This window comes from Pinus tabuliformis, chromosome 3_2 (genome assembly GCF_031772625.1).
Source record: "Pinus tabuliformis cultivar Carrire ecotype Pingquan chromosome 3_2, CPIR1, whole genome shotgun sequence".
NCBI classification, from domain to species: domain Eukaryota; kingdom Viridiplantae; phylum Streptophyta; class Pinopsida; order Pinales; family Pinaceae; genus Pinus; species Pinus tabuliformis.
In genome coordinates this window covers 249,690,837-249,762,925 of record NC_142302.1, presented here as the reverse complement: position 1 = coordinate 249,762,925, position 72,089 = coordinate 249,690,837, and positions in this window count along the sequence as shown.

The window sequence follows — 72,089 nt, the reverse complement described above, 5'->3', positions numbered from 1 at the left end:
GTTATGCTCTTAACCTGCAAAACAATACCCAAGCGAAGAAAAGATACCGAGATCACAGAATATGCGAATACAATATACCCAGAACACAGAATAGCAATGATTTTATTATTCAGAGAGAAATGTTCACATGCCTCTTCGAGGGGGCAACCTCCAATAGAGCAGAGCTCGATTACAAAACAAGACACAATGCTCCTCGCAGGGAGTCTCTATCCTTTATATATGACTCATACATGCAATACCACGGGCCAATATCGTGGGTTTTTTTAATACCATCTATCTAATACTACCGCCCATTTACCATCTATCTAATATTACCGCCCATTTGCAACTAACTGTGGTCCCGTCATTAATTGCGAGTTAACCACTTACAAATATTAATATGGGCTTTATTGACTCTTGACTATGACGTGATCCCATGACATAAATAAGGGGGTTAGGGTGGGACCCTAACACCGGGGGGCATTTCACCTGTTTCTACAGAACCTCCCCCAAGTACTGAGGTCTTTTCCTTTGATTGGAATAGACTGACAGAACCTCGTCTTCCTTCCTCCATCCCTTTCCAAATCATTGTCAAGGCTGGTGGTAGGGACATACATCGTACTCAGGTAGATGAAGGTGCTTCTGTTAGTATTTTATCCTCAACTGTTTGGAAAGCTTTGGGTTCCCCTCAGCTTGCGCATATTACGCATAATCTGAAAGCTTTTAACAGAACCATTAGTGAACCTTTAGGGATCCTTCCTAAGTTTTCTATTACCTTGGAAGGTAAAAATGTATGTATTGATCTTATGGTAGTTTGAGGTCCCTTGGATTTCAATTTACTCCTTGGGCGAGACTATGTTTATGCAATGAAAGCTGTTGTATCGACACTCTTTCGCGTGATGTCTTTCCCTCACAATGGCAGTATTGTGACTGTAGACCAGCTTTCGTTCCCTAGTCTTGTCTCAACTACCAATAATATGACACCCCTAAATGTTCCTGATTCGAAAGTGGTATCTACCCTGCCACGGGTTAATTATGTGGCAACTGGTCCCATGTCTTCAGTGTCCGATGTAAGTGAGCCTCTCACTGTTTGCTCATCTTCCTTTGATTTAGATCCGGTAATTGACATGGAAAACTCTATGGGATTACATGAACACGATGTTCTTATCCCTTTTGAGTCCCTTGACATGTGTTCCTTCCAGAGAAGTATTCTTCCTTCTGATGAAGACCTCTTGGAAGCCATGACCAAGGTGTGTCCATTGACATGTCTTTCTTCCAGTTAGAAGCCATGATCAGTGGGTACGAGGATAGTTTTTTCCTGTATCAACCTCGTTAAAAAATGAAACAGGCTAGCACGAGGATAGTTTTTTCCTGTATCAACCTCGTTAAAAAATGAAATAGGCTAGCGAGGATAGTTCTTTTCCTGTGTCAACCTCGTTAAAAAATGAAATAGGTGTTTACGAGGAAAGTTCCTTTTACTGTGTCGACCTCGTTAAAAAATGAATCAGTGAACGAGGATAGTTTTTTCCTATATCAACCTCGTTAAAAAATGAAACAGGCTAGCATGAGGATAGTTTTTTCCTGTATCAACCTCGTTAAAAAATGAAACAGGCTAGCGAGGATAGTTCTTTTCCTGTGTCAACCTCGTTAAAAAATGAAACAGGTGTTTACGAGGAAAGTTCCTTTTACTGTGTCAACCTCGTTAAAAAATGAATCAATGAGCGAGGATAGTTCCTTTTACTGTGTCGACCTCGTTAAAAAATGAATCAGTGTGTACGAGGATAGTTTTTTCCTGTACCAACCTCGTTAAAAAATGAAACAGGTTGCTATGAGGAAAGTTCCTTTTACTGTGTCGACCTCGTTAAAAAATGAATCAATGAGTACGAGGATAGTTTTTTCCTGTATCAACCTCGTTAAAAAATGAAATAGGCTAGCATGAGGATAGTTCTTTTACTGAGTCAACCTCATTAAAAAATGAATCAGGTAGATTTTAGGATATGTAGGTAAATTGTAGAAAGTAGGATTTTGCGAGGATAGTTTCTTCTAGTCTCAACCTCGTTAAAAAATGAAACTGGATGTAGTGAGGATAGTTCCTGTTACTGAGTCAACCTCGTTAAAAATGAATCAGGTATGAGGATAATTCTTTTCTTGTGTCAACCTCCTTAAAAATGAAACAACTCCCTTTTCAAGTTAAATATTGAAAGTAAACCTTCATTCCATCCATCTGGTTGAATGCAATGAAGCCTGGGGGTCATGTACCTCGCTTTGCATCATTATACTGGGGGCATGCGAACTTTTTGAGCATAGTTCCTTGTCTTGTGTCAAGCTTGTTAAAAACTAAAACAAGGGTAGGTTAAGTGGGTAGATTGTAGAGCGTAGTCATGAGCATAGTTCCTTGTCTTGTGTCAAGCTCATTAAAAAATGAATCAAGGATTTTAGAGCACAGTTCCTTGTCTTGTGTCAAGCTCGTTAAAAAATGAATCAAGGTTTTTAGAGTAGAGTTCTTTGTTAGGTAGATTGTAGAGTAGTTATGAGCATAGTTCCTTATCTTGTGTCAAGCTCGTTTAAAAAATGAAACAAGGGTTTTGAGGATAGTTCTTTTTCTGTGTCAACCTCACTAAAAAATGAAACAACTCCCACAAGTCTTTCCAAGATCTTGAAAGTAAAGCTTCATTGCATCTATCTCATTGAATGCAATGAAGCTTGGGGGGCATGTACCTCGTTTTGCGTCATTATGCTGGGGGCATGTGAACTTATAACAAGCATAGTTTTTCGTTTCAAGCTTGTGTAAACATGAAACCGGATCTGAGCATAGTTCTTTTCCTGTGTCAAGCTCGTTAAAAAATGAAACAAATCCTCCTCTAATTGAGTCGAGAGTTTGACTAGACCTCATAGATGTTAGGTTGTATGTTTAGGTTAGTTATTTCAGTTTTTGCATAATTTTCTTACAGTCTTAGGTTGAGTCTTTCAATGATCTCGTAACTCAACCTTCATTTCATCCAACTGGTTGAATGAAATGAAGCTGGGGGGCATGTGCTTTAGCAGTTACGCTTAGGGGCAGCAAGAACAGTTTTCTCTCTGTTTCAAGCTTGTGTAAAAATGAAACTACTATGAAGCATAGTTTTTCTCTGTTTCAAGCTTTTGTAAAAATGAAACCTATCTCGAGTCAATTTCAGTTATTTTCAAGACTCGTTAAACTCATGAAAATCCCGAGATTATTTTGCTATCTTTCATTCTCGTAAAACAAATGAAAATGCCGAGTTCTTTCCATCTTTTCCTGCTCGTAAATTAAATTGAAAGTTGGCCATATGAGTACATTTTTATCATTTTTTCGAGCTCATTAAAACTTACGAAAAAGTGAAAACCATGAGTACATTTTTGTCATTTTTTCGAACTCGTTAAAACTTACGAAAGAGTGAAACCTTGGAGTTCTCTTTTAAGCCCTTTTCTGACTCCTAAAACATGAAAAGATTGTTGAGCGTTTCTTTTACACTCGTTAAAACGGAATTAAAAGACGGTCCTCTTATAGCCCTTTTCTGACCGTAAAAACATGAAAAGATTGCCGGATTTTTGTCGTTTCAAATTCGATATTGGAAATAAAACGACGTGTCCTTGATCGCTTTTTACTTTTCAGGTCAAAGACACTAATCATGAAAGTACTCCTTGGTGGCAAGATCAAGCGGTTCTCTCAAGTATTATTTTATACTTTTTCGGGCTTGGGAGACACAAATTTACGAAAAAGTTCAACCTTGGAGTCTTCTTAAGTTTTTTCAGACTCTCTAAAATTGAAAAACGCCGAGTTTCTCCTTTACTGGACTCGTTAAAATTTCACAGTAAAGGACCTGTTCGATTACAAATAGGAACGGACCACTCCTTCTTAGGGTTCGAATCTAAACTAAGTTGGACTCATCCGAAGGATGAGCTTATAATCAAGCATATGTTATCCTCCTCAAGCTTGTAAAAATAAAGAGGTACTTGCCAGAAATAGTGGGGGAAAAGAGAGAAAAATAAGCCTATTTGTTATCCTTTGTCTCAGAAGAAGCCTTAACACCACTCTTGAACACGACACTTTTCATTCACCTAGGTTGGGAAATCCTTTGCCTAACAGTTGATTAAACCACATTGAAAATCTTCAACCGGTTCCGGGTATTAACTTTGGGTCAATTGTCACCAAGCCATCTGTTGTGTCGTTACGTATTCAAGAGGTTACTATAAATAAACCATTCATCTGCAAAATACCCGTCATCCATCTCGACCATCCCTGAGTCAGTCCTTACAGCTACATTTCTTCAACTTGATCTATGATTTCGTGTTGTGGGCTTGCCTGCAACGGGTCGCTTTCTATCGACATCAGCACATTATCTAGAAAGATGACCTAGAAATCGTCAGTACCTTGAAATCTGCATGCATCAATGGCAGGTTTATCGCCTTTGACGACGGTTTACATCATTGACTTTCGATCGAAGGACTCCGTGAAATGTTCGACATCAACTCATTCATTCACATCTCATGGTTTGTACTGGGTACTTTGAGAACCATTGACATCACTGGTGGTCTCTCTCACACTTGTTAACAATTTACATCATCGACTGGTAATCAAGTGGTTTCTACCATGTTTGACATCAACTCATTTATTCGCATGGATAGAATCGTACCTTTTCGGGAAGTAGAAATGAAGACCCTGGATCTAGTTTCCACCATCCAGGCTGCGAGGAGTTTTGTATTCATTGTATAGTAGACCAACTATAAACAGATGGCTGCGTCCATACTGTGTCTACACAAGTCTATGATTATGATGTACTGCGAAATCATTCCTGTATCAGAGCAGTAGTTAGTTTGTTAGTTAAAGTTTTTGATCTGAGTATGGGAATGCCTACCTTAGCGATGATATGATCTTATATATGTATTTTGTGTTGAATATTTGCAGGTTCCGACTGGGCTCTCCACAAGATAATCCTTGAAATGATAAAGTACTTCACCCTTCCTAGATGATATGAAACCCTAATCTACTACAGGCTTCGCACTTTAGGGGGCAATCTGTTACACTAAAATTTGTCACCATGACTATTTGCAGTTAGTATGGCTCCATCAACTGTCATACTATCCTCCTTGGCAAGTCTTATACCTCTGCTCTTCATGTCAAACTCCAAAAAAGAGAGAAAGTCCTTAAAAAGTCAAATAACTCTGGGTATGCAGTTTCTCTTAGCCTTACCCGCGTGTGCGCACCCCAAGTTCACAATACCTGCATACTTGTACGCTCTGTCTGTAAAGGGGTGGGTGCGTACTCCTGTAAAGGTCAAAATGCGCAAGTTTCACTTCAAAAAAGTTACTTGTGGTCATTTCTAGAGCATTCTAGAAGCTTGTTTGACGTGTATTGAGCGCCTCCAGATGGTTCATGTATCCCTATGAAAGAGGAACTTATCCCATCAAGAGGGGAACTATCCCATTCAAAGAGGGGCTTATCCCATTGATGGTGGACCTGATTAACTTCCTCTAAAGCACTATAAATACAAGCATTGGGCCAGAGGGAGGGGAGGTTGAAAGTTGAACATTCCTAAGGGTAGATGCTGCTGGAATTAGGACTCCCTTATAGAGCTTGAGAGGAGAGATTCCCATCCTTTCCTAGCCTTATTTGGAAGTGGGTGAGCTGATCAAAGTAAAGGAAAACTCTTGCTAGACCCTAGGAGGGACTTGCACAACACCAAGGCTCAGGTTGTAATGGTTTCTTTTGTTTCCACTTAATACAAATAAACTCATTTTTCTCAACAGATTGTCATTCATGATTTGTTTCATATACTCCTTGGTCTGTATGATGAATATGTGTTATTTTATAAGTTTATCAGGTGCTATGTAATCTTTTGGCTTGTTAGTGAATGCAGGTTTCGAAGAGAAGGAGGAGCTCATCCGGAACGGAGAGGCTGGACTACTACAAAGCGTTGGACTAAAGGTATGTTATAATCACCTGATTACTTGTATTCTAAATGCATATTTAGAGAAAGGTAGTGTTTACTTCTCTTGTTTGTCACTAGAAAGCCTTAGCTTCTAGGGAGGTCGGTTTTGTCCGCAAAATTGACTCTTTCCGCATGACAGTGTCCCTAACTATTAAAATAAAGGACACCTATTGAAATTCCTTTACACAACAATGGAAAATGTCATATTGGAGATTCATCATTAGCCAAGTTTAAAGTCTTAGACTTTGTTTCATCTTTGATGTCATAGGATTCCATAGATAGAGGAAAATAGATCATTGACATAAGGCTTAATGTTAATATCACCACTACAAATATCTAATCAAAAGACCCTAATGAAGGTGAGCACCTTTCCACTCACATATGTCGATGAAGGGGATGCTACCATATTTTATTGTTGAGAATAATAACTAAAATAACCTAATATCAATAGGTCATTAGGAAAATGAAGTTTCCTATGTGTGATACCCCTAATCATACACCTATTGTGGCTCCATACCACCTGTTCTCGATTACTATACTCTAAGCGAAGCTTTGATGAACACAATTACCTAAACCTTTGCAGGAGAGAAATAAACCAAAAATAAAACAACAAAAAACACATAAACATACTAATAGTACATATAAATTTTCACCGTAGAAACCCTTAACCAAGAAAACCATCCAACCTTTGAGCTTCATAAGCCTTTATATTCTTCGTCAAATATTTAACTATATTAAAATGAGCATCAACCTTGGCCTAGACCTAAGACCAATGTTCTCATTACATCACTCGATCCTAACCAATGTTTTATTTCATAATCATTTTACAACCTTAGGTAATGTTCTATCTATAGATATAATTTTATGTAAAAACCCTAATTTGTAGCACCTGAACCAATTACAGAAAGTTGAATCTTATTAGCTAAGATCATAGGAATTTTTGGATTCCTACTCATTTCTAACACAATTTTACTATAGTCGATCACCTCTCAACCATCATTCTTTGTCAACCATGTGCATCTGACTGCAATTGCTTTTGATTGTTCCATCAGCTATTAACTTATGTTAGTTGCATCATTAATCTTCAACTGCGATCCCTATCAAGAATTCACCATCCACCTTTGATTGTGATCCCTACCTAAACTTCACCATCAACAATCGACTTGACTTGACGATCTCATTGATCCTTCTCCTATTTGAACTATATAGAAAACTCAGTTACCTAATTGATCCACCTTGAACTATCCAGTTGATTGACTACACTCTAATTGATTGAGTTTTCTTTGCAACGAATATAACACCTTAATGTACTATGCTTCAATGAAATAGAGAAATAATTCCTATTACCTCTCTACAACATGAGAACTTCACAACACTCATCAAATTTGTTAAAGAGTTTGAATTTTTTCCAAAATGTTTACCTTCTCTAGTAACGCTTTCTTGTTTTCCACCACATCTTTGATGAAATGGTACTATAAATCAATGGTTTTTATCTTGGAATGGTAAGATTGGTTCTTTGTCAAGAAGGTTACACTTTGATTGTCTACTTGTTATCTGAACCCAATCTCTACAACTAGATCACTCCCTTGCTTTCATGGGTGGCTACCATGTATTCAATTTCTGTTGTTGATAGAGCCATGATCAACTGTTACTTACTCATCCAACTAATAACTCCACCAAATTGAACATGTACCCCCTGGTCAACCTTATTCTATCTATATCTTCAACCCAATTGGCATCAATAAAACCATGTACATTCTCTTTCTTGACAGTTCCAAACATCCCTTGGTAGCATATTGCATGATCAATTGTGCCATGTAGCATATTTAAGGTGTTGTCATGTATTTGATTAATACTCTACTTGCATGAGAAATTTCTAGTTGAGTGTATATCATTGCATATATTAGAATACCAACAACACTAGCATATGGAACATGTGCTACATCCTTTATTTATTCATGTCTTTGGGCACTATTCAACAATTAGTATTGCCACTATAGGAATAGATATCTTGGTTGGTTTTCACCTCTACATGTTGAAACATTTCAGAACTATTTCAATGAGCTTTATTTGAATTACCCAAAGTTTTCTAATTGCCCAATCTCTCTTTATCTTCATTCCCATAATGAAGATTACAACATCAAGATCCTTCATGTCAAATTTGGAGGATAGTTGCATCTTCACTAACCTGATTGTGTCCATGTTGTTTCCAACTAGTGACATGTCATCAACATACAACACTTGATATATGAAATGACCACATTTTGATTTCAAATATACATAGTGATCATCCTTTCTTCTCACATATTGTTACAGATCCATTTGGGCACATCACTCCCATCATCCAGATCAAATGTTTTAGGGCTCGTCAAACCCTAATTTCAGTTGCTACATGTCCTAAACAAGTCAACACTTTGAATGCCTCCTTCACTGATAGTTTCATGGCATGAAAACATCCTAAAATGGCTCCTTGAAGGACCAGGTCAGGTAGGCCCATGTAAGGGTGCTCTGCAGAGCACTTAGCCCATGCAAGGGTGCTCTGTAGAGCACTTAGGCCCACTTTGACCTGCGCTGGGTGAGATTGAGAAAAATTTGAATAGGGTTCTGGGAATATTCCTTGATTCTAGATCATTCTAGAAGGATCCCACCTCTTATCCCCTCCTATGAGTTCAAAATTGGATAGGCTAAGGATCCATTAACCTCCTATCCTCTCATCCCTTCCTCCATGGAAACTAACTCTAAGTTTGGAATGCCATTCAATACCCTCATTTATGACAAAACCTCCTCCATTTTCCTATAAATTGAGAACTCATCTAAGTGGTCAAGGGCTGGAATTTGATGATTGTAAGGAGATAATGTTAGTTTGACATTTGAGACTATTGTAAGTGTCGTTATGCTGCCAGATTGTCATGCTTATGATGTGATGTGAATGGAACCAAAGCTGGAGGAGTGACTTCGAATCAGACTTGATGGTTTTAATTCCTTCTTCTATTCAATAAAGTATTTGAACATTTTCCCCATATGTTTGTATTGTTATATGATGCTTATATGTGTGAAATGTATATGATTCCATTCACTTGTATTAATAGATCTTTTGCTTTGATCGGTTCTTTGTCTTCTGTTTGTGTTTACAAGTACTTCTCAAGCGTGTTAAGTATGGGAAGGAGCGACAGGATCGATACAAAGGAGACAAGAGGAAAGCGGAACTAAAAGTAGGTCTTCTCATCTTCTTTGTCTTATCTACTGCTTATAGGAAAAGGCTAAAGCACTTTAAACTGTTGTTCTAGATATGGCTACTTATCTAGGGAATTAGTATTTATCCGTAGATACCAAATTCTCCAGTTCAAATTGGTGACTCTGCTGGGGAACAATCATTGTTCCAAGTGGCTTATCCACATCCTAGGACACTCTAGCAGACCTTACTTCCTTTCATTGATTGTATTTTAGCCTTGTTGAAGTGTTATTTGGTCAAAAAATGAGGTTAGATGACTCTTGAGTGGCCTCTCAGGAATCAACGCAGGATTGGTCAGGGGACAGTGCTTTGCAGAGCACCCTTGAGTGAGAGACAATGCTCTGCAGTGCAGTTAGGCCCTCTTTGACTTGCACTGATCCACCTTAGGGAAAATTTTCACCTTTGGATTGGGTTTTTTCTCCAAATTTCCTTCTGTTTATGCTTGCTGAAAGATCAATGATTGTAGTATGTCTCTGAAATCAACTTGTATTTCCTCTTTCCAGCCCTACTTTGACTTGATTGATTAATGTTTCTTAAATGATTTCTTTGTCATTATCGATTCATCGTCAAAGTTAGATTATAGTCGATTAATCTTTGTTCGAAAGAAAGTGTCGTAAAAGTCTTCTTTTCCTTTGAAACTGAACTGTCGTAAAGTATTCGTTCTTATAAAAAGATTGATTGATTGTATGTGCATTAGTTTCATTTTTGTTCATCATAACATTAAGGGATTCGAAAAGAAAAACTTGCATCATTCATATTGTAGTTTGTGAATGCTTGAAAGGAATAGCTAGGGAAATTGCATTAGATGTGCTCTTTTCTCTTTGTCAAAGATCTGATTGCTCTATCCCTACTAGCTAAGGTTTTCATTGTTCAATTCAATGAAAATAATGCTTATCATATAAGTTGAATTTTAGGAATTGCAAACATACATCACGTGGTGAACCTTGAAAGGAAAATTCTAAAGAAGATCAACTTAAAATTTATCTGAATTTACCTAATGGAGCATTGTCACCTAACGAATAACATGTAGAGGTTCTAGGCTAGAGACGTGTTCCGGCGTCGTAAAACATAGCAGTTGTCGCTACATTGTTTGCAATACATCCCGGGTGTGATACCTCATTCCACGTACGTGAGTGTATCGTAGCTCATCCACATACCTTCGGGTATAAGGGCGGTGTTACAGTACGTAAAGTATTGGGAATGCTCTCACTGTGCGGTTTTGCATTAGCCAACGCTAATACGGATTGGGCCTCCACGTACTTTCGGGTATATATGGGAGGATAAAACTAGGTTGCTATCCATTCTTAGGTAAACGAGCTGGCCACCTTGTACACTATGATACACCGAACACAACATTCAGGGAGATTGCCTTCCCGTACTTCTCAGTTCGCCAGGAGGTATTCTGCAGTTCACAGTTGCTTGGTAAACCTTTTGCCTAGATTATCCCTCTTTTGTTTTGTTATGTTACTTTGATTAAAATAAAATCAATTGACCGCGGATAACATCCTCCACACTCACTCCTTAGTTGATCTTAGGTTGAAACATATGGCAACAAATCCGGAGTCCATCGATCAAAGAATTCGTTTTGATGGGAATACTAGTCCTTTTCCTCCTTTCGGAAATATTGGTGCTCCTTATATGGCTACATTATCCCTACTAGGATTTACAATTGGCTTACCAGTATGGTTGTTTTCAACCTCCTTGGCTCAAAATGTTGTGATTTTTCCGCAATCAAGTACACCTCCAACTAGACAAAATCAACCTCCAGTTGATCCTAAAGTTGACCCTTTGCCTTCTTCCTCAATTGTTTCTTCCTCGCCTTATTCCTCTTCGCCTGGTGAAAGTATTGGTACTAGTAACCATGTGGCTAAGAAGAAGAAGAAAGGGAAGACGAAGAAGAAGAAGCAAATTCAACAGAGGGGCAACCAAGCAACCATTTCTTTGAATGCAACATATGATGAGAAACCGCCCGTCAAGCCTCACAAAGTTCGATATCCATGCAAACTTTGTGCGGGAGACCATCTTCTTCAAAATTGTTCTGGTTTTCCTCAGATCTTAGAAGAATGGTCTTCTCATTCACATCATCTTGTGTCATCAACTTCTCGAGATCATGCTGGTGACACACCATCAACTAGTGGTAGTAAAGTTCATGGAAAGAAGGGTAAAGTTAAGTTTCCTTGTAGGTTATGTGAAGGGAATCATGCCATTCATCTTTGTCCCTATCTGGATGAAGCCAAAAAAGTGTTGGATAACCGTCCTGCTTCATCGCAGCAACTTCCATCTGGTTACAGGAGACTCTCCCTTAATCCTTCACTAGTTGATGAATTGACTGACTCAAATCAACTGTAGGTCAAACAAACTCTCTCTGAAGGTGAATCCTATGAGTCTATACCCGACCCAAATCAACAGGTCGAGGAAACAGTTGACTCGATTTCACCTTTAGTTAATCCTACCTTGCCCATAGAGAGTGAGTATGATACCACTCAGGTTCTTTTCATTTCTTTAGATTCCAATGAGCTTGGGGGCAATCCTCCTGTTCCATCAAGACAGGAGGAAAATCCTCCTGCTCTCGTAACTCAAGGGGTTAATTCTCCCATTTCTACGGTACCCCCTCCAAGTAATCTGGGCACTTTCTTTGATTGGAACCGACTGACAGGATTCCCTCTTCCTTCTTATGTGCCTTTCCAGATCATATTATAGGTATATAACATATTGTATCTTGCACTATTATAGATGAAGGTGCATTAGTGAGTATCCTTTCCTCTACTGCTTGGCAAGCGCTCGGTTCGCCGCCACTTGTGCCAGTTACCCAGAATTTGTTGGCCTTTAAAAAAGGAACCAGTCAACCATTAGGGATCCTCCCTTAGTTACCTATTACTTTGGGAGGAAAAATTGTTTATCTTAATGTGATGGTAGTCCTAGGCCTTTTAGATTACAATTTACTTCTTGGGCGCGAATATGTTTATGACATGGGAGCTATTGTTTCAACAATATTTCGAGTGATTTATTTCCCGCATGAAGGCAGAATTGTCACCATTGACCAGCTTTCATTTCCTGGTCCTAATATGGCTTCGAGTCAACCATCTTCCCTAAATGGTCTTTTTGTACCAATGGTATCATCCCCGCCACGGGTTAATTATGTGGTAACCCATTCCATGGCTACATCAACTGACGATCAATTGAGTGATGTTGTACATTATGTACTGGGGGCATTGGAACCAGATCTCTCTAATGGATTCCTTGCTACGGATCCCTTCGAGATCATTGTTCTCCCATCTTATGAGAATCTCTTGGAAGTCATGACATCTTATGAGTTGTGAACAAGGAATATGAGGATAATTATTTTACTATGTCAACCTCATTAAAAAATGAAACAGCTCCCATGAGGATAGTTCCTTGTCTTGTGTCAACCTCGTTAAAAAATGAAACCAAGGATATGAGGATAGTTCTTTTACTGTGTTAACCTCATTCAAAAATGAAACAACTTCCATGAGGATAGTTCTTGGTCTTGTGTCAACCTCATTAAAAAATGAAACGAAGGGTATGAGCATAGTTCCTTCTCTTGTGTCAAGCTCGTTAAAAAATGAAACAAGGAATACGAGGATAGTTCCTTGTCTTGTGTCAAGCTCGTTAAAAAATGAAACAAGGAATATGAGGATAGTTCTTGGTCTTGTGTCAACCTCATTAAAAAAATGAAACAATGGAGCAAAGTTCCAATTTGAGTCTTTGAGTAGATCTTGTAAAATCCCGGTCGAGTTTTTCACTTGATCTCGTAAGTGAAACTTCATTCCATCTACCTCATAGCCATGATTAGTCTACTTAGGTGAATGCAATGAAGCTTGGGGGGCATGCACCTAGTGGTAAAGTTAAGTTTCCCTATAAGTTATGTGAAGGGAATCACCCCATTCACCTTTGTCCTTATCTGGACGAAGCCAAAAAGGTGTTGACCGCAACGACTTCCATCTGGTTACAGGAGACTCTCCCTTTCATCGTGTTGGGGCATGTAAACCAATCTCAAGCATAGTTAATCATTTCAAGCTTGTGTAAAAATGAAATTGAATCCAAGCATAGCTTTTCGTTCCAAGCTTGTGTAAACATGAAACTGAATCCAAGCATAGTTCCCTATGGTTCAAGCTTGTCTAAAAATGAACCCATTTCCATTTTAACCCTTGTGATTGCCATTTTATCAACCTCTTCTACTAGATGACCCTTGGTTTTTCTCCTTCCATCGTCACTATCTGCTTGGCTGATCATACGCTTTCACTTGGTTGTTTTACCCTTTTTTAGGAACAATTGCAATGAGTGGTCTTATTAGCCAGCCTCTTCACATAAATCAACATGTTTTGAGAAGTTCCAACATCACTGGAGCCAATTTCTATCCCAGACATCACTCGTTCCTCAAAGCGGAGTCCTCTTTAAGCTCTTTTCAGACTCTATAAACATGAAAATATTGTCGCGCGCTTGTCTTTTTCAGCTCGTTAATGGATTGGAAATGACATCTCCCTTGTATTGTTTTACGCTTTTTCGGGCTTGAGAGATTAATTTACAAAAAATAACTTGTGGAGTTTTCTTTTTGTCCCTTTTCAAACTCTCTAAAAATGAAAAGGACCAAGTTATGTTTGTTGTTAAACTCTTTAAAACATAAAATAGCGACAAACTTGTCCATCTAGACAAGACCGAGTTTCACCTTTGCTAGATTCGTTAAAACATCAAATAGCAATGGATTCACCTGAAGGGTGGAATTATACAACAAGCATATGTTATCCTCCTCAAGCTTTATAAAAATAAAGAGGTACTGGTCAGCAATGACTGGGGAAAATGGGAAAAAGGGGTAAACCACTTTATGGTAGCAGGTCGCTCTTGAACATGACACTTTCACTTCACCTCAGTGACTATTTGCGTTGGGTTATCTGCTGGATGGTTATCATACTTATGGTCTATCACACCATCCATCACTTTTTTTTGGGTCAATGCTACCAATTCATTCCGACTATTTGGGTTGGGTTATCAACTTGATGGTTATCATACCTATGGTCTATCACACCATCCATCACTTTGGTTTTGGGTCAATGCTGCCAATTCATTCAGTGTCGCCGATATGTTCAAGAGAAGTCAATCTGTAAAATTCATCCTTTGTAATACTCATAAACCTTCATTTTCATGACGAATATTCTTAAACCTTGTGTCGTCAGTGAAATTCCGTCTCCAAAATCATTACACTTGTTTCGTGTCATTGATGTGGGATACATCAAGGCCCTCCTGCTGATCCGGACTTAAACAGGAACGCAAAAAATTACAGAGATAACCATAAACATAGATATGCAGCGGAAATAATACTTCATTTCATTAATGTAAAATACTGAAATATGCTTACAAACAGTAATGGAAATAAACCAGCTAGGGCGATGGTAGCTTATCTATGAGAAGAGATGTGGTGGCTACATGCCTCTGAACTATGTTACAATGAGGCTCGAAGGCCTATTTATTGTTGAGAAACAATGGAAAACCCTTAACATTCCAAAACCTAACCCTAGAAGATGAAACGCCAAACTGTGGGCCCCGTTTGGGTAAATTGGTACATCAACTTCCTGGGGTCGTAACTTTGGCATACGATCTCCGTTTGACGTGTACAATAGCTCGTTAGAAAGATCTATCCGAGCACTACCACTTTGGGAAGGGCAACATTCGTCCAAGGACCCATGTTGCCTCCAAATTTCCCAAAAAATGCCGTTTAGGGCCTCAAAACGGCTCCGGAAGTTTAGGACCCAAAAAATTGCTAAAAAGAGTAGGTTGTGCTACAATTAAGGAAGCTGAAAATGCTGAGAGAAACAATGGTGGGGGTCTAGGTGGACTTGGCAGGTGGCCACCAAGATCCACCTAGATTATTCCTCCCCCCTTAGGAAGCAATGGTCCCCATTGCGTTGAGTTCCTCCATGAGATGAGGAAACTTTTGCTGAACTTGGTCCTTGGTGAGCCACTTGCCTTGGTGAAGGAGTTGGCCTACTTTGACAAATCGATACAGTTGGATATTCTGTTGTTGAGTGTTCTTGATCTCTGTGTCCATGATCCGATCAGTTGTAGATTGTTCCATGCAATCTGGATTTAATTCTGTGGGTGTGAGCTGTTCTGCAATGTTGGATGTGTCTAGCAATGGTGGAAGGTATGGCCGAAGGCGGTCCACATTGAACACTGGGTGCAGGCCAAGGAATGGGGAATGTTGAACTCAAATGCATTGTCTCCCACAACCTTAGTAATGGTGTAAGGACCATATCGGAGTAGTCTCAGTTTCCGATAGGCTCCAGTAAGGCTTCCTTTTGCAAATGCAACCAGACTTTGTCGCCCACCTGAAACTTGTGTGGCACCCGATGTTGATCATGTCACTGCTTGTACTTCGCATTTGATTTCTCCAGAATGTCATGGACTTGTTGGCGAATATGTTGGATGTGCTCAATGAAGCTGGTTTCCTTATCTGTTTTGGACTGGACATGAGCCGAATCTATGTAAGTAGCTGCAAGTGGCATGGCCACGTCAATGGGGCATAGTGGCTGGAATCCCAAGCCCACCTGAAAAGGGCTGTGGCCAGTCGAGCTGTGAAGAGCTCGGTTGTAGCTGTGTTGAAAATAGGGGAGGCTCTCGTCCCATGTGCGTGGATGCTTTGAGTTGTACATGCGCAGAATGTGAACAATCATTCTTTTGACAACCTCTGTCTGGCCACCAGTTGAGGATGGAAGGCTGTGGACTTAATGATTTTGGTGTCCAGCATTGACCAGAGACTGGACAAAAATGTACTGAGGAATCGACTGTCCTGATTTGAGATGATAGATTGTGGGATCCCAAAGTGCACCCACACTCGTTCAAAAAAGAGTTTAGCAGTGGCTTCTGCTGTGATATTCTTCTTGCAGGCCGCCATAATGGCCATCTTAGAGAACCTGTCGACGACCACAAAAACACAGTCATTTCCATGCTTAGTGGAAGGAAGGCCTGACATGTAATCCATGGAGATGGATTCCCAAGGTCGATTAGGGGTAAGCAGCGGGGCATAGAGGCCTTGTTTCTTGATGGTCGGTTTGGCAATGGCACAGGTAATACATGATCTGATGTAATTCCCAACATCCTGTCGAAGATTCGGCCAATAGAGATACTTTTGCAGTATTGCCACTATTTTCTCGACCCCGAAATGCCCATAAGCCTGACTGTAGTGTGCTTCCCAAATCATCTTGGCACGCTCACTTGAAGGAACACAAAGGTGACCCAAGTGGCATAACAGGGCATCCTAGAGGTGAAAATCTGGAACATGCCAACCCTCCAAGAGTGTCTGGTATGTGTGGCCAAATTCTGGGTCGCTTTTGTAGAGAAGTGGCCAATCAGAAGTCTCGTGCCCACAAGAGTTGAGCACGGTGGTTAACGCCATGATCGGTGGCCGACTGAGGCAATCTGCAACATTATTGGTGCTACCCTTCTTATACTTGATATTCAAATGGAACTGTTGCAGGTACGTAGACCACTTCTGATGGTGATCATTCTGCAATTTCCCTTGGGTCTGTATGAACTGCTTAGGTCGGTGGTCTATGTGGATGACTGTTTCCTTCCCCAAAATGTAATGCTTCCATTGTCGGTAGGCCTGCACAATGGAGTACATCTCTTTATCATAAGTGGGATACTTCCGGACTATGTCTGAAAGTGTTTCACTGTGATATGCCACTGGCTGACCGTGTTGAGTAAGGACTGCCCCAATAGCATAGTCAGAGGCATCTGTCTCGACCTCAAATGGTTGTTGTAAATTTGGTAACGCAAGCACTGGTGCCATGCAGAGGCGATCTTTCAACTGTATGAATGAATTTTGTTGAGATTCAGACCAAAATAATTTTGCTTTTGCTCCTCCCTTGGTGACTTGACTCAAGGGCCAAGTGATATGAGAAAATCCCAACACGAACCTGCGGTAGAAGTTGGCAAGACCTAGAAAGATGCGGAGCTTTGTCAAAGTGGTTGGAGATGGCCAATCCCGAATGACTTGGATCTTGGCTGGATCCACATGCACCCCCTGTTCATCAATAATGTATCCCAGATACTGAACTTGGGTCATGCCAAAAGCGCATTTCTCCAAATTGGCACATAGCTTGTGTTGCCGTAGTGTTTGGAGAACCTGTCGGATGTGGTGGAGGTGCTCTTCCCAAATCTGGCTGAAGATCAGAATGTCATCCAAGTATACCACTACAAATGAGTTGGTGAATGGCCGCAAGATGTCGTCCATTAGCCTCATGAAGGTTACATGAGCATTCGTCAATCCGAAAGGCATAACCAACCATTCGAAAAGCCCCTCCTTGGCTTTGAAGGCAGTCTTCCACACATTAGAGGGTTCGATTGGTACCTGGTGATATCCTGACTTCAGATCGATCTTGCTGAAATATTTTGCCCCTTTTAGTTGGTCCAAGAGGTCATCAATCCGCGGGATTGGGTACCTATTACGGACAGTGATCTTGTTCAGTGCCCGATAGTCAATACAAAGTCTCCAAGTCCCATCCTTCTTCTGTACCAACACGATCGGGCTCCCACAAGGCGATGAAATCAGACGGATGTGACCTTTCTGCAACAACTCCTGAATTTACCTCTTGATTTCATCTTTGTCCAGAACGGAGTGCCGATAAATTGGTCCATTGGGTAGTGGTGCACTTGGGGTCAGATCGATGGAGTGCTTGACTTGACAGTGCAGGGGAACCCCTGCGAAGGAGGTGAAGATGTTCTCGTACTCCTCCGCGACCTTGTCCATCTGTAGTTGTCGTGCAGAGGGGCCCTGTTTGGAGGCCGTGGCCACCGTCTTCTTCTTTCCTTGAGGGCGTATCATCAGGAAAACAAATTTCCCAGTTTTGGAAATGAGCTTAATACATTATTTTGCAGTAATCAAAGAGATGGTGGTAGGCAGTGCTACCTCTGGTATCCTGTACAACTTATTTCCCAATGTAATAGTAACAGCACGGGGCCTTGATTCATACATAGCATGTCGCTTCCACAAGTATGGTTGTCCTAATAATACATCACAAACTTCAAGGGGAGCAATGTCACACAATACCTCATCCGTGAAGGGCTTGATGTTGTATGCAAGGCGACACTATTGGCTCACGCGAAGATCCCATCCTTGGTGAAGCTACCCGATGGTGTACGGTTGTGGATGTGTTGTGGTCGGTAGGCCCAACCGCTTCACGACCTCGGCCAAAATGAGGTTCTTTTGGCTTCCGCTGTCGATAATGAATTGTAGTGGGGAGCTCTTTACCCACATCTGGGAGTGGAAGAGATGCTCCTCCTCCTCTGGATCTTCGGGTTCATTTTTCCAGACCTTGGCAGTAGCAACAGTGGCATTGGGATCCACATCGATGATCTGCTTCCCTTTGTCATTCCCCTTGTCGGGTTCTGACTCAGAGTCAGAACATGCATCTGATTCTGAAGCCTTTATCTCAGCCACCAGTGACTGCTTGGCCCGACACTCACTTGTGTTGTGAGTGGAGCTCTTATGGAACTCACACCATTTTCCCGTGTCCTTTTTCGGCTTCGCGGCGCTATTCTTTGCTTGTAGCTTTGGCGGGTTGTCTTGGGCTACCCCGCCTTGGCTTTGTCCTTTGTTTTGTGGTTTAGGGGCACCTTTCCCTTGCTTCAGGTTCGCAGATCCAAAGTCTCGCTTCTTTTGTTTAAACTTCTACTCGACCTTGACGACATATCGGTACGCTGTGCCGAGCGAGGAGATGTTCAGGAATTCTATTTCTTCCTGGATGTACTTTTGCAGGCAACCGTAGTATTTGAGTATCAAATGCTGCTCCATATCCTTGATACCCAACTTTGTGCGAAGGGTATGGAAAAGATTGGTGAACTCCGGCACGTCTTGGTCCCTTCCCTGCCGCAGCGTGGTCCACTTTATGTATTCATCCTCATAGCTTTCGACAGGGTAGTATTGCTCCTTGATGGCATCCCAGAATGAATTCCAGGTGGGTGTGGCTGAAAATAGTGAGCCGGTATTTTCATCCTTCTGCTTACAGTAGGTTTCCCACCAGTCCTTGACGTGGGGGGTTGCTTTGAGAAGAGCGAAAACAATCTTTTCCCAACTCGAAAATTCATGAACAGAAAAATAACCCTCTAGTCGATTTAACCATTTATCTACGGCATCTACGTCTATCTGAACCTCGAATATGGGGATTTCAAAATTGACTTGTACCTTAAATGGCGTGGCGTTTCCAGAGTAGCTGCTGGAAGCCGATGCGTCGCTTCTGGGTAGCCGTTGAAGGATCTGGGCAAAGCTGTCCATCATCGCGTTTCGTTGTCGCTCGAGGGCTTCTTCGAGCAATATTTTGATAGGATATCCTGCCCCCTCGTCTTTCTTCTCATCTGCCATGGGAGGCCGTCGGGATTTGCGAGGCTGGTCTCGCAAAGGTTCGACCAGTTCAAGCCCTAACTCCTTATATGCCGACCTAATTGGGGACATGCAAAGAAAAATAGAGAAAAAGTAGACCGCTCTGATACCACTGATCCGGAGTTAAACAGGAACGCAACAAATTACAGAAATAGCCATAAACACAAATATGCAGCGGAAATAATACTTCATTTCATTAATGTAAAATACTGAAATATGCTTACAAACAGTAATGGAAATAAACCAGCTAGGGCGATGGTAGCTTATCTCTGAGAAAAGATGTGGTGGCTACATGCCTCTGAACTGTGTTATTATGAGGCTCGAAAGCCTATTTATTGTTGAGAAACAATGGAAAACCCTTAACATTCCAAAACCTAACCCTAGAAGATGAAACGCCAAACTGTGGGCCCCGTTTGGGTAAATTGGTACATCAACTTCCCGGGGTCGTAACTTTGGCATACGATCTCCGTTTGATGCGTACAATAGCTCATTAGAAAGATATATCCGAGCACTACCACTTTGGGAAGGGAAAAATTGGTCAATGGACCCATGTTGCCCCTAGATTTCCCAAGAAACGTCGTTTGGGGCCTCAAAATGGCTCCGGAATTTCAGGACCCAAAAACTGCTAAAAATAGTAGATTGTGCTACAATTAAAGAAGCTGAAAATGCTGAGAGAAACAATGGTGGGGGTCTAGGTGGACTTGGTAGGTGGCCACCAAGATCCACCTGGATCACCTGCGACGAGTCGCTTCTTTTCAGAATCAACACATTATCTAAGAAGTTGACTTAGAAACACCCTTCCAGTACCTTGAGGCTTGCATACATCAATGGCAGGTTTCTCGCTTCCAGGGATAGGTTGACATCAATGGCCTTCGACCGAAAGAATTTGTATGGTGTTCGACATCAAATCATCCATTCACACCATGCATAATGTATTGCAGTTCCTTGAGGATCATTATCATTATCGACGATTTCTCTCGCGTCTGTTAACGACTCACATCATTGGCTGGTAATTAGAGGATGTCTTCCCATGTTCGATTTCAGATCACATATTCACATGGTTAGACTCGTACTTGAGAGAACGATTGAACGAGATAGAAGACCCTGGATCTAGTTTCATCCATTCGGGCTGCGATTTTAGGAAATGTACCAAATCATTCGTACAATGGCTTTACATTGATGGTCATTCCGATCATGGGTCTATATTTGTAGACGAATATCTATGTACTTGTAATGAAAGTTTATATGCTGAGCATGGGTATGCCTTCCCTTAGCAATTCATGAGAAAAAATCAAAATATCATGATATTATGTATTGTAATCGATGCAGGTCACCACCCACTTCGGAACCTCCTCATCACATTGTAAAGCATATCACTCGACATTATTATTTTCGACTTCATGCTTTAGGGGGCAGCTATTACATATCCATTTGGGTACATCACTTCCATCATCCAGGTCAGTGTTTTAGGGCTAATCAAACCCTAATTTCAGTTGCTACATGTCCTAAACAAGTCAACACTTTGAATGCCTCCTTCCTGATAGTTTCATGGCTTAAAGACATCTTGAAATGACTCCTTGAAGGACTAGAGCAGGTAGGCCCATGTAAGGGTGCTTTGCAAAGCACTTAAGCCCATGAAAGGGTGCTCTATAGAGCACTTAGGCCCACTTTGACTTGCGCTGGGCAAGATTAAGTGAAATTTGCATAGGGTTCTAGGAATATTTCTTGGTTCTAGATCATTCTAGAAGGATACCACCTCTTATCCCCTCCTATGAGCTCGAAATTGGATAGGCTAAGGATCCATTAACCTCCTATCCTCTCATCCCTTCCTCCATGGAAACTAACTCTAAGTTTGGAAGGCCATTCAATACCCTCATTTATGACAAGACCTCCTCCACTTCCTATAAATTGAGCACTCATCTAAGTGATCAAGGACTGGACTTTGATGATTGTAAGGAGATAATGTCAGTTTGATATTTGAGACTATTGTAAGTGTTGTTATGCTGCCAGATTGTCATGCTTATGATGTGATGTGGATGGAACCAACGTTGAAGGAGTGACTTTGAATCAGAATTGATGGTTGTAATTCCTTCTTCTATTAAATAAAGTATTTGAATCGTTTTCCCATATGTTTGTATTGTTATATGATGCTTATATGTTTGAAATGTATCTGATTCCATTCACTTGTATTCAATATATATTTTGCGTTGATTGGTTCTTTGTCTTCTATTTGTGTTTACAGGTACTTCTTAAGTGTGTTAAGTATGGGAAGGAGCGACAGGATCGATACAAACGAGACAAGAGGAAAGTGGAACTACAAGTAGATCTTCTCATCTTCTGTCTTATCTATTGCTTATAGGAAAAGGCTAAAGTGCTTTAAACTGTTGTTCTAGATATGGCTACTTATCTAAGGAATTAGTATTTATCCATAGATACCAAATTCTCCAAAACACATATCCCAATCCTTAGATGTATGTGTCAAACTTATAGTACCGTATCCTTAGTTATTACTTCAAACCATAAAGGGGCTTATTTAGCTTGAAGACTAGCTTCTTCGTACCCTTTACTACAATCCATTCAACCCTTTTCAGGTAGATTTCTTCTTCTAGGTCCCCATATAGAAATGTTTTCTTCACATCAATTTGCTTTATCTCTAGGTCAAATGCTACAACTAGAGACATTCGTATTCTAATGGAAGTTAATTTCAAAACAAGAGAGAACATCTCACTAAATTCAATCCCTTTGACTTGGGAATAACCTTTCGGTATCATTAGATACTTGTACTTCATCATTTAACCTGTTACCTTTAACTTATTCTTAAACACCCACTTGCAACTGGCAAGTTTCCTTACATTAGGAAACTCAACTAAATCCCATGTCTCATTTGTATGCAAAGGTTCCATTTTTTCCACTATGGTATTTCCCTAAGTATACCCTCTCTAAAGTCAACTATCTTCTTGATTGACATGGAATCATAAAAAATGGTAGGTAGCAAAAAAGTAGAATGGAAATTAGGTGGAATATATATTTTAGCTTGTTTCCTTACTTGATCAGACCTCCTTAAGACCAAAGATTGTTGTTTCACCTCTTCATTTGCTTTAGTTGATTCATTTGAATCATGTTCCTCATCTTCAATTTAAACACCAACTTTTGTGGTTCCTCCTCCTTTGGACCATCTTCAATCCTAGAAGTACATCTAACTTCCCTGAAGATCACATCTATACTATAAATTATATTCCTTGTCGTGAGATCCCATATCTTATACACTTTCATTCCATCTTTGCACCCAATGAAAATACACTTGATTGCCTTATTGTCCAGTTTATACCTCTTTTTCTTGAGGAAATGGAAAAAATCCTCACAACCAAAGAGTCTAAGATCTGTGAATGATGGATTTTTACCAAACCATACTTCTTTTGGAGTCTTATTGACTGGTGCTAATGAAAGAGATCTATTTACCAGATAAACATGGAATATTCACTGCTTCCACCCATAATTATTGTGCCAAACGTGCACCACTCAGCATGTTCCTTGTCTTTTCCATCAACATCTTGGTCATCCTTTTAGTGACTCTATTCTACTAAAGGGTATATGGAGTAATCACTTGGTATAATATACCATGATAATTGGTATAATATAGTGTGCACACCAGCATCGCCCATTTTACTAACATATATAAGGTTTCTTGCCAAACCTATAATATGAAGCACACATGGTAATGTTTTACTCTTCCCATATTTAAGCATAAATCAAACCAACCCCATCCCATAATCTTGGTTGTTAGGTCATCCCCTAGGTATGCATCACCTCCTTCATATTATTCATATTCATAGAACCATTCCCTATGAGGTGTCATTTGATTGGATGCTCCTAAGTCAATTAACCATGCCTCATGATATGATTATGTACTCATTGATTCCATATGGATCTCACCTCCCTCATTCAAAGAATATTTTTCTTCATTTGAATATGTCTTGCTAGATCTGTTGATTTTCTTAGCAACCTTTGAATTATAATATATTTTGTAATTGCCTGCCTATTGATTGTGTTGGACCTGCCAACATTCAGGGGATCTCCCTGGTATGAAGTCCCAACTAGACCTCACACCGTTTGGTGTAGGAGTCCCATTCGATATAATGGCCTGGTTGCCATTATCATAAATATATGCCTTAGCTCTTGCTTGTCAGCACATGAGAGTGGTATACTTAGTCTTCAAACAACGAGGTTTGTGTGCCTGGTGAGTGCTTAACGTAACTTGTGTCTAAGTTCTTTCACTGTAGAGGGAGAGGGTGAGAGTGAGTCTCAAGTCCAAAGGGAATAGTCCCAAATCAGGTAGAGACACACAATACAACAGGATCTGTGCAGCTTCTGGTGGAGTAGTTCAAATAGATGTGGTAGTCACAAACATAAAGTGAACAAATAACACATACAACACCCAGCGGAGTAGTCCAAACGAGTGCGAAATTCGTTATAACAAGTTTATAATAATGAATCTGTCTAGTGTTTGACAGAGTATTCCACATGGGTGAGACAACAATAACAACTGATACAACACATTTCCAACAACGTATGCACTAAAAGAAACAAAATAGTTCAACTATCTTAGTACAAGTTAAAGAAACATGCATTACAAGCGTCCAAAGAATAATCTTACAAATGAATACAATACATGTGTGAAACCGTGCTGACCTATTAATAGGCTTCTGAATTAAGCGAAAGTTCCAAGGCATATCCGTACACCATACATCACTAACCCTAGTAGTGGGTCATTGGAGCCACTGCTCGCTCCTTAAAGAAAAGACTACAAACTCTCAAGGCTATGTGGGAGGAGCCAAGGTGAAAAGTCCTTTGTATGTACAAATGAGGGGTATATATAGCCAAGAGTGAACTTGACCCTTATGACCCTTTGACTTCCCTCATGACTATTTGACTTACATGACTCTTCAACTGACATGACTCTTCAACTTTGTATGTTGGTCTCTTGTACTTCCACGTTACATTACATTGATTAAAACAATATGCCCATAGTAGTGATGTAGTTGAGACGACTCATGACATGAATCGACATGACACTGCTGCTATGTTCATGCTGATGGTGGTGTCCATGTCAAGCTGTTGTGCTGCTGAGTAGTGAGTGTGCTGTTGGTGTATCATAGCTTCACCCCCGCATGAAAAGGTGTGCGGAGTCTTCGATGGTCTTGGTGTTTGCTTGATGTTGCATGCACATGTGTCCCCTTTGCTGGTACTTGACATGCTTCATGTGTTCATCCAATTGCGAACAAGTCTCCTAGCATGCACTCCTTATTCATCTCATTCATCGTCGCGCCATGTCTCATACATGTACCTATCTTTTCAATCAATCATGATGATACGAAATCAAATCCATAAATCCCCTAGTCTACCATGATGCATCATCTTTCTTTTCCGAGTGAAGGTGACTGGGAGAGAGGACAAGCCTCTGAAAATGTGCGGAGCACATTTTAGGTTAGGATGCGAGGCTTCGAGGAATTATCGGGAAAAACTGCGTAAAGATCACTGAGAGGCTAGGTTGAAAAATTCGGGACAGTAGTGACATCTGCGGGATCTGGCTCAGCTGGGAAGAAGAATTGCACAATTTTTTCTGGGAAGGCAGTGCGGGCAGTAGGAGGCACTGGCAATGAAAACTGCGCAAAATTCAAGAGGAGGTGGGGATCAGGATGCAAGAACCTACTGGTAAGAACTACGCAGATATGGGAGGCAGTCAAGCAGGACATGTCTAAGCAGTTTCCAGGCTGAGTAGGGTGTTGAGTAGTAGGTGGGCTATCAGTGAAAACTGCGTAATTTTTAGGAGAAGTGGCAAGTAAGCCGGTAGGGGGACTGCCCGACAAAATTCCACAATTTTCTAGGATAATGTAGTGACATGCAGTGGGTTCCTGTCCCTCATGTCTGCGCAATTTCTTCAAGCAGTGTAGGCAAGAAGGTGACAGCTTTTGCACAGTTTTGGGGATGAGTGCAGCCTCGGGTCACTGTTTAAGTCAAATTCTCCCATTGACTAGTGGGAGACTTGATGGATAGGATTACGGGAAATGAAAACTAAGATGGCTTCTTGGGAAACTTCTGCATTGTTCTAGGTGATAGTCAGTTAGGTTGATTCCAAGATTGCACAATGCAGACTGCTTGGAGGGTAGCCTCAAGCTCTATGCAGTTATGGGCAACAATGCTTGGTCATTGAGGGCTGAGACTGAGTAGTGCAGCTTAGTGGAGGTTTGGCTGATGGAGGGTGGTATGGTCGACAGATCTTCAACAAAATGGTTAAGTGTGTGAGTGAGTGAACTCGTGTATACATGACCTTGAGAACACACACTCAACATGACTCAACGACACGACACCTCAAACAAACAAGACAACTTATGCTCAGTGTGACTGATTAAAGGGTGAGAGTGAAAAGTGTGACACTTGAGATAGATCATTGAATGACCGTGACGACACATGTACGACATTGCATACAACTTCTTATGTGAGTGTGACTAGCGAAAAAAACTTGTACACACAAAGATATACCTTCGACATCGCCAGAACAAGGCTGAAAGCATGACATTGCAACCAACATGCTAAAAGATGATCGGTGATCGGTCAAGTAAAGAGGGCATAAAGACTTGACACAAGCTCATGGGATGAGCCCGAGTGTTTTCAATCATCAAGGAAAAACCAAGGAAGGATTCGAAATAGGATTCAAACCAAAATTTTGGAGGGTGTTGCACCCGCTACAACACTTGGAGACACACTAGTTGAATACCAGCTTCTCCGTTTTGGTTCATTGACAACACAGGGCCTTGGTCTATTAGGGAGTATTGAATCGATGTACGAGTTACTTCAGTTTCCCCACTTTCCCCATGGATAGACATGGTTTACCTTTTTCCACTCAGTCAAACACAACAATAAATTTCAGCATGATCACAGTGTTTCAAAATTGGGAAGGGTAGTTTGGATCGCGAACTTGATATTTTCAGAGTATAAGTTTCATCTCTGTTGTTGCTTCGTTGCAAGTAGACCTGGACAGTACCCTGACGGAGTCATGCAGGGAGACACACATTGATCCACTGCTAGCGAGCTTGGTCAATACCCCAATGGAGTTGCATGCTTCACCTCTCTGCGTAGGAAACCTTTCTCTTATTTCGCCTTTGTATTTTTGAAAAGAGGACTGTGCACAGACACTTGTTTATTTTTAGGGTGGATGAGGGATCTTGACTTATTGAGAATAGAAGAGGTTTTTCTTTCAGAGAAGCATGTAAGACCTCTGATTTAGGTTTGCTCATTTAGATTTTCCCCTTCTCCGTTTCTACTAGTTGGATGAGCTTGAACACACAAAGTAGAAGACTGAGTATAGGCATGGGGTTTTCCAGTGTGGACATAGGTTCATGGTTGGACCAGAGCTTCCCTTACATATGTCTCATATTTTCGATCTAGACTTCATCGGCTGAAGGTTACAATCAAGCACAGAGAAGACGGACACATGATTGGCCAAGTGTTGCAGTGTCATAAGACTCTTTGGATCTCAGCCACATATTCATTCAAAATACAGAACTCAGTAGAGGGCAACACTTATTGGAAAAACAAAAAATAACATGATATTAAGCAAACAAAACAAAGCGAAGAAAAAATAGCAAAGAAAAGTGAAAATACAAGCAGTAAAAATACTATGTACATAGCAAAGGACACAACCTTGGGTTACTGAAAATATTGTTTTAAGTCTTGGCCGTTGATAGGAAGGTTGTCAATCCTCTCGTCAAGTGATTGTAGATGATACATGTGTGGGACAAGCTTTTCCTGGATAGTGTCTGGACCAATCCACAGGGACTGGAACTTCATATGTTTTCCTTTGTCTTCATGTGGTTTGTCCCATTTCAGGACCAAGTCACCCATATTGAAGTTAGCATTCCCTGCAAACTTCTTGTCGAACCATCTCTTGATACGATTCTATTGGAGTGTGAATTTTTCTTTTGCTTTCATCCATTCTTCCTGCAGCTTGTGAAATGTATCCATCCTACACTGAACTAATAGACATGGCTTGCCTTAATATTCTTGGGACAATTAAAGAGTAGGCAAGTACTAGATGTTTGGCGAGAGGATGGCTTCTTTCGCATAAGCCAGGAATTATGGCGAAGTGTTCAAAGAGGGTTTGGGTGTTACAAAGTCAACCCATAAGGCATTCGTCAAAGCAAAGTGCTAGTTTTTCCGTTCAGAGTAAATGGTATTCTTGATAATGCAGATGAGGTTTTTATTTATGGATTCAAGGAGACCATTTCCTTGCGAGTAGTAGTTAGCTAAGTGTTTAAGCATGATACCATATTGCAATGAAAAATCATAAAGCTTTAAAGATGAAAAGTAAGTTTCATTTTAAAAAACAAGTGATACCAGAACACCAAAGAATGAGATGATGTTCTGTTGAAGGAAGTTGATAACTTCCTGGTCGTTTAGTTGCTTAAGTGGAGCTGGTTTTGTCCACTGCGTGAAGTAATTGGTAGCTATCAATATGTAGTAGTGCTGCTTCGATGAGTGTGGGAAGATTCCCCAATGATGTCTAAGCTCCATTTATTGAAATGATTCACTCACTGCAACAAGGTGCAGCGGGGTTGCTGACCTTCGTGTTTTATTGGTGCATCACTAACAAACCGAGAACTTGCGAGCATAAGCATGAGCATCCTTGAATAATGTGGGCCAGTAGAAACTGGCTTCCATGAATGTGTGCGTAGTGGTGTTTCCTGCGAAGTGGACCCTGACTGGTTCGTCATGCAGATCACGCAAGACCTTCTCTGAATCATGTGCCTCCACGCACCTAAACAAAATTCCATTGCTATGCTTTCTGTAAAGCACTTTCTGCACCAACTAATAAGGTAATTCTTTGAGGTGAAGTGCCCTCTTCTGTCACATGGGGAAGTGGGAGGGCATGGTGCCATGCTCAAGGTACTGGCACACATCTTCGTACCAAGAGTCTTCGTATGAAGTGGGTGGTGCTCGATCTACATCGTACATCTCGATTTCTTCCTCCCAACCAATGAGCTCTTCTTCTTCCTCCTGTGCATGGATTGCTTCAGCTGTGAGTCTACAGACAACATGACCCTTGATAATGTGAACAGGCTTGATGTCAAGATCATACTATTGCAAGCCTTTCATCCAGTTCGCACATCTTTCACCCAACTCTTGTTGAACAAGCAGTGATCAGACTGCTGGGTGTGGCACAAAGACTATGCAATGGTTCTTCAACAAGTAGGGTCTGAAGTGTTTCATCACCTTGTATACTACGTATGCTTGTTTATCGACAATGGGGTAGTTGAGTTCGGGTCCCTGCATGCTTTCACTCATGAAGGAGATGGGACATTCGTCATTTAGCTCATCCTTCTGAGTGAGCACTGCAACAAGTGAAGTGTCGGAGGCAAAGGTGTACAAAATGAAATCCTTGTTAAATTTTGGGATGTAAAGTGCAGGTGCATCTGCTATAGCCTTCTTGATACGGGTGAATTCATTCTTTTCCTTCTTACCCTAACTGTAGACTGCATCCTTCTTGATCATGCCTTGCATAGGTTTCACCATCTGTGCATAATATGAGATGAAATTCCGGAGGAAGTTGATCTTTCCCAAGAAGGACTACATGGGTTTCTTGTTGGTTGGGTGAGGAATCTGTTTGATTGTTTGAACTCGGTGTGGATCAACCTTGATCCCACTTTTGGCAATGATTTTCCTGAGGAGGTTCCCCTCAAACACTGCAAATACACTTTTCTTGGGATTCAAAGATATCTCGTATTTTCAGCATCGTTCGAATATCTTCTTCGAATGGCATATGTGGTCTAACCATTTTCTGGAAAATAAAATCACGTCATCAAGGTTAACCACTACGCTCTATCTGATAAGTCCACGGAAGGTGATGTCCATAGTGCATTGAAAGGTTGCGCCTATGTTCACAAGCCCAAATGGAATTATTCTGTAGGAAAAAATACCCCACTTGGTATGAAAGGTTGTTTTCTATCTATCAGGGTCCACTACTAGAACCTGGTTGTATCCTGAAAAATCCTCGAGCAAAGAAAACATTTCTACTCTAGATATTGTCTATAAAATATGTTCTATCAATGGCACGAGGTAGTTCTCTTTGTCTAAGGCGTGGTTCAGGTTTCGAAAATCAACACATAAGCAAATCTCTACGTACTTCTTATGTACAAGAACTACGTTAGAAATCCACATAGAATGACAAAATTTGTAAATGATCCGAGCATCTAACAACTTAGTCAGTTCTTTTTGTATAAGGGGTTCAAGTGACGGATGTACTTTTCTTAGCTTCTGCTGAAATGGCTTGACCCCTTCTTTGATCGGAATCACATGTTGGATTATCCACATGTCATATGTTTTTAGATCATCGTATGTCCACACGAACACATCCCGGTACTGCTTGAACAAACGGACAAAGGCTTGCCGCTCCTGCGGTGTGCAACACGTAGCGAGATTGATGAACTTTAGATCTTGTTCTGTTCCCAAGTTGATCTGTTCATGTATCATGGTGGAACTTTGGGTTTTTCTATTCCTTGGCCCTTGATAGTGATTATGCAAGTCATAGATATTTTCGAGAGATATCACACCCTTGGGGATGCGACTTCCTTTCTTGTCATCAGTTGCGGCTTGCAAAGACTGATCATGCTCATCTTCGTCAATCCTTGCATTACTGAAGAAATCAATGTTGTCCATGAAGTGCAGTATCTATTGATCATCATAAAAAACACTTAAATTAGTTATGTTATCAAGGATAGAAGGCTTATAAAAAATTTCAACAGTAAACCTATCCCTAAGCGGTGTCATCCTAACAATTGTGTTAGCTAAGGCATTGGTAGCTGCATTACACATTCTTGGCAAAAAAATGATATTGAAAGCTTGGAAGTTAGAGATCAGTCACCATACCTCTTGTTGATAAATTTTGAGATTAGGTGACAAACAGTGTATGGTGTTACATACCTGTCATACCACGATTTCTGAATCATCTACCACTTTGAGCACAACAACATTGATGTTAATGGCTTTGTGCAAGCCCAATATGAGTGCTTCATATTCAACAATGTTATTCATGCACTCAAAATCTAAAGCTTGAGATGAAGTGTTCCCTATGCTTTGGGTCTATTAAGACACACTCGGCTCCAAATCCATCCCGTGTCTTTGGTCCATCAAAATACATGGTCCACAACTTGTCCGTACATAGACTGCTTGATGCGCTAGTACTACTACTTCTACTGCTACTAGTGTTACAATGTGATGTACATGTTTCATTTCCATCAGTTGGACAAGGAAGGAGACCCAACTGTGTGTCTGGTTGGGTTGGAGATGGTTGTGTGAGATAACACCCTAGCTGTGTTTCCAGGAGTCAGTTGCCGAACATGAGTTCCACGAAAGCCAACGGTTCGTTCTCATGGGAGTGAAATTATGTTTCATGTATCTCTCAGATAAGAAGTTTCAGATCTGGTTTCTTTTTCCCTGGTATGGAAGCCATAAGTGTGACCAGTCTGTGGCAAAGTATCCATTCAACTTGTTGGACTAGTCTCTACTAAGAAGTAAGCCATATGCTTTTGGTATGTCCACAATGATAATGTTGATGCATTGGTGAACTCGATCGTCATGAGATAAATAGATGATAACATCATGTAGTTCACTAATGGCTGGCACACATGTTCGATCTAGTTGGATGATCTGCGTAGATGTCTTGCTCCATTGTGCATTGATCCTCTTGGAAATGGAGAGTGGCATGACATTAGCTGATGCGCTAGAGTCAACCAAACAATTGTGAACATTGTAGTTAAAAATTTCAAATGAGAGCAAGAATGGAGGGCAAACAAAGTTTTCTTCTTCCATCCAGAGTGTGTTGAGCACAGTTGTGAGTGAACCGAGAGATGTGCTTGCTCCCTTGCTGGTAGAGGTTGTGCTATCTATTGATGTTTGCCCATGCGTGTAATAGAATATCCCGCTAACCCTTGATCTTAGCTAACTCGAACAAAGAGATGTTTTCACAAGTTTTCTTCATATCTTCAACAATATTGTAGTCAAGAGCGGGTAAACTCAACGAGATGTCTGGGGTTAGAATTGTGTTTGTATTGTCTGACAGAGTGTTCTGAAGTTTATTGCTCATGGACATACGCTTATTTGTAGCTATTTTCACAGGCTTTCTTTGTGCTTTCTGCTTTAGGACAGTTGGTGGATCAACCTTCCTCATCATTTTTAGCTTTTCTTGCACCTCCCCAACAGTAAGGGGAGCCCCTTGACTTCTGAGATTGTATCGACCATCTTGCTTTGGAGGTTGCTTCTCGGTGTTTGTTTTCTGTGTTGCATGCGTGCATTGATACATGTTGATCACCTGCCCAACACTTGGTGCTTCATTAGATGCAACATATTCTTCATCATCTTCGTCTTCTGGATGACACTGCGGATTGTTTCCCATGTTTATCATACCATGGAACATAGAGTCGTCAAATTGGTTCCATTCTAGACAAGTCTCTTTGGGGTGATGGTCATTATGGAATGAGAAAAAATTAGGCTTCGCGTACATTTCCATCTGGAACACTGAGTTAGAGCTCCGTGTAGTTTTAGCTAGGTAGCTACTACTGCCTAATGACATGCTCCCCTTTGGTGGTCTGGGAGGCTGAATGTTGGTAGATGTCTCAACCATTCATAGCTTCATTTCAAACAATTTTTTTGTCAATGTATTGACAAGACGAGTAAGGGTTTCTATGTCACTTGATTCCTTGTATTTCCCCTTACTCGCAGCAGCCTAGGGCTTCATTCTCGCATCTTTGGAGTCCTTTTTTGGTTCATCATCCTTGATGATTCCAATCGCGTGCAAGTCCTTTTCCACAACGATTGCCCCTTCGCAGTTTTCAAGTAACGTTGGTTTCACAGCTCGCTTGATGAACTGCACAATACTGGTTGGCAGTGCAGACGTGTAGTAGTTGACAGTGACGAAGTCATGAGGTTTTTTGTTTGCTGCAAACTGTTTCAAGATGCGTAAAAGTCTCTGGTTAAAGTTTTTCACTTTCTATTTTGAATCTATCTTCGGACTGCCTAACTCTTTGAGCAACATGGCAGGGGTCTTGTCATCAACAATTTTTTCCAAAAACATTCTCTTGAACATATCCCAGTTCTCGATGGAGTTTATAGGAAGGTTGTGATACCATACCTTTGTTCGGCCATCTAAGGTACACGAAAAAAATCTACATGCCACGTCGTCGTACCATACCTCGAGTGTCTGTAGTTGTAGGTAGAAGTTGTCCAAGTGGTCTTCGACCTTCACTGTTATGTCGGGGTCAAAATTTATCAACATCCTCTCCAAACACTTTAGCATCTTGTGTAAAGCACCCGAAAGAGCTAATGGTCCCTGAGTCATCCATTCCAAGTTTTGGTCAGCCATGTCTTCTTCTTCTTCATCCTCCTCCTCTTCTTCAGAATCTGATGGTTTTGCCTCTGAGTTGGTTGGTTCATCTCCACCTCCAACTCCTCCACTACCTTCCCCTTCGTCTCCTATACCAGAGCCTGAGCCCACGATCACGAGGGTGTTTTCTTCTCCCTGTCAGAAGACTGGAGGTTCCTCTCTATTCTGAACAACTTCTGCCAGATCTTTGAGAGCGGCAAGAACAAATTCTTCCACTAACGAGACAACAAATCCTGTGGGAGTGGTCTATGGCTTCTTTGATGCATATCGAAGATCTTGTATTCGTAGGATCAGTCCGACTACTTTGGAAAACTAACGAGTGATGGGACGGACAAAGCAGAGGTGCTAATATGAAATTTCGTGTTCACGTCTGGGAGATGAGGATTGACCAACCTCAAAGTTGTGCGTAGGTGAGAGGGAGTGTGAGTTAGTACCTTTACCAAATGATTGATGAGTGGCGGTGAGAGGACATTCAACCATAAACAACTAGCAACCCTCCTTCTAGTGTCATAAATGTTGCTGGTGCTAGATTTGCCAACATTCAGAGGATCTCCCTGGTATGAAGTCCCAACTAGACCTAACACCGTTTGTTGTAGGAGTCCCATCCGGTATGATGGCCCTATTGCCGTTATCTTAAATATATGCCTTAGCTCTTGCTTGTCAGCAAATGAGAGTGGTATACTTAGTCTTCAAGCAATGAGGTTTGTGTGCCTGGTGAGTGCTTAGTGTAACTTATGTCTAAGTTCTTTCACTGAAGAGGGAGAGGGTGAGAGTGAGTCTCAACTTGACTTGAGTATTCCACACGGATGTGATAGTCACAAACACAAAGTGAACATATAGCACGTGCAACACCCAATGGAGTATTCCACACGAGTGCGACGGTCATTATAACAAGTTTACAAGAATGAATATGTCTAGTGTCCAGTAGAGTAGTCCACAAGGGTGAGACAATGTTATCAACTGATACAAAACATTTCCAACAACATATGCACTAAAACAACCGAAATAGTTCAATTATCTTAGTATAGGTTAAAGCAACATGCATTACAAGCGTCCAAAGAATAGTCTTACAAACGAATACAATACATTTGTGAAAATGTGCTGGCCTATTAACATGCTTCTGAATTAAGTGAAGTTTCAAGAGACATCTGTACACCATACATCACTAACCCTAGTAGTGGGGCATTCGAAGCACTTCTCACTCCTCAAAGAAAAAACTACAGACTCTCAAGGATACATGGAAGGAGCCAAGGTGAAAAGTCATTTGCATGTACAAATGAGGGGTATATATAGCCAAGAGTGAACTTGACCCTTGTGACTCTTTGACTTCCCTCATGACTGTTTGACTTACATCACTCTTCAACTAAATATGTGGGTCTCTTGGACTTTCACGTTACATTACATTGATTACAACAGTATGGCCCACAATAGTGATGTAGTTGAGATGACTCATGACTTGACTCGACATGATACTGCTGGTATGTTCATGCTGATGGTGGTGTCCATGTCAAGCTGTTGTGCTACTGAGTAGTGAGTCTGCTCTTGGTGTATCATAACTTCACATCCGCATGATAAGGTGTGCAGAGTCTTCGATGGTCTTGGTGTTTGCTTGATATTGCATGCGCATGTGTCCCCTTTGCTAGTACTTGACATGCTTCATGTGTTCATCCGTTCGCAAACAAGTCTCCTAGCATGCCTCCTTGTTCATCCCGTTCATCGTCGCGCCATGTATCATCCATGTACCTATATTTGCAATCACTCATGATGAGATGACATCAAATCAAGAAATCCACTAGTCTACCATGATGCATCATCTTTCGTTTTTAGGTGCAGGTGACGGGAGAGAGGACAATGCTCTGAAACTGCACTGAGCACATTTCAAGCTGGGATGCGAGGCTCCAGGGCACTTTCGGGAAAAACTGTGTAGAGGTCACTAAGAGGCTGGGTTGAACAGTTTGGGACATTAGTGACATCTGCAGGATCTGGCTTAGTTGGCGGAATTGTGCAATTTTTTCGAGGAAGGCAGTGCGGGTAGCAGGAGGCATTGGCAGTGAAAACAACGTAGATTTGTAGAGGAGGTCGGGATCAGGCTACAGGATCTTGCTGGTCATAACTATGCATATTTGGGTGGAAGTCAAGTAGGATATGTCTACGCAGTTTCCGGGCTGAGGGGGGTGCCAGGCAGTAGGTGGGTTGTCAGTGAAAACTGCGCAATTTTCAAGAGGAGTGGCAAGCAGGCCCGCAAGGGGATTGCTGACAAAACTACGCAATTTCCTAGGACAATGCAATGACAGGCAGTGGGTGCTTGTCCCTCATGTATGTGAAATTTATTCAAGTAGTGCAAGCAGGCAGGCTGACAACTTCTGCGCAGTTTTGGGGATGAGTGCAGCCTTGGGTCACTGCTTAAGTCAAATTCTCCGGTTGATCAATGGAAGACTTGATGTATAGGCTTATGGGAAACACAAACTAAGATGGATTCTTGGAAAACTTCCGCACTATTCTGGGTGACAGTCAGCCAGGTTGATTCTAAGACTGCACAATGCAGACTACCCGGAGGGAAGCCTCAAGCTCTGTGCAGTTTTGGGCAACAATGCTTGGTCACTAAGGGATGAGACTGCGCAGTGCAACTTAGTGGAGGTTCGACTAATGGAGGCTGGTCTAGTCAACATATCTTCGAAAAAATGGTTAAGTGTGTGAGCGAGTGAACTTGTGTATACATGACATTGAAAACAGACACTCAAAGTGACTCGATGACAAGACACCTCAAACCAACAAGACAACATATGCTCAGTGTGATTGACTAAAGGCTGAGAGTGACAAGTGCGACACTTGAGATAAACCATTGAACGACCGTGACGACACTTGCACGACATTGCATACAACTCCGTGTGTGAGTGTGACAAATTTTTACATAGCAAACACAACTTGTACACACAAAGATAGACCTTTGACATCGCCATAACAAGACTGCAAACATGACATTGCAACCAACATGCTAAAAGAAGTCTGGTGATTTGTCAAGAAAAGAGTGTGTAAAGACTCGACACGAGCTCATGGGATGAGATTGAGTGTTTGCAATCATCAAGGAAAAACCAAGGAAGGCTCCGAAATTGGGTGCAGGCCAAAATTTTGGAGGGTGTTGCAGCTACTGCAACACTACCTTTACTGCAATTCCAACATCTTCTCATTAGCTAAACTAGATATTTAGATCTTCTCTTCGACTTATATCTCCCTTTAGAGAATTTACCTTTACCTATGTCAATCATTTTACCTCATTTACAAGGAATGCTTGGTTAATCCTTCCATGTTCTTTTCCCCCATCTCCTCGACAACAAAGATGAAACTACATCATCAACTACTAGTGTGTTCACATTACTCATAATACCCACAATTAAGATATCCCATGAATCTTGCAAAGAACACAATAGATTGATATATTTTTCCTCCTCACCAATTGTGATATCCACATGAAATGACAAAGTGATCACAATATTGAATGCATTTAGTTTCTCTTTAACCAAGTCATCCTCCTTCATGCTTAGAGGATACAACTTCTTTTGAAAAATGGCCTATTTACTAGGGATTTTGCTAGTACAAGTTCCCCTTAGATAATTAGAAATACTAAATTTGCAAGAAAAAGTCAAACCATGCTCCCTATTTTTTTTTCTCAAATTTCTCCCAATCCCACATTAACATTCTAGTCAAAGGTGTTCTAGAATGCACAATGATCCACTGTTCTTGATCTACAAGGAGATCTTCCATTTGAAGCTTCCATAGCTCAAATTCTGGTCATTAAACTTCTCAATCTCAATTCTCATATTGTTAGACATTATTCTTTACAAGAAACATTGTTTCAAGGTTCCCACTAGAACCATATTTATTCCATATATACTCCAAATATCACCAAAATATTAGCAACAGAGGCATGCCTTGAAGCAAAAACTGCTTTGTTACCAGATGTTGTGGCTCTAATACCGCTTGTTTCAGCTGACCAAACTCTAAACCAAGCTCTAACAGACATAATTACCTAAAACTTTGTAGGAGAGAAATATACCATAAATGATACAATGAAAAACACATAAGGATATGCATAATACATAGAGATTTTTACCCTAGAAGCCCTTAACTAGGGAAAATAGCCAACCTTTAAGCTTCATTTCTCTTTATATTATTTATAAAATATTTAGCCAAGTTAAAATAAACATCAACCTTTGTCCATACCTAAGACCGATGTGCTCATTATGTCACATGATGTCAATTGATAAATTCATTTCATCATCTTTTTACAAATATTACATCATGCGCTATTTATAGACATGTTCTTAAATAAGAAACCATAATTCACAACACTTGAATTAGTTACAAAAGGATGAATCTCATTGGCTAATATTCCTAACCATTTTTGACATAGTTCAAGTGTATTCAACCCCTCTTGACCATTTTTCGACCATGTGGATCCATGATTGTGATTTTTTTCAATTGTTCCATCCGTTATTAACTTATGTCGGTTCTTCTAACAACCTTCAACTACAATCCACGGCCTAACTTCAATATTGACCATCTTGTTGATCCTTCTCCTAGTCAATCTACCTTGACCAATAAGTTACTAGTTGATCCACCTTGACTAGCTAGTGGGAAACCTGCACTCTAGTTGATTGAGTGTTTTGTACAAGAAATATAACACCTCAACAACACCATTGGTTCACTAAGACAAGGATGAAATATCCATGTTATTTACCAGTGGCACCTTCATGCATTATAGCATCACTATGACCATGGGATACTAGAAGTAGCTCCAACTCTCACAAACTCTCTTATCATTACTAAGAAGTGTAGAGAGATACTCACTTAGACTAGGAGATTTGTACTCTTCACTGTCTTGTTAAAAAGAACAATAAAATCACCACCACTACTAATGCCTCTACTAGGGGTCCCTCCATGTGACAATGATAAGTATATCAATTGGAAGAATGATATATATCAACCTTCACCTAAATCTACAAGAGTGCCTATATCCTATCGGGTAAAGCATGAAATTGATCAATTTGAAAAATGATACATAAAAAATTTCACCTATAAATTCAAGAGTACTGATGGGCGATAGAATTGACATTTTTTTACACATTCTTTTCCTTATTAATAATTCCTTTTCACTTGCCTATGATCCCATATTAGTCCATTCTAACGCGGATTTAGACATAAAGAACTTTCCATTGCATTTCCTTAGTAGTTTACACAAATATATGTTTAAACATTAGAAAAAAGATAATATTTGCATTTATATTTGAGTCAATTTGCAAAGACAATGTTCCAAACATGTTCTTGTGCAAGTTGAGATGTTGCCATAGGGAATTTTTTGGTCACAATCACTACAACTCTTGTTGCTGCAACTTAATCCATGTCATTGCTGCAACTCAGTTCATACCGTTGTTGGAACTCCCATTGTTGCAACACTAGTTCATGTTATTTTGCAACTCCATTTCACGTTGTTGCTGCAACTCTCGCTGCTACAACTCCAATTCATGCTATTGTTGTAACTCCCGCTCCTGAAACTCCAGTTCATGTCATTGTTGCAACTCTAGTTCACGTTGTTGTGGTAACTCTCGTTGCTGCAACTCTAGTTCATGTCATTATTGCAAATCCAGTTCACGTTGTTACTGAAACTCTAGTTCACGTCATTACTACAATCCAATTCAAGCCATTGCTACAACTCAAGAGTTATGTTGCAACTCACTGTTGCAATTATGGTGCTGGAACTCTTGTGCTACAACCCTTGAAATTGCGAGTTGACACTAAAACCATGAGACAACGAAACCTTGAGCTCACTAGAAACATGAGTTGATGTTGTTAAATAGTTGTTATTCTAGTGTTTCAATTTGGATTAATATTATACATGATTAATTGAGTTGTTCATAATTATTTTGGAATTATTTAAATCGTTTATTGTTTGCTAATTATTAGAAAACCACATGAGAGACTTGTGGAAACATATTTATTGTTTACTAATTATTAACAAACCATATGAGAAACTTGAGAATCTCATTTATTGGTTGTTATTTTATTTTTAAACAAATGCTATGTATAAAAGGAGTTCCTATTTTATTTCACGAGAGAGGACTATTAGAGCAACTTCTAAATCAAATGAAATAATTTAATTATTAAGATTTTATTTTAATTGTAGTTTATAATTTCCATAGTTTATGATTTGATTAATTAATTTAATTTATTTCTTTTTGCATATTTATGAAATAATAATTTCTTTTAATTAGCTTAGTTAATTTAATTACTCAATGTTGTTAATGTAACAAACGTTGATATATATCAACACTTTGTTCTATGGAGTCAGGGCCCACTCCAATAGAACACTGTTGTGTAATTTAGGTAGTTTTTTAGTGTTTTTCTTTTTTTGTGTGTGTAATTTAACTCCTTATATATGTATTCCCATAGTATTTACTTATGTAATTAATTTCTAGTTGTATGACTTGATATATTTATGCAATTGTTGACGGTGTTGGAAATCTGTCAACGAAGGGGGTCTCACTGGAGTGAAGTCCCAAATAGACCTCACACTTTTTGGAGTAGGAGCCCAAACCGAGAAATAAGGTTGGTTTCCATTACACTTAGGAATTTTCCTTGGTTGCAATTATTAACATAAGATATTATGTAAACAATATTTGCAACAAGCAAGTAAGTTGACACTGTGAGACATACAACTACAATGCATATAAGGTACTTTCGCGACGGGGAAAAGAGAGGGTGAGCCTCTAGAAGAAAAGTAATAGTCCTATCCTAAAATAGACACACGAGAGCATGAAGGGGATTGTTGGTTAACCTGCAAAGTAGTTCACAAGATAATAACGATCATAAAACTAAGTAACAACGCACATCAATAAGAGGCATACCAAATCTAATGAAATAGTTCATTTTCATTAGCATGTGTTAACATAAACATATAATGCAAACAATGAAATAATAGTCTCACAATCATTCATGACATATGCATGAAAGTGCGCCAGCTCTGAGAGCTTCATATATTAAGTGAAAGTCCCAAGATATACAATTAAAATGCTGCCACACTAGCCCTATTAGTGGAACATTAAGTCACCACTTGCTCCTTCAAAGAAATATATTCTCTCCTATGCCAAACTAGAGAAGCTAAGCTGAAAATTACAAAGTCCATTTTCTTGAGCTATGAGGGTGTATTTATGACAAATGATGTGACTTTCCACCTCCCATGTGAATCTTGAGCTTCTATAATGAATTTTCAATTTCTTACATGACCTTTGAGCTTTTACATGACTTTAAAAATTACTAGTGACTTTTCACATTCCATGTGGGACCCTTGGTCTTCCACTCATTTTAAATTTTCTCATTTTTTGAAAATACAATAATTACATTCCACAAGTGATGTGGCAAAACACATTGACACATATGACTTTTGTAATGACACTTTTAGAAGCCATGACTTGGCTTCAGTGACATAAGACTTCATGTCATTAATTCCAAGCTCTTCTCCTTACTGCTATGACTTTAAATTCTTCATGATTGATCATTATTTGTTCATCATATTCACTCTCCAAAGGGTCTAGATGAGTGTTGATACCTTCTAAGTCAGCATGAGTTGCCACCTCTATGTCTTGGTCCAGAATTCTTTCATGCCCTTCATGGTGGTTCCTCTTTTGCTTATTATTCGTAAGTGCTCTCTTGTAGCCTCTCCTTGATGATCTTCCTTGAGGATCACCTTGTCATGTTGAAATGATAACACCTATAGATAAATTTCACTCATGACAAGTCAACATCAGTGTAGAAACCACCGATTCTACTTTTTCTTGCTCATGGAAGACATTGATTGTGATGAGGCAACATACAAGGGTTTTCGAGAGCAAGAGGTTGATAATTGCATAGTTGGGCATCACAAGGGCTGAGGGATGACCTCACTGTCCACTGAAACTACACAATGCAAAGTAGGAGGCAAGAAAATGCAAGGGATTGTGCAATGAGGGGTTTCAGTAAGCAGGAGTGGTAAGATTGGCCACTATAACTGCGGAATGCGTAATGATTGAGGGACATGCTCAGTGAACTATGCATTTGAGGGTTTCAATGACTTAGGTGACGTACTACTCACTAGAACCACATAATTCACAGCAGGAGCCCCACCAAATGAAGGAATTTTCCTAGTTGGGCAAGTTAGGGAGAAAAATTTGCACACTGTAACTGCACAATTGTAACAACCTTGGTTAAAAATCCATGTAAAAATATATTAGACCACGGTCATGGGACATGTATTCCAAGCTGAATGTTGGGAAAAAATGCTAGTGGGTGTTTATTTCGGTTATTATGGCTAAAGGAAATTGGCAAATGCAATGGCTAAGGATTTGGAAAGGAAAAATGACATTTATTGGCATTTTTTTTATGAAAATAAAGGAAATTATGAGAAAAGGAAGGTGAAAGGTCACAAATTGCATGTGAGGAAGAAAATGAAGGAAAATAATGGAAAATGAATAAAATAGAGGCCTCATTGTTAAAAAGGGTTTTGAGGCTCAATGGGCAGGCTTGGTCAGTGTATACTTTTGTCAGTTAATTTTTGGAGCTCTTTCTTTATTCTCTCTCCCTCTCATACTCTTGGACACTTAGAGTTTCTTGGAGCATTCTTGGAGGAGTGTTGCATACTTGGAGTTTTAGAGCAATAAGGTAAATGAAGAGTAGGAAAGTGTAAGAGGACATCAAGATCAACAACTACAACGGGTTCTGCTTATAGGTACCGAGTTGCATGTATGTTTTCCTCACTAGTTTTGGCATGCATGTGGTTTATTGGTCATGGTATGTCACTAGCATGGAGGTTTGCCTGGATTGACAGTGGATTTTCCTATCCTTGACATTTCATGGATAGCCATGGTGTTGTGGGTTCATTCCATTATTTTTTGGTTGGTTCTCATGTTTCCTTTAACTTGGGTTAAGTTACTAGTTCCTGGAGCCTTGGTTGGACAAACGCTTCGAAGCACTATAACAACTTGGGTTAAGTTACTAGTCCTGGAGCCTTGGTTGGAAAAGCATTCTAGAGCCCTTGGTGGGTTAAGTTACTAGTCCTGGAGCCTTGGTTGGAAAAATTCTCTGGAGCCTGGAAACAACTGTGGATTGAGTTTTGTTGGGTGCTAAAAGGTGTCTTTTTAACTCCTATTTATCCCACATTAATTATCAATTCGGGAAAGATTTTCTATTTCAAGAGTGTACACAGTTTGTGGCAGCTATTTACTCAAGAGTAATGTTTCTAAATTGTAGTACAATTCTTTCAAATACAAGAGTAAACTGATGCTTTAAATAAAACTCACTTGCAATTAAAGGAAACTCAATGCTGTGAAACTAAATTATTTATTTGACAAAGTAACAACAATTATCAGTCAAGGATACAATAGCAATAACTCATTCCTTGTTTAACTAATGTAAAATAAATCAAGCATAAATAAGATCCCCAATCTGAGAGCTTGACAACAATAGCCAATGTTCTTTACAGTTGTTGACCTCACACACAACACACTAGATAACCAAATTGGAAATGAAAATGAAGAAAATCAACAATACCACTGCATATTATGTAAATAAGATAATTATGTTAACTGTAAGAATGTTAAAAGGCAAAACTAGATGATTGTAGAAAGTAACTGAGCATCAAAGCTATATAATAGAAATGAACAACAAAACTTATGTGATTGCAATGAACAACAAAACTAAGTTACTGAAATGAACAAGGAATCTTTGTAATTAGAATGAACAACGCAACAATATACTTGCAGAAAGTAATGATCTTGTTATGATGGAAATGAACAACAACATAATTCAATTGTAGAAGGTAATCATTTAAAAAAACCACACTTGCAGAAATGAGAAATTAGGCTGGTACAGGAGTAGCAAGTAGATCTTCCAGGCGCCGGGCCCTTAGCCGCGGGTGAATACCACCGGATTACTCAGGAAATGCGAAGAAACAACAACTGTTTTTATATGTTAATAATTGCATATTACAACAAGTTCGTGCTCTGCTTCAACAATGAGAGTCGATGATCAAAGTTACAATTTCAATAGTAATTCTCCCATTCCTCCTATCTTACCCTATCTATCTCTAATCTAATAATCCATCTAATTCCCCATAATTCCCATCTCTCTTGCTTTGATCTTTGTTTCATTTAAATACACAGAGAGTAGAGAGCAGTTGCAACAGAGATGATTACAATGTGATTCCCATTACAAAATTGGATTGTTCACAACAAATTGATCAACAAGATCATATCTGAAATATCTTTCCATCAAAATTCAACAGGAATAGGTCAAATTTGGTGTTACAACTGAGATAATTTGGAAATCGGTCGCAACAACGAATCTGAAAAAAATGTCTTCAGAGAACCTTTCGTTTCTCTTAGTACGCACTAAATTTGGGAAATCTGTTCATTTCAAAACTAATTTGGTCCATTATGAACAAAATCCATGTTTCGGATTTTCCAGATTCTTCTCCATTTGCCTGAAACGTCCAATGAAAAATTGTCACTTCTTATTCTAGCGAATTTCTGAGTTGGAATATTTAATGATGAGTTGGAGATCAAATCTTCAATCTGGAAAATATCTTGGAGGCTAAAATGGTAAAATTTTTTATTAATAAACTATCATTGGTAAAATCATGCATAATAATCAATTTATTAAAAATAAAGGAGAAAAATAATATTTATCCATAAGAGCATAAATAATTATAAAATGGAATTATATGATAAATCATGATAAATGACGTGATAAAGAATGGTAGAAATGGATGAAATAGGCATTAAAGAGTGATAATAATAATGACATATTAGCGGCTCAACATACCCCAAAACTAAATATATTGCATGTCCTCATGCAACCCAAAACTGAATATATTGCATGTCCTCATGCAACCCAAAAACTCTGTGTTAACCAAGCAATAAAAAATTTGTCATCCCAACTCATGAAATGGATGGAACAAATGAATTCTTCCTCAAATAATGAATATTCAGTTTTAGTAATCTTGATGAAGGTGTAACAATTTTTACATTGACGTTCAACTTATGTGTATATGAAGTTGCAACAAAATATGATATAAGTAACAACAAACTTCATTAACCATTTTCTCAAAAACTACAAACCAGATTTTGCTGAAATTTTGCAAGTAGATTTATAATATATTAATGCTTCTATGATCCAAAAATCAGATTGTTTTGATGCACGAATCGTGAGATATAAACAAAATGGTTGTAGGTGATAGTGCATGATTTCAGAAATTTTATGAACTGATTTAACTTGAAATTATCTGGGTTTGTTTATTTAATGATACGTCTTTGTTATCCAAAAATCGCAAGAATTCAGTTCATAGTTTTAAAGATATATGCCAATCAATTTCTGCACTGTATAAAAATGAAATTGTATGCCTTAAATGAGAAAGAAAGTAGAAAACATTCATCATGTGCAGCAATTCTTCCCCCAAACTGAAGAATTAGCATGCCCTCAAGCAATGCTAGAAAACAAATAGAGGCGGTTGGCACAAATTGTTGAAATTTATGCTTGGTGTAAAACAACATGGAATAAGGGAGGTGTTGAGAATGAATAAGAATATTAATGGATGATAAAGAATATTAATGACATGGTCATAAGAAAGAAATGAATGAAAGCAACACTCCCCCAAACTGAAAGATGAGATGTCTCTAAAAAATGGGAAGTGGTAAAGATGTGGAATGAATGATGATAAATAATGCTCAATGGATTTTCATGAAATTCTCCTAAATTCGTAATAAATCAGAAAATTATGCTATTTTACCTCAAGTTTTACCTTTGAAAAAAATGTAGAATGACATGTATGGACTGGAATTTGTTGAAGTTGATGTAAGTAGAGTTGGTGCTGAAAGTGATGCAAAAGGTGGAATCCAGGCAAGCACATCATGTTTGAATAATTATGTGCGTTCGCTAGTTGCTCGAGCCTCTTCTGTTAGTTGCAATACTATGGTCGTGCTTTGAATAAAATTCTGCCCATACTTGTTGTTCTCCTATAAACAAATCACTATTTTGCATACAATGTTCTTGAATCCACAGTGTTAGTTTTGAATAGCAACAGATAAGATGCATGCAAAAATTTCATTTAGGAAAACCTTTGTTTATATGCAATACTAATATTTTGTCAAATCAACAAGTTGTGGCAGAGTGTTGTAATTATATCACATGCGATCCCATAATGCATACATTCCCCCTTTTAATTGGAAAAGGGATTCCATGACCATAAAGCATATGAAAGGTTTTGTGCTGATGACAAGGTAAGGGAATGAACAATACAACAGTAAATGAAGCAGAAGACACATATCAATGATATTACGAAAAGAGGTATGGTTATAATGAGAGCAGAGTGTGTAAACATAGTTATGAATAAGAGATAGGATGCGTTGGATTGATGATAAGTTATGCGAAAAAGAAAAAGGACATCAATATGCCAAAAAGATGCTTTGCTGATGGTATTCTAGCTAAAAATGATGCGATTGATCGGAAAATAATTTCTCATGCTTAAAGGTTCAAAACGGGAAAAATCTAAGGAAATAACTTCTTTGATAAAAAGAAAGAATAAGAAAAGGGTATTATAGTAATATTTGACAATAAGATATAACTTCAATACCATAAGTAGAGCCTCTGCTGCCAACAGGCGTCCATAGCCTCGGCAGGGTTGCTTTTTAACCCATATGAGCCAGGATCCTCAATTTATAAATGGAGAGTTCCAGTGTTGTTCTACAAAAGAGATCAGTGTGCTGGCGTGGTAACCAGATAACCACATTGCCATTCACTGGGATGTAGCAAAAGTGATCAGGCCGGCTCGTGATGAGACCTCCTGTTCCAAGGATATTTTGGCTATCCAATGGATCATAACCCTGGTGTGGTGGCCATAGTGGGAATGTCACTTCGCTACATCCTTATGAACATGGTAGGCTGGCTCTTAATGAGACCCCCTATCCTCTATCTGTAGGCAAAATTTTGTTGTTATTACACATTTTTATGATAAATAGAGGGAGGCTCAGTACTCCTTAAGAGTAGGGATGGTGGAAGAAGTTGAACATGTCAATAAAAAAAAAATATACCCATAATCTCATTTATTACAGACAGAGAAGATTATAACCAAGAGGATAGAACCAACATGGTATTAAGATGATCAATCAATATCATGTACAACAGAAAACAATGCAATAAAGTAGTATATAAGTAATTGTGTCCCTTTTGGAAAGATTCTATCATTAAGGAGCTGTTCTGTTAAAGATCATAACGTGAATGATATTAACTCGTTTCAATAGAATCCATAATTCTTGTCCTCATAAAAGTAGTGTACTTCATGCCATGAAAGGGAATTAGTAAAATGTGGTTGAGATGAACTAGGAATAATCCCATAAAAGGAAAGAAGAGTTGTTCTTGAAAATACTCCCAAAGTGTTGTTCCTTTGAAGGAACAACAAAAACACTCAAAAAAGTGTTGTTCCTTGTAGGGAACAACAAAGGAAAATACACGCAAAAGTGTTGTTTAGAGATATCTGAGCAGAGGAGGTATGATGGATATCAGAAGGTATGAGGCCATTTCATATCATCAAACATCAGGTCTCCATCATTTGTCGAGAAGTCATTCCAAGGAACAAGCCATTCACTACACATAAGGAACAATTTTTCTTCAAACTATGTTTCTAGGCAAGAAAAGATGAATTTGAGAAAAGTGAGAGAAATTTTTGTCCATCATTGACTTAATAAGAAAAACCTCTTTTATTTTTTACATAGGTTTCATGGTTTGGGAGAAATATCGAAAACATCATTTGCCTCAGGAGGGTTAGTGCACCTCTGGAGTGACCTTGGTAAAATCATTTTTTCTCCTATATGAAATGAACAAATGACTTTCTTGATGAGTCAAATGATAAGTAGACACAAATAACTTTCAAATGAGCTATCATGTGCTAAATTTGGAGTTGAGGAAGGCATTCAAAAGTTGATTGCAACACCACTATGCATTTTGGCAACCTCAATCTGCACATTTTGACTAGTCTTGGGAGATTGGAAATTTGATAGGGAAAATGAACTCCAAATTGAAACATTCAAGATGTTATAGAAACTAGACTCGATAAGCTTTTCAAAAAGCTATTGCATGCTTAATTTTGCTAAGGGAAAGACCTCCAAGAGTAGGTGGAAAGCAGCGCTGTGCTTTTGACCAGTTTGCCCAAAAAGTGCCGTTCCTTAAAAGGAACGACTGTTGTTCCTTAAGAGGAACAACAATTGTTCCTTAAATGGAATAGAAAAAACACAAACACATGAAACTGATGTTCCTTAAATGGAACGGCTACTGTTCCTTAAGAGGAACAACAACTGTTCCTTAAGAGGAACAACAACTGTTCCTTAAATGGAACAATAAAAACACAAACATGTGAAACTGCTATTACTTAAATGGAACGGCTGCTATTCCTTAAGAGGAACAACAACTGTTCCTTAAGAGGAACAGAAAAAATACAACATACACAAAACTGCTGTTCCTTAAGAGGGACGGCTGCTGTTCCTTAAGAGGAACAACAGTTGTTCCTTAAGAGGAACCACAAAAATATAAACACGCAAAACTACTGTTCCTTAAGAGGAACAACAAAAATAAAAACACGCGCAACTGCTGTTCCTTAAATGGAACGGCTGCAGTTCCTTAAGAGGAACAACAATTGTTCCTTAAATGGAACAGCAAAAACACAAACACTTTATTTACAAACAGTATGTGAATAAATTAAGTTACAACAACTATGATGTTATTTCCTAAGGCAAGGAAAAGAATGATTTCTTTGAAAAATGTTTTGGCAGCAGAGACATGACATGAATCTTCAAATAGAAATCAATTCTTTTGTTATGAATCCATTGGGTAATGAATTTGATGAAATTCCCTTGTTTCATTAAAATTTCTTTGAAGAATCGCTCGTCCATACATTGACCTTCTTTATTTTTCTAGGGCATGCAAAAAATGAGTGTCTACTTGCAATAAAACATAAAATCATGGAGAAAGAGAGGTGATCGGGATCCGCTAATCCAATAATTATGCCAAAAAAATAACAAGTAGTTACTCTGTATAACAAATCCATGGAGAAAATAACAAAGTCAAATTTATTTGTCACTTGCGGGAGAGCAGTGGCCAATCATGCTAACTTGCAGTGTTTTAATCACAACTCCAAATTGAGTGATTCCAAAGCCAGATGAGAGCTAATTCAAAAGTATATCTCCAATAGAAACAATTTTTAAAAATTCAATGATATGATATGTCAATTTTACTTAGAACAACCTGCATAACAGAGTCATTTTTGATTACCCCACTTAGAACAACAGTGGATATTTTAAGCATAGATTTTTCGTTTGATGTCAGATTCGAATGATTCAAATTGGAAATGAAATTAGATTCATTTATTTATCTCCAATAGAAACAGGTTTTGAAGAAAATAATAATTGATAGGTCAAATACTCTAAGGAACAATCGGAAAAATAAAGTTTTAAGAGTGCTGATTTACGATAGACAGTCAGTATTTTTGTCATAAATTCCTCATACGATATCGAAAATGAGTGATTCAAATTGCCTTGTAAACTAGATTCATAGGGGAATATACCATAGAAACAGGTTTTCAAAATATGGTCATTTAGGCCTTCAAAAATGGACTGTCCCAACTCTGTTCTTGAGCTGCCTGCTAGACACCTTGTCAATGTTTTGGTTCTAACTTTTTCGTTTCAAATCCAAATTGAGTGATTCAAATTGGGTTGGAAAGTAGAAATCAATGGATACTTAGGATAGAAACAGGTTTTAAAAATATAGTCATTTAGGCCTCCAAAAACTGACTGTCCCAACTCTGTTCCTAAGCTGTCTATTAGACACCCTATTAATGTTTTGGTTATAACTTTTTCGTTTCAAATCCAAATTGAGTAATTCAAATTTTGGGTGCTAAAAGGTGTCTTTTTAACTCCTATTTATCCCACATTAATTATCAATCTGGGCAAGATTTTCTATTTCAAGAGTGTACATAGTTGGTGGCGGCTATATACTCAAGAGTAATGTTTCTAAATTGCAATACAGTGCTTTCAAATACAAGAGTAAACAGATGCTTTAAATAAAAATAAAACTCACTTGAAATTAAAGGAAACTCAATGCTGTGAAACTAAATTATTTATTTGAAAAAGTAACAGCAACTATCAGTCAAGGATACAGTAGTAACAACTCATTCCTTGTTTAACTGATGTAAACTAAATCAAGCATAAATAAGATCCCCAATCTGAGAGCTTGACAGCAATAGCCAATGTTCTTTACAGTTGTTGACCTCACACACAACACACTAAATAACCAAATTGGAAATGAAAATGAAGTAAATCAACAATACCATTGCAGATTATGTAGATAAGATAATTTTGTTAACTGTAAGAATTCTAAAAGGTAAAACTAGATGATTGCAAAAATTAAATGAGCATCGAAGCTATATAATAGAAATGAACAACAAAGCTTATGTGAATACAATGAACAACAAAACTAAGTTACTGAAATGAACATCAAAGCTCTGTAATTAGAATGAACAACACTACAATATACTTGCAGAAAGCAATGATCTTGTTATGATGGAAATGAACAGCAACACAATTCAATTGTAGAAGGTAATCATTTAAACAAACCACACTTGCAGAAATGAGGAATTAGGCTGGTACAGGAGCAACAAGTAGATCCACCAGGAGCCGGGCCCTTAGCCGCCGATGAATACTGCCGGATTACTTCAGGAGATGCGAAGAAACAACAACTATTTTTATATTAATCATTGCATAATCGTTACAGCAAGTTTGTGCTCTGCTTCAACAACGAGAGTCGATGATCAAAGTTACAATTTCAATAGTAATTCTCCCATTCCTCCTATCCTATCCTACCTATCTCTAATATAATGATCTATCTAATTCCCCATAATTCCCATCTCTCCTACTTTGATCTCAGTTTTCATTTAAATACACAGAGAGCATAGAGCAGTTACAACAGAGATGATTACAATATGATTCCCATTACAAAATTGGATTGTTCACAACAAATTAATCAAGAATATCATATTTGAAATATCTTTCCATCAACATTCAACAGAAACAGGTCGAATTTTGTGTTGCAGCTGAGATAATTTGGAAACTGGCCACAATAGTGAATCTGAGAAAAACGTCTTAAGAGAACCTTCCGTTTCTCTTAGTACGAACTGAATTTGGTGTTGGCATTTTGGCACAGGTGTGGCACTACGGTACAGGTGTTTTCCTTGATGGCAACTCTCTTTGATGACAGATCTCAGTCCAGACTACAAGAATGAAGAGAAATCTCATATACGCAGGTTCATTAAGCCCAAGATGCGTATACACGCTGGTACGCTATATACTAAGTCACGGATACGCAGGCTCGCTATATACGAAGTCGCGTATACACGCAGTTTCATGAACAGAAAAGAGCGTACATGTCGAGAAGCTTCCCTTTGGTCCGTGGTAGTTAGTCCTTGGTACTTGAGCCTATGTTTTTGGACCAAGGTATCTCGACAGTCGTGTTGATCCCGAGTTTTGAAGTTGATGGTATTGTATTACTATGGTTTTGGCCCGTGGTATTGAGGAGGGCCTAATGCTATATAAGGAGAAGAAGATCATTAGGCTATAGTATCGAAAAAGTCTTAAATATCTAATGAAGAAAGAGATCTAGTATGCAGGTTCTAGGTTGATGATACATTGCTTGATCTGAGCTAAGGAGAGATCACATCGGTTGATGGAAGGATAGATCAGGATCAAATTGTTTGAAACGAACTATCGGTATATGGTTGATTACGCATATTTTTAGATCTGCATACTGACGCAATGTTATGTTCTGAGTATGACTGATGACTGGTACAGCTGCAAGTTATGAGAAATTATTTTTAGATCTGTACGCAGGTTGGCTTCGGTAAAAGCGCGTGTATACGCGGGTTTGTCTCATTGAAGTAGCGTATATCTTTTGAAGCTTAATTTTTGGGTTGCAGTTGGGTCTGTCTGTTATTGCAGGGTTCTGTAGTCTGCTCTGTGTTCTGGTAACTAGGTGTTGACAGGGTTTCAGTGGTTCAGTGATTCAAAGTTTGATGATGCTAGTATTGGTTGTTTTGTGCTTCTATGATTTGCTATGAAAAGTGAATGAATCGTGGTCTTCAGATTGAAATGTTGTGCTTCAGGAGTATCCAGTCTGAAAAGTGGTACCTGAAGGAAAGAAGATTGTAGGCCAGCACCTACGTACTAGTATCTTTTCTAGTACAAGAGCAAAGGGGGTTGGAGCTCCCTTCCAGGAGAGTTTGGAAAACGAGAGAAGGTTGTAGCCTGCGTACTGGTATAAGGCTGCACCAGTACAAAAGATTGTAAACTAAAGTTTCTTATTAAAGAAAGATAGAGACGACTTGCAGCAGGTGGTTTTCACCCACATTGGGTTTCCACCTTATATCATGGTGTTCATGTGTGTGGCTTTTGTGTGATGATCTGTTCTGTTATACTGCACATGTTTATCTTTAATATGGTTAATAATTTCATGATGCATTTACTGAAGATAAACTAACTGAATCATAAGATTTCTGGTTATACGCTGGTTGCTTTAGACACAGTAACGTGTACACGCTGGTTCACTTAACTGAAGTAGCGTATATGTTTCTGAGTATTGAAAAAGTTTTATTGATCTGATAATACTGATTCACCCCCCCCCCCTCTCAGTATTATTTCCAACAATTGGTATCAGAGCAGGTCCTTCAGAGAAGCTTGATCGCTTGAAGGTAGATCGTTCATCATGAGCAACTACGAGAGAGAAGCATCAATCAGGCCACCGATTTTTGATGGGACAAACTTCAATTATTGGAAGGTAAGAGTTACTGCCTATCTTCAATCTCTTGGTACAGAAGTTTGGGACATCGTAGAGACAGGCTACACTTTTCCTTCAGCTACTCCTACAGATGCAGCCGAGAAAAATAAGTATGAAACAAATGCGAAAGCAGTCAGTACCATATTAGGATGTATATCCCAATCGGAATTCATGAAGGTAATGCACTATAAATCCGCAAAAGAAATATGGGACAAAATTGTCACGAGCTATGAAGGAGACGAACAGGTAAAGCGTGCTAAAATTCAAACTCTCAGGATTAAGTATGAGACTCTCAGAATGTATAATGATGAAAGTGTGGCTAACTATTTCCTTAGGGTAGATGAGATTGTTAATTGCATGAAAAACTTGGGTGAAGAAATAAAAGAGGCTATTGTGGTTGAAAAGGTTCTAAGATCATTGTCCCCCAAATTTGAATCTAAAGTGTCTGCAATAGAAGAAAAAGAAAATCTACGAATTCTTACTATGTCTCAGCTTCACGGAATTCTAACTGCTTATGAAATGAGAAAAGGAGGTCCATCAGACAGAAGAGAAGCTGCTTTCAAGGCTTCAGGCAAAGAAGATTATTCTGAAGCAAGTCACGTGCCAGAAGATGAAGAAGAAGAATCAAATTTTGTCAGAAATCTTCAAAGGGGTTCTGGAAGGTTCAGAGGTAAGTTACCTTTTAAATGCTTTGCTTGTGGAAGAGTAGGTCATTATGCTGCCAAATGTCCTCACAAAGATAAGAATGACAAGGGAAAGGAACCTGTTAAATGGAACAAGAAACAGAATGAAAAGAAGAAAAGCTATTACACTCATGAAGATAGTGATGGTCTTTCAAATAGTGACGAAGATGAACAGGGTTATAGATATAAACTTTTAATGGCTTTTGAAGATGATGACTACATGGATACTATAGATGTAGAAGGCTTTTGTGAAGAAATGAATAATCTCAAAGTTTGCTTAGAAGAGAAAAGTGCTATTATTGATTCTCTACAATGTCAACTGGCAGAAAAGGAAAAACACCTTGAAAAATTGGAATGTGAGATTGTTTGTCTTAAAAAGGAGATTGAGAAAACAAAAGCAATTAATCTTAAATTTGTTAAAGGATCTGAAACCTTGGATGAGATTATCAATGTGCAGCGTTCTCCTCTGATCAAGACAGGTCTGGGATATAATGGAGAAACATCTCAAGCTTCTACCTCTAAAAGTTATCTTGATGCAGCAAGGAGGAGCGAGCAAAGACCAAATAAAAGTCATCAGGTGAATCAGGGATAGTTTACCTCAAGAACAAATAAAGACTATCAAGAAATTCGGGGACAAGCGACCTTAAGGAAAAACATAAGCTACAATCAGCCACAGGTAAAATCTTCCCAATTTGCCCCAAGAATGGATGTCAATAGAAGCTACAATCGGTTGGATGATAGATCTGATTATCGGAGAAATTTCTTTAATGGCCAATGTTTTTCTTGCCATAACTTCGGTCACAAAGCAGCTCAATGTGTTGCCTACAAGACAATCATGACTAGAGAAGCTCAAAAGCAAAGAAGTATGACTGGAACCATGAAAAGGACTTATAACAACTTTTTGGTTCTTGAAAATGAAGTTGAATGCTCTATTTGTAATAACTTTGGTCATGAAGACTTTGAATGCAGGAGCAGGTTCTGGAAGACAACTCAGAAGGAACAAACCTCAAATGTCAGAACATGGAGAATAAAGGAACTGCAACCAGAAAGATGTGGGATAGCCTTTTATGCAGAAGGTCAAGAAAGTCTATGGTACATTGACAGCGGATGTTCGAAGCATATGACAGGGGACAAAGAAAAACTTGAATCATATACCGCATTAGAAAAGGGAAAGAAAGTTTCTTTTGGAAACGATATCTCTGCAGCCATAAAAGGAAAAGGCGTTGCTCCATTGAAAGAGAAGGTCAAAGCTGGAAATGTTTTGTATGTTGATGGATTGAAGCATAATCTTCTGAGTGTCAGTCAGATGTGCGATCAAGGAACAGAGGTAATATTTAGATCAAATGGATGTTGTGTTCGTGATCTTGATACAGGCGAAACAATGATCAAAGGAAAAAGGACTCCAAATAATCTATACATATTTGAAGAAAGACAACAACAATGCTATTTGAGCAAGAATGATGAACACTGGCTATGGCATCGGAGGTTGGGGCATCTAAGCTTTCCACAAATAAGGAAAGCATGCAAATATCAGGCAGTTCGTGATCTTCCAGATATCAAAATTCCAAACAACACCATATGCAAATCATGTCAGTTTGGAAAGCAAACCAGAACTAATTTTCCTGAGAAGAAAGGATCAGCTAGCATGCCTCTTGAGCTAGTACATACAGATACATGTGGTCCATTCAGAAAAAGAACACCTCGAGGAGAAGAATATTTGATATTATTCATTGACGATTTCTCCAGGTTTGTCTGGTTAGGACTTATGAAGCACAAAGATGAAGCATTCGAAAAATTCAAATCCTTCAAAGCCTTGGCTGAAAATGAATCAGGACACAAAATTAAGTGCCTCAGATCTGACAGAGGAGGGGAGTTTACCTCGAATGAATTTTTCGATTTCTGTGAAGAACATGGGATAAGAAGAGAATTCTCTACAGCTAGAACTCCTCAGCAAAATGGAGTTGTGGAAAGAATGAACAGAACAATCCAACAAATGGCTCGTGCTATGCTTGATGAGTCAGGTACTCCCGCAACTTTCTGGGGTGAAGCTGCACATGCTGCGGTTATTATTCTCAACAAAACAAATGTCCGAGTAAACAACACTCAAACTCCTCATGAGCTCTGGTGTGGTAAGACTCCTTCGGTGAAGCACTTCAAAATCTTTGGGAGCAAATGTTATATTAAGAATACTGATGAGCAACTTGGCAAACTTGAACCAAGAGCAGACGAAGGCATTCTTCTTGGTTATTCTCCACATAGCAAAGCATACAAGTGCTACAATAAAAGACTTGGCAGAATTGTTGACAGCATTGATGTTGTGGTTGATGAGAAGGGATACATTCCTAGGCAAGTTCATCATGAAGACATCGAAGAAGATGAAGGCTACCCTCAAAGACAGAATGATGAAGAAGAACCTCAAGAAGAACCAGAGGAGCAGACAAGAATAGAAGAGAAGACTCCATCCAGATATGTCCAGAAGAATCATCCAGAATCTCAGATTGTGGGACAGAAAGAAGCAGGAGTACAAACAAGAAGAACAATTGCAGAAGCTTCAAGCTATTTGGCATTACTCTCTTCCATTGAACCACAAAATGTGAAAGAGGCATGCAAAGATGAATGTTGGGTCAAAGCAATGGATGAAGAACTTGAGCAGATCGAAAAGAACAACACACTTGGGAATTGGTTCCTAGACCAAAAGATAAGAATGTCATAGGGACAAAATGGGTCTTCAAAAATAAATTGAATGAAAATGGAGAAGTAATTAGAAACAAGGCCAGACTTGTTTGTAAAGGGTATGCACAGCAAGAAGGAATAGATTTTGAAGAGACCTTTGCTCCTGTTGCAAGACTTGAGGCCATCCGAATGTTCCTTGCTCTCTCAAGTTTTCAAAACTTCAAGGTATTTCAAATGGACGTGAAATCAGCCTTTCTGAATGGAGACTTAGAAGAAGAAGTATACGTTGAGCAGCCAGATGGTTTCATTCTTGGGAATGATCCAAACCTTGTATGCAGATTGAAAAAGGCTCTCTATGGTCTCAAACAAGCTCCAAGGGCTTGGTACTATCGGTTGGACAAATATCTTCACCAACAAGGCTTTTCAAAAGGATCAGCAGATAGCAATCTCTATATGAAATTTGAAAATAACAAATTGCTAATACTTGTTGTGTATGTAGATGATATTATCTTTGGCAGCAATGAAGAGGCTATGAGTCAAAACTTTGCCTTGGTTATGCAGAAAGAATTTGAAATGTCATTACTTGGAGAATTGACATACTTTCTTGGATTGCAAATCCAACAAAATGAAGGAGGTATTTTCTTGTCTCAAACCAAGTACCTCAAGCAGATCTTGAAGAAGTATGGCATGGAAGATTCAAAGCCAGTATGTACCCCCATGGTTACAGGATGCAGCCTCAGTACAAATGATGAATCAGCAGCAGTTCATCAACCAACTTATAGATCCATGATAGGGAGTTTGCTTTATTTGACAGGTACCCGACCAGACATTATGCATGCAGTAGGAATTGTTGGAAGATTTCAAGCCAACCCAAAGGAAACTCATCTTCAGGCAGTCAAAAGAATCTTCAAGTATCTTCAAGGGACTCAAAACTATGGCCTATGGTATCCTAGAGATACAGATCTCACTCTTCATGCTTACACAGATGCAGATTGGGCCGGAAGTGTGGATGACAGGAAAAGCACAAGTGGTGGTGCATTCTTCATGGGTTCCAGATTAGTATCTTGGTTCAGCAAGAAACAGAGTTCGATTGCTTTATCTACAGCTGAAGCAGAATATGTGGCCGCGGCATCTTGTTGCACACAACTTCTTTGGATGATGCAGACCTTGCAGGATTTTCAAATCACTTGCACTCCACCTGTCTCTATCTTATGTGATAATACAAGTGCAATCAGCATTTCAAAGAATCCAGTCATGCATTCAAAGACCAAGCACATACCAATCAAGTATCACTTCCTCCGGGAACAAGTGCTTGAACAAAAGGTCAAGTTGGAGTATGTTCCTTCTAAAGAACAAGTTGCTGATATTCTCACAAAACCACTGCCCAGGGAGACTTTTGAATATCTCAGACAGAAGCTGGGAGTAGTTGATGCTTCATCCTGCTGTTGAAACTTGTCTGTTCTAAAGAAAGGTTGGTGTACGCGCGTTGTATAAGGGATATCCGCGTACATACGCTGATTTATGCAGGTGAAGTCGCGTATATGGAGTTCTGAACAGCAAGGGAAGATTCTGGTTGGACAAGGTCTGAGATGGGTATGACAGAGTCCTTCAAGCACAGTTTCAGGGGGAGTAGCAGGCACAGTTTCAGGGGGAGCATCTTAAAGTCTAATAAAGCATTGTTGGCATTTAGATGCTTTTGGTCCTAGTTCACAACTATTGTTGAAGAAGGAGCACAGAAGGAAATCTTGGTTGCTGATCTAAAAGATGATTATCAGATGCTGCTGGTGACTTTCATAAGTCTTGGTCTAGTTTTTTCGTCTCTATGTCATGTATCTCTTTTGTGATATCTCTTTTATGATGTCAAGGTCATGTAACGGCCTATGATGGTTTCCCCACTATGCCTGGGATGAATGATGTAATGTATTTGGTTGTTATACGTAAATTTCTGATGTATCCCCTCTTGGTTGGGAGTATGGATGTATGTATTGAGTCTTTTGGTGATAGGAAGGTCCTTTATGATGTATAAGTCTTGGTTCTTTTTGAAGATCATCTTTTGCAGATCTTGCCTACAGTCAGGGGGAGCATGTTCAGCACATCAGAGCAGAGATATCAGCATGTTCTCAGGGGAAGCACAGCCCTTTGCCCTTGATGACAAAGGGGGAGAATGATTCTAAGGATCTTGGGGTTGCCATCAAGTCCAAAGGGGGAGATTGTTGGCATTTTGGCACAGGTGTGGCATACGGTATAGGTGTTGTCCTTGATGGCAACTCTCTTTGATGACAGATCTCAGTCCAGACTACAAGAATGAAGAGAAATCTCATATACGCAGGTTCATTAAGCCCAAGATGCGTATACACGCTGGTACGCTATATACTAAGTCGCGGATACGCAGGCTCGCTATATACGAAGTCACGTATACACGCAGTTTCATGAACAGAAAAGAGCGTACATGTCGAGAAGCTTCCCTTTGGTCCATGGTAGTTAGTCCGTGGTACTTGAGCCTATGTTTTTGGACCAAGGTATCTCGACAGTCGTGTTGATCCCGAGTTTTGAAGTTGATGGTATTGTATTACTATGGTTTTGGCCCGTGGTATTGAGGAGGGCCTAATGCTATATAAGGAGAAGAAGATCATTAGGCTATAGTATCGAAAAAGTCTTGAATATCTAATGAAGAAAGAGATCTAGTATGCAGGTTCTGGGTTGATGATACATTGCTTGATCTGAGCTAAGGAGAGATCACATCGGTTGATGGAAGGATAGATCGGGATCAAATTGTTTGAAATGAACTATCGGTATATGGTTGATTACGCATATTTTTAGATCTGCATACTGACGCAATGTTATGTTCTGAGTATGACTGGTGACTGGTACAGCTGCAAGTTATGAGAAATTATTTTTAGATTTGTACGCAGGTTGGCTTCGGTAAAAGCGCGTGTATACGCGGGTTTGTCTCATTGAAGTAGCGTATATCTTTTGAAGCTTAATTTTTGGGTTGAATTTGGGTCTGTCTGTTATTGCAAGGTTCTGTAGTCTGCTCTGTGTTCTGGTAACTGGGTGTTGACAGGGTTTCAGTGGTTCAGTGATTCAAAGTTTGATGATGCTAGTATTGGTTGTTTTGTGCTTCTATGATTTTCTATGAAAAGTGAATGAATCGTGGTCTTCAGATTGAAATGTTGTGCTTCAGGAGTATCCAGTCTGAAAATTGATGAAAAGTGGTACCTGAAGGAAAGAAGATTGTAGGCCAGCACCTACGTACTAGTATCTTTTCTAGTACAAGAGCAAAGGGGGTTGGAGCTCCCTTCCAGGAGAGTTTGGAAAACGAGAGAAGGTTGTATCCTTCTGCAGGTTGTAGCCTGCGTACTGGTATAAGGCTGCACCAGTACAAAAGATTGTAAACTGAAGTTTCTTATTAAAGAAAGATAGAGACGACTTGCAGCAGGTGGTTTTCACCCACATTGGGTTTCCACCTTATATCATGGTGTTCATGTGTGTGGCTTTTGTGTGATGATCTGTTCTGTTATACTGCACCTGTTTATCTTTAATATGGTTAATAATGTCATGATGCATTTACTGAAGATAAACTAACTGAATCATAAGATTTCTGGTTATACGCTGGTTGCTTTAGACACAGTAGCGTGTACACGCTGGTTCACTTAACTGAAGTAGCGTATATGTTTCTGAGTATTGAAAAAGTTTTATTGATCTGATAATACTGATTCACCCCCCCCCTCTCAGTATTATTTCCAACATTTGGGAAATCTATTCATTACAAAACTAATTTGGTCCATTATGAACAAAACCCATGTTTCAGATTTTCCAGATTCTTCTCCATTTTCTCGAAACGTCCAATGAAAAATTGTCACTTCTTATTCCAGCGAATTTCTGAGTTGGAATATTTAATGATGAGTTGGAGTTCAAATCTTCAATCTGGAAAATATCTTGGAGGCTAAAATGGTGAAAAAATTTATTAATAAACTATCATTGGTAAAATCATGCATAATAATCAATTTATTAAAAATAAAGGAGAAAAAATAATATTTATCCATAATAGCATAAATAATTATAAAATGGAATTATATGATAAATCATGATAAATGACGTGATAAAGAATGGTAGAAATGGATGAAATAGGCGTTAAAGAGTGATAATAATAATGACATATTAGCGGCTCAACAAGTTACTAGTCCTGGAAGCCTTGGTTGAAACAAATGCTCTAGAGCCCTAGGAGGCTTGGGTATAGACCAATCTGGTGATGGTTTTGTGATGTCCAACCATGAAGTGGAATCACTGTTTCATGGGTTGACGTGTTTTGGCCTTTGGAAGCCCTGAACGGTTTTGGTTGATGTGTTTTATGAGATCCCACATTCATGCTTGGAATATGGCATGGGGTGACTGGATGAAGAGAGATTTGGCTTAGCCATGTCTACGATCGAGTGGAATGTGGTAGTCCTATACCGGGTTGGCCTTTGTATCATTAATATGAGGTTATTTCTCCTTGTTAATTCATGAGTATTATACTAGTTTATATGTGAATTTTGTGGCTAATGTATCCTTGATATTTCTGTTGTTATTATGCTGGTTATAAGCATGTATTATAACAGTGATGATGTATGGATCTCTTCATCTTTTGATTTGTAAATGAATGAACAATGTATCTAAGACCCAATAGATGATAGTGCAACTAATGATATAAGGAACAATGCTTCTTAGCGATTATTAGATAAGTATGAGACCCCTATGGTGAGATTTGTTGTTTAAACCTATAGATTACATATTTGTAATATGTTTGAAGAAATGCCTGTCATGGCTAGTAGGGTTCTAGTCGAGCCCTTGTTCAAGTAACTGCATTTGTATCATTGTTCCATTGACATATTTCTGTTATGAAGGTATCATTCAATTCTAAGCAGTACCCTGGGCTCTTGGCCTGAAAAAGTGGCTCAAATCTTAAGGACATTGGCACAACACTGAGCAAAATACTCCCTAGACGCTGGCATACGATGCCGTGGGAGTGTCCAGAGCCCTCTGAGTGCATGCATGCCCATATCATGGGAGCGTCCAGGGGTTAATTGGTATAAAAATTCAGTGAGACTCAAGGGCTGGTTACCTGACAGGTTGATATGATTCTTGAGAGTCTTGTTGTTGTTGTGGAAGGTCTGTATGGTGTGTTTCCATCGGTTCCACTTCCTTAAGGTGACTTTAGAGGCCGAATCATATCATAGTAACTTCTCATCATATGTTTATCCCAGTTGGCTGGTTACTTGGGTAGATGTGGGAGGAGGGATTTACAAAGTGGTATGAGAGCATGGTTCACCCCTCAGACTGGATGGGCTGCGTGTTGGTCATGCATTCATGTCAGTTGCATATGTCCTTCTTATGATTGTAATCCATGTGCTAGTTGCATTTGCATGGTGTTGATTATGGTTGTAGTGATGTCGCCATGTGAAGGTTGATGGTGTTGCTGTGGAATGTGTCGTCATGATTGTATGGTTGTATATGCATTTGTTATGCATGTTGGTGTCTATATGATGTTATGCATGCATTGTCATGGTTATGGTTATGCATGTATGGTAGGTCAGACATGCATTGTGAGGTCATTATATGCAATGAGGTCATCATGATGATATTGGTATGTTATGATGCTAATGTGTTGGCTGAGTGATCCAAGTGGATCTTCAGATACAATGGCATGGAAAAGCTCAAAATTCAAAGTGGCAGAAAAATAAGTATCTTGACATCAGATCGAAGTGCTCGTCACCTTGATTCCAATGGTGTGAACGACACTCCAATCCGAGTCCAGATGATGAAGTTATCACCAAAAGACTCTGCCTTTGTTCCTTTGGAAAATGAGGTATTTTCTCTAAAAAATGGGTTTTAAGCCTTATAAGGCAAATCGCAATTGGAGGAGTCCAAGGGGTGGACCTAAGGCCGGGCAGAAGGAACCCCTGATTAGCGACATGTGATATCAGTGACTTAAGGCAGGCATCGGTGATCAGAGGAGTAGAAGACATCGACCTCACCGATCCAATACGCAAGGCATAATATTAGCGAGCAGCAGATCGACATATCAACAATCGGCGGATCGGCATATCGGAAATCGGTGGATCGACATATCGGAAATTGGTGGATTGGCATATCGACATATCGGCGATCAACGGATCGGCATATCGGTGATCGGCGGATTGACATATCGGCGATCGCCGGATCGGCATATTGACGATCGACAGATCGGCATATTGGCGATCGGCGGAATGACATATCGGCGATCGATGGATCCAAAGGAAAGAACCCCTAGGCCGTTATAAGTGTGATATGCCGATGCGATCTGCCGACACTGATCGGTGATCAGTGATCGACAATCGGAGATCCCCCACTACAATGGCCATGGACAACGCGATATGCTGACAGTGATAAAGGGCCGGACCCGATGGGTTTATAGACCCGATTTTATATAATTTGAAGTCCGGGTAAAAGGCTTTCGGTCGGGTTTTTCAATGTTTTTGTGTATTATCGCTTTGAGCAGAAAAAGGCCATTTTTGGGGTTTTGTTGCGCCCGTCGATCCTTCCATCTAAATGGCTTCTATTCTAAACAATCGACCCCCGATTTAAGCAAAAATTGTAACAAAGTAGTGTTATAAATCCCGATGGACATGGAAAAGTACAAGGGAGAGGATTTTTGTCATGCAGTTCGAGGCAGAGCTTACAGGAGGGGCGAAAGTTCATTTTGTCTGAATTGGACAAATTTCATATGGTTTCTGCCCTTCTCGACGCCACGAATGCAGTGGTACTATCTGTTTCTCCATATGAGTTCTCCATTTCTCATCAATTTTCCAGAATGGAGGTATAAGCCTCCTTTTATGTAACTGATGATTGTATTCTCTTCTTTTCATGCCATTTAATGAATGAAGGCCTCCCCATTGATTGAGCAGGGCCCAGAGACGTAGTACAAGTTGGATGAACTCCATTATCAAGTCTTGTTGCCTTCATTTCATGCCTTATGTGTTTCTTCTTCTTCTCTCACGTGCACATTAAATTTCTATGTTAAGCTGCAATTTATACATGTGATTCTTTTGATACATCTATAAGCAAAAGATCCCTGGATCAAGTGGTATCAGAGCAGGTCTTTTTAGATGTGAATTGCATGTTTGTATGCTAACAAGAAACAAGCTCCAAAGAGGCGAAGGGGAACTAGAGCCTTTCGATCCTGAAGTGGGGCGTGCACATCGAAGGAGAAACATGGCAGATGAAGAGGCTCGTATTGAAGAGGAGTGCAATTTCCGCAAGACCTTCTATTCAATGGTAGAGAATGTCGGTCAGTTGCTTTCAAGGCTGGAGAAAGCAGAAGAAAGAAACCCAGAAGAACAAGGTTCAACGCATGGAAATGGTGGAGAAGAACCCCCTCCTTCTCCTTCCATGAGTGAAAATTCTTCTTCCTCTCACCACCATAATCATAGAAATTCAAGGGATGCATCTAAGAAACCTTTCTTTAAATTAGATGTCAAATTTGATCTTCCCATGTTTAATGGTGAAAGTAATGCAGAAAAGCTTAATAATTGGATTAGGTAGATTGAGATCTACTGCAGGATTCAGTAAATCGTGGAGGATGAGGCAAAGATTCAGTTGGCCTCTCTACGACTGAGCAACACCACTCTTGTTTGGTGGGAGAGCAAATTGCAAAGTAGTAAGAATGTGATTAACCTCTTTTCCTCGTGGCCTGATTTTATTTTTGCGTTGAAGGAACAATTTTATCCCATGGGATACAAACAAAAATCTTTAATGAATTTGCAATATTTAAGGCAAGGCAAAGGTCAGGATATTCAGAATTTTACAGAGGAGTTTAGAAAGCAAGTACTTAATTTGGGTATTGCACTTGATACACATAAAGTAGTAACTAAGTACATTGGATCATTACATAGTTATATTAGGCATTCATTATTGTTGTTTGAACCAACTACTATTGACTCCGCCAGTGTGAAGGCAATTCATATTGAGAACAGGGGCAAAAATGAAAGATATGATCATTCCAGAAAACCACTGTTCAAACCTCCCAATGGAAAATCTAAAGTGAAATGGAAAGGAAAGGAGAAGAAAACGGCAACAGCCAAAGAAGGAGAAAGGCTGTATTGCAATCACTGCAAAAAGGAAGGTCACGATGACGATCACTGTTGGAAACAACACCCAGAAAAGAGACCGAAGAAGTATGGAGGAAAAGGCAAGTAGAAGACAGTGGCAACTGCGCAGCAAGACCTTGGATCTGATTTGGGAGATGAAGCGTTGATCTCAACAATAGGAACAAAAGGTACTCTTACACCTCATGTTAATTCTGAATCGCATGAAGTCACTAGTTCTGTAAACGAGTCCCTTCCTAATGATTGAAAGAGAATTGAACTGTTTCATATCAGAGTTGTTGTAAATCATACTAAAGTGGAAACTCTATTTGATACTGGATCCAAAGCAAACTTAATTGCAGAATCCTTGGTAAAGAAACTCGGCTTAGAAACAAAACCACATCCGAAACCTTACCCGCTTGGATGGATACATGATAAAGCAAAACTAAATGTAACTAAGCAGTGTAAAGTAAAATTTGTGCTTACTTCTAAGCTAGTGGATGAAGTAGAACTTGATGTGATACCATTGGATATCTGTGGCATGGTGTTTGGGAGTCCATATCTATATGATATAAAGGCAATCTTCTTCCGTCATGAAAACAAATACCAAATCACAAAAGATGGGGTAGAATATGTAGTAAGGGCTCATCAAACTAAAATCAATGCCAACCTTGTAAGTGCAGGACAAATGAAGAGGTTGGTAAATTCCAGTAAGTGTTGCATGCTTATCGTTGTAAGGGAAAAAGAGGTAGAATTAGCTGACACTTTCCAGGGTTGTGATCAGGAACATAAACATGAATTATGTGAATTAATTTCTAACTATGATGAGATGTTTTAGGAACCGAAGGGATTGCCTCCGAAGAGGGAAATCCAACATGAGATCCATTTGTAACATGACACTCCTTTACCAAATATTGGCATGCACAAGATGTCGACCATATATTTGCGTAGTGGTTATCACCAGGTTTGAATTGCAGAGCATGATGTGTGGAAAACCTCCTTCAAGACCAAACAGGGGCTGTTCAAATGGATGGTGATGCCATTCGGAGTTTGTAATGCTCCAGCCACTTTTATGAGGGTCATGAATGATCTCTTTAGGACTTTCATTGATGAATTTTTTCTTGTATATTTAGATGATATACTTATCTTTATTAAAAGTTGGAATGAACATGTGTGTCATGTGAAGAAAGTGCTTGATGTATTGAAAAAAGAAAAACTCTATGTAAAGTTGTCAAAGTGTGAGTTTGGGAAAACCTCTTTGGGTTACCTAGGTCATATTGTTGGTCATGGTCAGTTAAAAATTGATCCCTCTAAAGTTGAAGCAATTGCAAATTAGCCTAAGCCTACTAGTGCAAGCGAGGTCCGCAACTTTTTAGGTGCAATCCAGTATTGGAGGAGATTTACTTCCAATTTCTCTATTATTGCAGCACCTTTGCACACATTGACAAGTGTGAAATAGGTCTTCTAATAGGGAGGAAGACAACAGAAGCCTTCGAAACATTAAAGGAAAAGATCAACACCACACCAGTCTTAGCCTTACCAGATCTCCAACAACCATTCGAAATCGAAACAGACACCAGTGGTTATGCCATGGGAGCTGTATTGATGCAACAAAAGAAGCTGATATGTTACCATTCTGAGAAGTTCTCTCAGGATGTGATAAACTATCCCACTTATGACAAGGAGCTTTATGCCTTGGTGCAGAGTGTGAAAAAGTGAAAACACTACCTGATCGGCAAGGAGACGATCATCCATACAGATCATCAGCCCTTGTAGTACCTTCAGTCACAAACCAAGTTGCAGCAATCTCATCATTTCAGGTGGATGGGTTTTCTTCAACAGTTTCATCTGGTAATAAGTATAAGAAGGGCACTAGCAATAAAGTGGCTGATATGCTATCTCACCCTCCTATTTCTGATTCTGTTATTTTGCATAATGCTTCATTGTCTTTTGAGAGTTATGCTGAACAATATGTTAACGATGATGACTTTAAGGAGATTTATGCAAAACTAACCCATGGTTCGCAGGTGGACAACTATCACTTGCAGGGGAAACTGTTGTATCACCTTGGCAACTTATGCACTCCCATAGGGGAATGAGTACATGTAATTTGAGAGGCCCACACCTCTCTTGTGTCTGGTCACTTTGGTGTTGAAAAGACTTTATGACATGTACAAAGATTTTGTTTTTGGCCTCATATGAAGAGCATTTTGACTCGCTATGTAAAGCGTTGTGTGATGTGTTTTGTTTCAAAGCCCTCTAATAGAAAACTCAGGCTCTACACACCACTCCCTATTCCGAGTCGTCCATGGGAATACCTTTGAGTTGGTTTCAAGGGGATGCACCCCAACAAATAAAATGGCTAGAGAAGGAAAGAGTGAGGGAACAATTCCCTCACTTTCCAAGTGGCTAATAAAGCTTTTGGCGGTCCAAAAGCTCCTCAATGGGGAGGATTGATCCAGGTGGATCTTTAGATACAATGGCATGGAAAAGCTCAAAATTCAAAGTGGTAGAAAAGCAAGTATCTTGACATCATATCAAAGTTCTCGTCGCCCTGATTCCAACGGTACAAACGCCACTCCAATCCGAGTCCGGATGATGAAGTTATTACCAAAAGACTCTGCCTTTGTTTCTTTGGAAAATGAGGCATTTTCTTTAAAAAAATGGGTTTTAAGCCTTATAAGGAAAATCACAATTGGAGGAGTCTAAGGGGCAGACCTAAGGCTGGGCAGAAGGAACCCCTGATCAGCGACATGCGATATCAGCGACTTAAGGTAGGCATCGATGATCGGAGGAGCAGAAGGAATCGACCCCGCCGATCCAATAGACAAGGCACACTATCAGAGATCGGCGGATCAACATATCGATGATCGGCGGATCGCAGAAATCAGCAGATCGGCATATTGGTGATCAACGATTGACATATCGGCAATCTGCATATCAGCGTATCAACGATCGGTGGATCGGCATATCGGCAATCGACAGATTGGCATATCGGCGGTCAACGGATTGGCATATCAGCGATCAGTGGATCAACATATTGGCGATCAACAGATCGGCATATCGGCGATCGGCGAATCCAAAGGAAAGAACCCCCAAGCCGTTATAAATGCAATATGTCGATGCGATCTGCCGATAGCAATCAACGATCAAAGTTCCCCCGCTACAATGGCCATGGACAACGTGATATGATGACAACGATAAAGGACCAGACCTGATGGGTTTATAGACCCGATTTTATATAATTTGAAGTCCGGGTAAAAGGCTTTCGGTCGGGTTTTTCAATGTTTTTGTGTATTATCGCTTTGAGTGGAAAAAGGCCATTTTTGGGGTTTTGTTGCGCCTGCTGATCCTTCCATCTAAACGGCTTCTATTCTGAACAATCAACCCCCGATTTAAGCGGCAATTGTAACAAAGCAATGTTATAAAGCGCGATGGACATGGAAAAGTATAGGGGAGAGGATTTTTGGCACGCAATTCGAGGCAGAGCTTACAGGAGGGGCAAAAGTTCATTTTGTCTAAATTGGACAAATTTTATATGGTTTTTGCCCTTCTCGATGCCACGAACGCAGTGGTGCTATCTGTTTCTCCATACGAGTTCTCCATTTCTCATCCATTTTCTAGAATGGAGGTATAAGCCTCCTTTTATGTAACTGATGATTGTGTTCTCTTCTTTTCATGCCATTTAATGAATGAAGACCTCCCCATTGATCGAGCAGGGCCCAGAGACATAGTCCAAGTTGGACGAACTCCTTATCAAGTCTTGTTGTCTTATTTTTATGCCTTATGTGTTTCTTATTCTTCTCTAATATGCACATTAAATTTCTATGTTAAGCTACAATTTTTACATGTGATTCTTTTGATACATCTATAAGCAAAAGATCCCTGGATCACTGAGATAGAGAAGGAGATGCAAATAATCAAAGTGAAGTTGTAGCATTGGACCTCAAGGCAAGAGCATGTCTTCATACATATTTGTATGTTGGGAATGTAGGTATGTAGGTTAAGGATTGTTATATGCATTATGGTTATGTGTATGGATTTCATTTTATTGATGTTATGGTTACATACATGATAGATGCTAGTTGATTAGTGTAGTCATATGCACATGTGTCAGATAGTCATGAATGATAGTAACTTGTGGTTGTATGCATTTATATTGTCATTTTATGTTATATAACTTGATTATGTTATATGTTTTTGATGAGTATGTTATAGGTTAACTTGTTGTTGTTATATGCTAGTAACTTGATGATTAGGGTTATTTCATTTAATATCTTGATGTTATATGTATCATACTAAGTTGGATTGGTCTATGCAAATGGTTAGGGTTATGACATTCAATTATGAGTTAATATGTTGTGATATTATGTCATACTAATCTAGACTGACTATGCATATGTGATTGATATGCATGAATGGCAATCGTTTATGAGCTTATGATGTGAACATGTTAGCTAGTTACATTTATGGATATCATGACCTTATTTATGTTTGAGTTGATATGTTGTGAAGTTATATCATGCTAATCTAGATTGATTGTGCAAACAAGATAGTCTCCCCTGAGATACATTAAATTAGTTTTCTTAAGTTGTCTATTTGGTATTTGAATGTTTGAATATGCCGTTTATTTGGTGTTTGAGTGTTTGGCGTCTATTATGTCATCTTCTGTTGTTTGAATGTTTGATTACTTGAATGATATGAGTATGTGTCTATAAGATTTCTTGCTGAAACGATCTTGTTTTAAGATGGTTGTACTAATACATATGTGTTTAGACACTTGGTATGTACTTGAGTGTAAGTAGGTGATAGTTCTAGCATTATGTATTATGACTGATGAATGTGAGTTGATTGTTGAGTATGACATGGTTGTTAGACTTGGAAAAGGTTGATTTCAAATTAATATACATGATGTAATGATCTTTGGAACGTGAGACTGACATGTGTTAGCAGTTGCAAGGCAACATGCTTGATGTTAACTTGACAAGGTAATAGTTGATGTGTTTATATAACTAAAAATTGGGTGATGTGATAGTGCATAGTAAGACTAAATTGCAACAAGGAAAAGGTAAAAGAAAGGAATTGGGTGAAAATTCCTATGGCTATGTTTGGAAACCGCAATTCCAAATGAGTGAGTGTTTTTCATACATGAAGTCTTCTTAACCTTGAATTTTTCTGACATTATGAAGATATGTGTTATATTCATAAATATGTATTTGACAAGTATAACAACTAGTTCTAGATATGGCTACATTCGTTAAAGGATTGGAGTCCCTTGAGAGATGGCGTGGATGTCTCAGTTGCAAGCAACATGATTGGCACAACAAGGTAAGGTAACTTGTGTATTTTTATGTTTATTTATGCACTGACAATTATGTGTTTATGGAAATATGATGCAAGGGATTGCATGAAAAAGAGATTTCCATGAAATATTGAAGAAGGCTCAGGTTGAATTCCCCTTGGAGGCATTGGGAACCCATGGGGTTGAGTCATGGTGTTTGTTGGGAGTTTTGTGCCTTCAGTATTTTGTGATTTGTTTGAGGTTGATTTATGGGTTTTTATTGTGTCTGATGTAAGGCCTTGCTACTTTGTTTGTGATGTCATTTTGTTATTGGTTTTCATGGTTTTATTCTTGTTTGTGTTTTTTCTTGCCTTTATGTCTTGAGGGTCTTGGGAATTGGTTGGGAAAGAGGAAATTTAATGGAGATCAGGGAGAGCTGAGTGAAACCTAACAGGTAATGTAAGATTCAAATGAAGCTCGGTGCATGAGTAAGGGAAGTTAAAGGTAAGAATATGACAATCGTTGGATTGGTTCGGTCCATTGGTGTGAATGGATAGTGGCAGTACAATAATGAGAAAGGTAACAAGAAAGGTGAAGTAAATGGATCTAAGGCGTAAGATGCCTTGGTTATGTTGGGAACAATCATTCTCAATGTTGTGCATGGTGTGCACAGATAAAGGGAGTTCTCTTAACCTTGACCTTATGCTATCTGGTAATTATGTTATGATCATGATTATGCTGATGTTTATATACGTATGTATGTATGTTGTGTCTAACATGGTCATCATGGATCATGGCTATTTAATTCTAATGTTTATATGTATATATGCATGTATGTATGTTGTTGTCTGACATGATATGATTGTTTTATGCTAATGTTTATGTATATGTATGTATGTATCCATTAATCTATGTCACTGTCTAATAGGGTTGTCAGGGATCATTCTTGTGGAGGAATGATTTCTTATGTTGGTGAATGGCATGACGAGGTTCTTGGTCTTATGGGGAATCAAGGAGGGAGAGTAGTTAAGACAAATATACGAGGTCAATATCATGTGGATATCAATTGATATTGTATGGTTGTATTATGCCTATGTTTATGTTATGACAAGTAATTCTGATGGATACATCAACTGAATGAAAGCAGTGAGATTCACGACATGCTAGGATAATCATGGAAGACAGAGAGACACTAGAAGCAAGGTTGTCTGGTAGAGATAGTGTGGTTTTGGATGTGCAGTACTACTATTGTGTATATGTTGTGCATGTTGTATATTCAGTGATTGTACCTATGGTGATGTGTACATGTAATATATGTAGTATTGTGTAAATATGATGTTGTGTGCCTATTGTATGTATGGTGTTGTGTGTACATTGCATATGCAACACTAGATATAGATGGTGTTATGTACATATCAGATATGCAGTGCTGTGTACATATTGTACTATGCACATGATGGATATGCAATGTTGTGTGCATATGGTGATGTGTGCATGTTGGATATGCAGTGCTGTGTATATAGGGTGCTATGTACATGTTGTATATGCAGTGCTATGTACATATGGTGTTGTGTGGATGTTGTACATGTGGTGCTATGTACATATGGTGTTGTGTGGATGTTGTACATGTGGTGCTATGTACATATGGTGTTGTGTGCATGATTGTACAAGTGGTGCTGCGAGCATGTGGTGTCGTATACAAGTGGTGCTATGTGCAGGTGGTGATTTGTACATGTCGTGCATACGGTGTTGTATACATGTGGTGTCATGTACATGTCATGCATGTGGTGCTGTGTACATTTGGCATTGTGTACACATTCTACAAGTGGTACGATGTACATGTGGCGTTGTGTACACATTGTGCAGGTTGTGCTTTGTACATGTGGTACTGTGTACATGTTGTACACATGCTACTAGTGTACATATGGTATTGTGTGCATGTCGTACATGTTGTTGCGGGCATGCGGTACTATGTATGTGCATTGTGTAGTTGTGGTATTGTGACATGTTTATTCATTGTGTTGTACTCTGTGTACGTATATGTATTGTGTTCTACGTTAGGTGTAGGTGTATGTATTGTGTTGTGGTGTACATTGGATATAGGAGTACATTGTATTGTGTTGTATTGTACATTGGGTGTAAATGTATGTGTGACATGTTAAGTGTAGATGCATGTACTGCATGGTGTTGTATGTCATGTGTGGTTGTATGTTTGTGATGCACACTATGTGTATGTGTACATGGTTGAGGATAAGGCAATGGGTGTTTGTCGGGTGTGGCAACCGATCGAGTGTGTGTATAAAAAGAACAAAGGCATAAGTAAGGATCAATGAAGGATAAGTGTCGATATTTCATTTCATTTTTTTTATGCAAGTGATCTATGATTCTGACTTGTGATGGTTACACATGATTTATGATGATTTCATGTGATTCACGATTTTAATTTATGATGGTTGAGTCTGAGCTAACCGGATGTCATATGTTTATACATGATGATTTGGTCAAAGATGCTAGTTTGAATTGTTGTGACAAGAAGCAAACGGAATTGCAAGTGTACCTTCTTGATGGGCCACCAATGAGGTATGATTTGAAGTTATTCCAATTTATTTTTAATCTAATGGAAATTATGTGCTTGGTATAGGAAAGCATGAAATGCACGGTTCGGTGGTTGAACCAACTACAAGAATTAGCAACAACAGTGAAAGAAATTGGAACAGGTAGCAGTATGTTGGTAAAGAATTTAGGAGCAGGGCCATTGTGGGACACTGGTACCCAATAGTGTCCATTGATTACCATGAGCATGCTATGACCTGTATGATGGTTTTGAGGTAGGTATATGCCATGGTTGTTTGACCTTCCGATGCTAGGAATCGTTGCCAAGGGATGGATCACTCGGGATAGGGGATGTCGGGGAACTTGGAAGGTGAGTGACTACACGAAAGGTGTGACTGGATTGCTCGAGGTACTGTGTAACAAAGAAGAGAAGGCTGGGGATATAGTTGTTTTGGTCTTTAGCATTGCCATATGGAATTAGATGCATGTTGGGAGTGTGCCCTGGAACAATGAGTTGATAACTGTTCATTGAGAGGAAAAGTGACACAGGATTATAACACTGGACATTGGATGCAAATTTGACCTTGCAGTGGATTCTGGAATTCCTAGGAATGAGGTGAATCCTGATATTACTTTGAGGGTGGAGGTGTGAGCCTATGGATTCCCTTGTTGCAGATGCAAGAATCGTATCCTTTTATTTGTTGGGTGAGGCAAATGTCTATGTGTGTGTATGTGGTTAATATTGTAAGTACCGTAATGAGTTGTGTTATAAAGCTCCAGTAAATGGTATTTTTTATCATGTTTTAGCAGATGGCCATTCTAAATACTGCAACGATCTATCTTATAAAGCTCCATGGGTAGTATGTTTGTTTTTAGCAGTATTGCTGGTTATAAGTGTCAT